The 64,889-nt window shown below is 33.0% G+C and overlaps 7 protein-coding genes across 7 annotated transcripts; 3 read left to right on the plus strand and 4 right to left on the minus strand.

Moving 5' to 3' along the window:
* Positions 1 to 3,537: 3,537 nt before the first annotated feature.
* On the plus strand, positions 3,538 to 5,392 carry LOC105787326 (transcription factor bHLH25). The gene is made up of 4 exons (XM_012613693.2): positions 3,538 to 3,685; positions 3,765 to 4,268; positions 4,351 to 4,698; positions 4,789 to 5,392. The coding sequence occupies exons 1-4, from the start codon at positions 3,650 to 3,652 to the stop codon at positions 4,861 to 4,863; spliced, it is 963 nt and encodes a 320-aa protein (XP_012469147.1). The 5' UTR covers positions 3,538 to 3,649; the 3' UTR covers positions 4,864 to 5,392.
* Positions 5,393 to 17,882: 12,490 nt separating this feature from the next.
* Positions 17,883 to 18,344, minus strand: LOC105786047 (uncharacterized protein At2g29880-like). The gene is made up of 2 exons (XM_052624511.1): positions 18,123 to 18,344; positions 17,883 to 18,047 (listed from the first exon to the last, which is right to left on the minus strand). The coding sequence occupies exons 1-2, from the start codon at positions 18,312 to 18,314 to the stop codon at positions 17,883 to 17,885; spliced, it is 357 nt and encodes a 118-aa protein (XP_052480471.1). The 5' UTR covers positions 18,315 to 18,344.
* A 6,091-nt stretch (positions 18,345 to 24,435) lies between these two features.
* On the plus strand, positions 24,436 to 26,394 carry LOC105786045 (uncharacterized). The gene is made up of 3 exons (XM_012612297.2): positions 24,436 to 24,655; positions 24,767 to 25,117; positions 25,453 to 26,394. The coding sequence occupies exons 1-3, from the start codon at positions 24,548 to 24,550 to the stop codon at positions 26,263 to 26,265; spliced, it is 1,272 nt and encodes a 423-aa protein (XP_012467751.1). The 5' UTR covers positions 24,436 to 24,547; the 3' UTR covers positions 26,266 to 26,394.
* Positions 26,395 to 26,654: 260 nt separating this feature from the next.
* On the minus strand, positions 26,655 to 28,987 carry LOC105786046 (malate dehydrogenase 2, peroxisomal). Its single transcript, XM_012612298.2, has 9 exons — positions 28,815 to 28,987; positions 28,524 to 28,739; positions 28,059 to 28,373; positions 27,843 to 27,932; positions 27,673 to 27,756; positions 27,354 to 27,389; positions 27,165 to 27,254; positions 26,983 to 27,077; positions 26,655 to 26,891 (listed from the first exon to the last, which is right to left on the minus strand). Exons 1-9 carry the CDS (start codon positions 28,875 to 28,877, stop codon positions 26,819 to 26,821), a joined length of 1,062 nt encoding a protein of 353 aa, XP_012467752.1. The 5' UTR covers positions 28,878 to 28,987; the 3' UTR covers positions 26,655 to 26,818.
* A 449-nt stretch (positions 28,988 to 29,436) lies between these two features.
* On the minus strand, positions 29,437 to 32,642 carry LOC105786048 (serine--tRNA ligase). The gene is made up of 9 exons (XM_012612299.2): positions 32,429 to 32,642; positions 32,267 to 32,337; positions 32,007 to 32,168; positions 31,809 to 31,914; positions 31,384 to 31,577; positions 30,990 to 31,093; positions 30,719 to 30,902; positions 30,168 to 30,347; positions 29,437 to 29,946 (listed from the first exon to the last, which is right to left on the minus strand). The coding sequence occupies exons 1-9, from the start codon at positions 32,559 to 32,561 to the stop codon at positions 29,737 to 29,739; spliced, it is 1,344 nt and encodes a 447-aa protein (XP_012467753.1). The 5' UTR covers positions 32,562 to 32,642; the 3' UTR covers positions 29,437 to 29,736.
* A 17,759-nt stretch (positions 32,643 to 50,401) lies between these two features.
* On the plus strand, positions 50,402 to 54,292 carry LOC105786050 (receptor-like protein kinase 7). Its single transcript, XM_012612300.2, has 2 exons — positions 50,402 to 53,254; positions 53,356 to 54,292. Exons 1-2 carry the CDS (start codon positions 50,620 to 50,622, stop codon positions 53,709 to 53,711), a joined length of 2,991 nt encoding a protein of 996 aa, XP_012467754.1. The 5' UTR covers positions 50,402 to 50,619; the 3' UTR covers positions 53,712 to 54,292.
* A 2,230-nt stretch (positions 54,293 to 56,522) lies between these two features.
* LOC105786051 (branched-chain-amino-acid aminotransferase 6) lies at positions 56,523 to 58,661 on the minus strand. The gene is made up of 9 exons (XM_012612302.2): positions 58,501 to 58,661; positions 58,240 to 58,420; positions 57,998 to 58,174; positions 57,771 to 57,902; positions 57,609 to 57,698; positions 57,404 to 57,520; positions 57,195 to 57,290; positions 57,007 to 57,119; positions 56,523 to 56,833 (listed from the first exon to the last, which is right to left on the minus strand). The coding sequence occupies exons 1-9, from the start codon at positions 58,632 to 58,634 to the stop codon at positions 56,719 to 56,721; spliced, it is 1,155 nt and encodes a 384-aa protein (XP_012467756.2). The 5' UTR covers positions 58,635 to 58,661; the 3' UTR covers positions 56,523 to 56,718.
* Between the last annotated feature and the right edge of the window lie 6,228 nt (positions 58,662 to 64,889).

Consider the following 64,889-nt stretch of genomic DNA (forward strand, 5'->3'; position numbering starts at 1 on the left):
CTTCAAACTACCCTTAGATTTACCACGAGGATTCCATTCCTGTGTCCTTCCACGATCATCATCAGCATTCTGATCTTGTCTCTCACGAACAATAAGATCCTCTCCCTGAGAGTCAGGTTTAACCACAAGATGCTTTATCTTATCATACGAGGTCAAAGAATCATAAACATCATCAACTGTGAGAGACTCGAAGCTATATAAAATCGTGTCTCTAAAAGTTGAATAAGATGGAGGCAACGAACAAAGTAGAATCAACCCTAGATTTTTTTTATCATACTGAACCTCTACGGCCTCCAAGTTTGAGAGAATTTCTTTAAACACTGTTAAGTGTTCATGTACAGAAGCACCTTCCTCCAAACGATGAGCATAAAGATGCTGCTTCAGATGCAGTTTGCTGGTTAGAGTTTTCGACATACATAGTTGTTCCAGCCTCTTCCATAATGCAGCGTCGGTCTTCTCTTTCATCACATCTTGTAAAATTTCGTTAGACAAATGCAGATGTAACTGTGTTAACTCCTTTCGATCTTTACGCTTCTTCTCTTCCTCCGTCAATGTCGAAGGCATCTTATCTATCTCTAGCAGGGCACCCTCTAAGTCCATTTGTGTAAAAACTGCCTACATCTTTATCTGCCACAACGCGAATCTGGTGTTGCGATCTAATAGCAGAATTTCATACTTCAAAGACGCTATTACCGTGATTGAGATGAATAACCCGAAAGCTCGGATACCAATTTGTGAAAAAATAGAACGTCGATAATGACAATATATCGCAAAGAAAGAAGAGAAAGAAAAATAAAGAACACGGATTTTTACATGGAAACCCTTTTAGGAAAAAACCATGGGCAGAGGAAAAGATAATTCACTATGTCGAATTCGAAATGATTACAAGAGGAGTAGACCATGTCTATTTATAGGCTTGTAAAACCATATTTTAATAGAAGGAGTGTAGTAAGATTGAAACATCTTATTTTAATCAATATCAAATAGATAGATTTAATAAGGTTTAAAAAACCTTATTCTAAAATAAAATAAAAGAAGTGTAGTTCTATATGGGTTTTACTTTTATTTTATTTTATCATTGTATTTTATTTAAATAAAGATTTGGGTCACTCAATTCTAACACAGGCTGATTCCCAATTCGCACTGCCATGGCTTCTCCTTCTTATGAGAAAAACATATATATGGAAGCTTTTAAATATTCAACCACATGAATTAATGGAAGTCACCTCTTAAAACATCAAATGAGTTAATGGTAAAATACATCAAATATGGTTTAAGTAGGTATCAATGATTTGCCTTTTTCTCCCTTAAAAAGACATTCATTCGCACATCAAGTACACCCAACAAATAAGAAGGGCATTTCATTTTTCAGATACTGCATAACTAGAGCAATCATTTGTACCAACTACATTAAGGAGCCCCATGGCAAGTGATCCCAAACCCTAACTTGTTCTTCAAGTAATGACAATGAACCCTAGGCTTAATTATTAATATTATAATATTAGTATAAATTGCTTGGGTTTCAATATAATATCTATTTGAAAAGTATAAAAAAGTATTAATTTGTCAAATTCATAATTTTTTTTGATATTTCAAATCTTCTACTAGAAAAACATGCATCCACCAAATTTATGGATTTGAGAATATGTTACATTAGTACGTGTGTTATCTTCTGTTTGTACTATTTTGAGATTTAAATTTAAAAATATTAAGTGTAATGGTAAGATACATTATACTTTTAAAAGAAAAATTGAGTTTAAATTTTAAAAACAATATTATCGAAAACTACAAACTTATAATTGTTTTTTTTGTTAAAATAATAGTATTTTTGTATTTTGGATTCCTGTTGGGAATTTTGAGACATTTGATTTAACAACCTATTCATTTGATACCTTACAAATGGAGGAGAGAATGTTATTATCAATTTTGAATCTTAAACTACTTCCTTAAATTATTGCAACACATCATATGACAAAAAAGGGTTTTCATTTTGATCTCGAAATTAAACCAAAAACTATTTGATTTAGTATACATGTATATATTAAAAGTGTCATGTGCGACAGGATAAGTCGAGTCGAGTTTATATAATATTAATAGCTCAAAACATAAGCTTTAGTTTTTATTCAAATTCGATAATATATTTTTTTAAAAATTTATAAAAATATAATCGTTTTAATTTAATATTTAATATATCTTTCACTAGAGGTGTGCATGGGCTGGGCCGGGCCATGTTCTGGCCGGGTTCAACTAAAAATTTAGGCCCGTTTGCTAGGCCCGGGCCTAAATTTTTGCCCAAGCCCGACCCAGATAAAAATGTTAAAACTTAGGCCCGACTCGGCCCGCCCATATTAATTTTTATTAATTTTAAAATATATATAATACATCAAAAATACTAAAAACATCAAAATAAATATTTCCCAACAAATTAAAAATAAATTTTAAAAAAATATGTATGCTTAAATAACACTAAAATAGATGCAACTTAACAAGCAAATTAATGCCTCTAAAATAATAACAAAATTAACAAATGTCTTTAAAATAATAACAAAATTAACAATAAAATAAGTTTTATACAATATCCAAACAGTAATAACAAAATAATAGCAACATAATAGTAAAATGGTAGCAAAATAGGGAGAAAAAATAAAAAAATAATATTAAAAAACAAAAAAAAAGTATCCTTTAGTGAATTCGAGCCGGGTTGGGCCTAAGCAAAAAATACCTTGAGGCTTGACCCGTTTTTAAATGGGCCTTATTTTTTTTATTCAACTCATTTTTCGGGCCTATATTTTTTTCAAACCCGACCCATGAACAGGTTTATCTTTCACCTAATTATATATATATATATTTTAATTTTCCAACTTAATATTCATATTTAAATCTTTTTACAGTTCAAAAGAAGTTGAAACTGGATCCAAAAGTGTAACCGGGGTGATTAGACTGCTAATTCGGGAGCTTCATTATCACATAATTGGGCGCTGATTAGCCGACCTCATTATAGGCCGGTGTGATGGACTGTATGTTAATCTAGTGCAGCATTCTTAGACAGATATCGCCACCACATTGGCTGAAATCACAACCTAGTCAACCGAAACTTCAGAATTAGAAACTCCGGCAATCATAGTTAGCCATCACATTAATTTCAACTGCCTTACTCAAATGTGACACCGTTTCCTCCTTAACTATTGTTTCTAAACAGCATGCACCCCTGGTTAGATGGATATGGGACCACAACTTTTTGGGGTCACTTAGATCTCCAACATTGAATCAATTTTCAACGACTAGTTGGAGATGCTCCTTAAAAGTCTGCAAAACAACAAAAATGGAAGAGGTGACCAAAACAAATGGCTTATTTGTCAGCAAAAACAACCCACTCTTTTATTTATATATGCATTAAGCTGTTATGCTGTCATGAATGTAGAGAAGTATAGTGATTTTGGTGTAGTCCTGTCCATTTTCAATGGTCTTTTCACATCAACAACCCGTGAGACAACTAGGTATTGGTGGATTTATATAAACAGGCAAGACCGCAAGACAGCTCTAAAAGTTGGTGCTCCCATGTTCCTGCTTTACTGGAGGTTTTTTTTTTTTTTTTTTTTTTACATTAGAAAGCTTTAATCATTAAAGGGAAAATTTACCTTTTCCTTCAATGGAGATTTCATCAATTAGAGAGCTACCTGAATTTGTAAGACTCTTTTCCAAGTTATTTCTTGTTCCTATATGTTATTGATTCATTTGTTCTAAGTACTGTGTGTCTGCAACAGATGTCAAATCCTCAGGGAATAATGGAGGATCCTAACTTGTTCCATCAGTGGCATATGAACTCTCTTGACGAGCTCAGTTTCCTCCCAGTAACAGCTGCTGTTGATAACTATCCGGATTACAGTGGCGCCATTGGTAGACCTCCAAAGCAGCTTAAAACCAACTGCTGGGGGGGTTCATGCAATGCATCAAACCTTGAAGCTTCTGTTTTTTCTCCTGACGCTCTCTCTTTTGCCGCTTCCAACCACGTTATAAATCCAATGGGGATTTTGAAGCCTAAAGAAGAAGAAGCTGCTTCTTCTAAGAGCATGGAACCTTTCCCTTCTGAGATCTTGTTCTCTCAAAACCCCTTTGGAACCCAGAATTATGTGCTTAAGGGTTGCCATGGATCTAAGAGGCTTGGAATTTCTCAGACACAAGACCATATCATGGCTGAAAGGAAACGCCGTGAAAAGCTCAGCCAGCGGTTTATAGCTCTCTCTGCTATTGTTCCTGGCTTAAAGAAGGTACAAATGTACACACACATATATACATATACATACTGGTACGGGTTTACGTATTTTGTTAAAGTTGCAAAGTGATTGACAGATGGACAAGGCGTCGGTGCTTGGAGATGCTATCAAGTACCTGAAACAACTGCAGGAGAAAGTGAAGACACTTGAGGAGCAGACTAGAAAGAAATCAATGGAATCAGTTGTTTTCGTGAAGAAATCCCATCTCTCCGCCGCGGACAATATTGATGACTTTCATCAGCCATTACCAGAGATTGAAGCAAGGTTTTGTGACAAAAGTGTTCTTGTAAGAATCCACAGTGAGAAAAGAAAAGGACTCCCCGAGAAAATCATGTCTGAACTCGAGAAATCTCACCTAACTGTCATCAATAGCAATACCGTCACATTTGGGAGTTCTGCTCTTGACATAACAATTGTCGCTCAGGTATTTTTTACAGTTTTTTGTGACTATTATTGAACAAATCATTATTTCATGTACTTTCTTCAATTATGTCTATGTTTTCTTTTTTGGCAGATGGATATAGAATTCTGTATGACAGTAAAGGATCTTGTGAAGAAGCTTCGTTCAGCTTTTGAATCGCTCATGTGAACAAATTTCCTTTTTAATTAAGATAATAATAAGCTTTTCTATCTTGGTATGCATATATATATAGTTTCAGAGTCTGAAAAACAAAGGTCTTATAATGCTCCACCATTGAACACCATGATCAAGCCACTGTTAGCTGATCAGATCAGGTTTATTTTTACAAGAGGATTGTTGTTTCCAGTCAACTTTTTTCTTTTTTTTGCATGGTCCTACTATTTGGGCATGTTGGGTTAATTCCCTCTTGTTGTATGACATGACAGCTCCTTTGGTTTTTCTTTGGGAGGTTGAAAATTCAACCAAGCCTATATATATATATATATTTGATGTCGTGTATCCCTTTATTTCCAAGGTTGAAAAGAGGGTGGACAAATAAACATGGTTTTTTTAGGTGAGTGGACAAACTGGCCTTTGTTGGAGTGTTTTAGAGGAACCTCGAGCCTCTTTCTTCTTTGTAATAATATCTTATATCACTATCTGGTTTTGTAATAGTTTGAAAAAAACATTAATGAAGTAAAGTAGTTATACTTTCTTATCCTGTTTGTGGTCTTGGGAAATTCCCAAATTTGTAAAAGCAGAAGAAAATAGAAAAACATGCATGGCATATATGTACTTTCATGATATTGTTTGTGACAATAGGGACAAAATCAGACACTTCAAAACCTTGGCATATATATTGATTTGGAGATTCATTGATTTGATTTTGTCCATATAATTACTGTATTAATCTTTTTAGGATAACTTTCAAACCCTTATATATTTTTAGAATTGATGGTGTTAAGCTAAAATATCATTATATATAGTGGGATGTTTAGAGATTTATTTTAAATCTATGTTTGAAAAAGAAAAAAAAGGATGAGTTTGATACAGTTGGATGAAGCTATGTCAAAAATTCAGAAATTGTGCTGGTGATTTGGAATTTGTTCAACCCGTTATTAAAAGAGAAGATGTGTCAATTCTTTTATGACCGCAATTGGTTTTTCTCTTTATTTACCGTTGAAACCTGTTTAATTGGTTAAAAGGTGAACTCATGTTTTTCAACGCTTTAGTGTTGCTTTTTTACCCTTTTAATTTCTTCCATAAATTTAGAATGGATATTATAAGATCCTGATATAAATGATGTGTTTGTAGATGTCATCCATAATATCAACAAAATATAATGAATAAATTTGAGGTTTTATAGTAATAGTGTTTTTTTATTATTTATCAAAATATTCATGTCTTTTAGTTATCAATTAAATTGATTTTAAATATGTTAAATTTAGTCCTTATGTGCTAATTTGATATATTTTTATTTAGTCCTTGGTGTGATTATAAAGTTATGCAAAGGAGTCTCTAGATTTGGTGTTTTAGGTATTGATTTTATTCAATTTAGTCCTCGCCTTTAATTTAGTTTATTATTGAATCTAATTTTTATGTGATTTTTAATTGATATCTGATACAAGTAAGAAAATAATTTTCTAACCTAGTAAATATATAAAATATATTTAATTATTTGTCAACAAAAATCTAAAACACAAATTAAATGTATATAAATTAAATATGTATGTAAAATTATTGATAAAAAAATATTACAAGCAACCAAGTTTTAGCTCTCAAAAGAGAAAAAAAATTCATCTGTTGGGGATAAACCCGTGTAAGCAACAAACAAGAAAAATAGTAAAGAAATTGAAAAGATCGAACAAACAAATTTTACGTGAAAAAACCCCTTTTCAGCAAAGATAATTTCACTAAATCGGCAAAAACGAAGAGTACAGGGATGGAGATAAAAACTAAACCTCAAAACCCGAAAATAAGAACCTAACTTAAACATAAAATTCCATGAAAGCTTTTAAAAGCTAATACTTAAATGTGTTATGGGTTAATCTTTCCAGGATAAAAATGGCTTATTTAGAGGATAAATTCGTAGATCAAATAATGTTAAAATAATCTATACTAATCAGAGTTTGACTGGGACAAATAATCAGAATTTGACTGGAAGAAGAAAATCAAGAAAATTGCATGACATGTCGTCACGTTGTTTCTGCTTCTCCCCTATTTCATTCGCTCTTTGTTTTTGTCCTAATTTAACCGAAATGTGAGCCATACTCCACATTGTCTTTTCATAAATGATAAATTTATAAATACAAAATATTTTGTTTTATCTTCTTAAAAATGATAAAATCATAAATCAATACATGATAAAATTATATTTTTACTTCTAAAAAATTTATAATTGAATTTGAACCTTCTTTTAGAAAAATTGAATTCCCCTCTTACAAGCTAACATGAGTACAATTTAATCATTGTCCCGTGATATAGGGGCGAAGCCAGAAATTCAATTTTTGGGTTAGAATTAAATTATATATTTTTTAAAAAGTAAAAATACAAGTTCACCATTATAATTTTTAAATGATTAAATCAAATTTTATCATTTTGAAGAGCCAAAATATAATTTTACCATTACTAATTTAAAATTTTATAAATTATAAAGGGGCTTGAATGAAAAAAAATTATTTTTTAGGAGAGACCGAAGCCCTTGCGAGCTCCTTGGCTTCGCCACGACAGAGATATTGGATCTTTATGACCCCTGATAGGACATTGGCCACTGCCATGACTTACATTTCTACATTTTGAACAAAACTAACTGGATATTTGGTACGAATCCTTATTTTACATTATTCTTTACTGGAGTAAGTTTAGTGATTAATTTTTTACCATATAAAAAATAAACGTGTTTCAACCTTTCTTGTCTCACAATAACTTTAAAATCTAATTATTAGTATTATTAACTGTTTGGAAGATGGAACACAAAAGAAGCTTAATCTTGTTAATTGATTAGACAATCCATAAAATGAAAACACAACAGCTCACAACTCTAATATTTTGTCTGAAATTAGCTGTATGTGTAATGATTTGAATTTAAAGATAAAATAGTTAATATATTATTCACGTACGAGTTTTAGACACTATCGTTGAATGATAATATGATATATCATTATTGAAAAACAATGAAATTTGAGTGAGTTAATTATTATTGATAGAATCTCAGTCCCTCAAAAGATCACAGTGATGCTGTTAGCTCTATGCCTAGAGTAGAAAAATTAGCAATTCCTACAGATTCTATCAATGTTTTTATATTTATCTAATCCAGAAAAATACTTTTTCCATTCAATTTTGATCGACCCCCTTTTTTTTACTGAAACATTTTTATTTTTTATGGCAACAAATAAATGGCTTTTGAGGGTTTTGAGATTATTTTCAAATATGTGTTTTTTTTTTTAAAGAAGATATTTCTACCCTAATGATTGTCGAGATCTTTTATGTTTTAAGAGCTGTCAAGTTTTTCGAGCCTATCAAAATTATGAAAGTGATCAAAGGAATGAATTTCAGTATTAAAAGAATCTTGACACTTAAAGATATCGAAGTTTGTATTAATACCCAAACTCTTTCCCTAATCCCTTACCAATGAACCGAAATCATGATATTTTTAAAAATTTAAATGAATCTCGACACCTATAATATTAAGCTCCATTTAAATTTTTATAAAACTAAAAAATCACGTAAGATTAAAATGGATCTAACATATGTGGATGTGGATGTGGATGTAGGCTTCATTTAAAAACTTAACAAAATCTTAATCTCATAAGAGTAAATATAATTTAAACAGTGCCATTAATCTATATACTATCCTTATTAAAAAAAAAGGAAAATTTTAGAAAATTTAAACAACCATTTCAAAACCCTAACAAAAGTCTAATTCTAAACTCTATAACCAACCAGCCTCATTTGTTTATTTTTCATCAAAATTTCTTCCTCTATATATTGTAAACTATTATATATATTTAAAAATTCTTAAATCCAAATTTTAATGTTATATAACGGTTGCCTCCTCATTAAGATTGAAAAAAAAAAGGACATGTTGTTGGCGTACCGCAACAATGGAGGAAACTCTCGTGTCTCGATATCTCAATAATATGGTAATGAAAGTGTTGCTTGATAACGACTTTTATAACAACCCGATTTCTAGTAATGCCAGAAAAGACAGTTTCAGGATCCGGTTCCCGTAAATATTTAATAAAGATATTTCTAGAGTTACTATATTAATGAATTGAAATTTGGTTAAGTGATTTAACCGAAATTGCGAGTAATTATGGCTCAGGGATTAAATTGTAAAAGTTTAATTGCTATAAATTTTAATTAGATTAAGGCTTGGGGACTTAAATAGAAATTAAACAAAGGACTAAAATAAAAAATAGACCTATTTTAAATATATGTTAGTGGACAACATGATGCATGTTAATTAATTCAAGTAATTCAAGTTTAATTAAGTAAAACATAATTAATTAAACTAATTAACTTTAAATTAAGTATATGTATGTGAAATTAGTGGAAGGAGAGGTGAATTTCATCTTCTCTAACTATCCAAAACTTTGAAACAAAAGGGGAGGATGCCATTGTAGGGTTTTCAAGCTTTTTGGCCTTAATTTCAAGTAAGTCCCTAACAAATTTTCTTTAATTTTTATGGAAATTGAATCATGGGAGCTTGATTTAGGTAAACCATGTACTAATTTGTGGAATTGTTAAAGTTTTAGAAAGATTCGGTGGTTGAGAATTGAATGGTTTAGGTGTTAAATTGTTAAAAATTAAGCTTAGCATATGAAAAGGGCTAACTTGTAATGCTTAATTGTTAGTTTTGTAAATTAGGGACCAAATTGAATAAAATTAAAATATGTCATTAATTGTTGATATGATAGAAAATATAGGGTCCTTAATGAGTTTTGGTGAAATCAGGTTTTAACTTGAAGGTCTGGATATAAAATTATGCTTGTATCGGGTTTAGGGATTAAATTGAATAAATTGAAAAATATGTGAAATTTAGTATTTGATTCTGTTTTGGCTGGAAATTGATAATATGATGTGTTTTTATGATTATTCATAGCTATCAACAGTACATAATAGACGAGAAGGAAAGGAAAATAAAAAATCATCAACGAGTGACGCGCGAAACCTCGATTTGTACTTTTATGATTCAAGATAGAAATATTTGATTTTTGTATGCATGTTTATTGATTGATGAGTTTCTAGGATAATTCTATGGTGACAATATGAAATGTTTTGATTGAATTGCTTTGGTTGAGTCTGAATACCGAAACAAGAACTAATTTGAATAAAATAGGAAGTAGTATGGTTAAATTGATAAAGTATGATTGGTATGAAATTGAGTTGAAAATATGTTATTTATATAATAGATTGATGATGAATTGTGCATAATGTAATGTGAATTGAATATTAATACCCTATTAACTAGTCGGGCTGAGTTGGATATAATTGACATGTCATAGGATTGAATTGTGTATAGGTTTATACACTTACGCGCCAGGATGCACTTTGTGTGCTAGTATGCGCTTTGTGCACCAGGATGCGCTTCGAGCACCAATATGCACATTACGTGCCAATTTCCCTTACTTGATTTTTATATTAATGCACTTCAATGCCAGTTTGGTGTTTTGGTTGGACGATCTGTATATTCATTCGAGTTGGGTTAATAGAGAAAAATAATGGTAAGTTTAATTGTTTATATCGAAATGAACTAAAATGATGCTCGAAATTTTGAATGTGTGCATATATGAATTTGAAATGGAAAGTAAGCATATTTTTATTCAAAGCAAAAAGGAATTGAGCCGTAGAGGCCAAAATGAATATGGATGAGTTGGTAGACTCTAGAAATGGATTAACTAGTAAGTATAAGGTGAGTAATGGAATGAATTGCAATTAACTGATTGAATTAATTCCTTGTTTATGTATGCAATTGAAAGTTGATTAGTAAATGTGTAACCTCCCCAACCTACCCTAGACAGTAGACCTAGGCTAGAGAGGTCAAATTCACCACCGAGGTGGCTCGGTCATTTTACAAAAAAAATTTCAATTTTAAACCTATTTCATACTAGCGATTATCTCAATTTTATGAATTTAAGGCTAGCATAAACTCTAGCAAGGGAAAATAAATCAATAATCCTTATATAATAATTAATCTGTTTAATTCACTTAACTAATAAATAGTTAACGACAGTAAATAATATTAATAAATAACATTCAACCTAAGAGATAAAATTAAAAATATTTATCCCATACCACAGTTTTTAGTAAAATAAAGCGGTTTCCACAAGCCAATACCACCACTCAATCCTAATAATTTTGTTTCCCACTATGGACCCAATCGGTTCCAATCTAACTAAATCAGAATTGAAATCCAACCATTCTCAATCAGCCACTTAAGTTCTTACATATCTCATTAGAGCTCGCAAATTTCTATTTATATACAATTAGCTCTCCGACTCTTCTTTAATTTCGAGTCCTTAGGAGAGCCAAGTGTGACAGAGTATGACAGGTAGCATAACAATGAGTGTAAGTTATGGAAAACACTTATAATGAACATTTCAATAGAAAAGTCACGAGGTGTTGGTGGTGTAGTTGGTTATCACAAATGTTGTTTTACAATTTACCGTATGCACCAAACGATGTGGTTCAATCAATCACCCATCCGCTTAACACAAAAATGGGCCCATACAAATCCTAACCTATCACATATGTACTGCATTCAGATTTAATTTAATGAGATTCTTTTTAAAGATAATATCATTGATTGTAACATCAGGACAAAGAAAGAGATACTATCGATCCTGGATACATTGGAAGTTTAAAAGAGATTACAACCAAGACACGATATGCACGCTTGACATAAAGTCAAGTCATACTAGACAAAGCAAACTGTAACAGGCCGGTTTAGATTCTAGTTGGACAGTAGTTTCGGGACCACAAATATGAGTCAGAATAATATTTTAATATCATTTTTCGTGCTTATAGTATGTGAATTGACAAGTGTGAAATTTTCGTGATTTAATTTATCCGTTTGTGTGCTTAATTTGTGAAAAGGGCTAAATCGCATAAAAAGTAAAAGTGGCATTCTCATTGTTAATATGTTAATTTGTTATGATTTGATTTATGGGAAATGTTAATATGCCATTATAAGGTTAGTGGACATTTACGTCCATGATTCAAGTAATTTATATTAAGCTTTCATTAAGGTTAAAATAGTAAAAAGTACATAACATGATATTAAATAAAATAAAACACAAAATGGCCATGCAGTTAGTTTTGTTTTTGCTGAAACTTGAAGAACAAAGAAGCCATTTTTGTGTTTTAGGCTCGGCACCTTGAAGCTTTAAATTAGGTATGTTCTTTGTTCGGTTTTTGATTATTTTTACGTTTTTGAGATCGTTGCTTTGAATACTAGCTAGCCCATGCTTAAATTTTTGAATTGGATGTGGATTTTCTGATTTGCCATTGAAGAGAGCTTGTTGTTTTTGTTGTTTGATGATGAAAAATAAATATATGTTGTTAGAATATTATGTTTAATTAAGTAATTTTTTTATAACAATGTGTATTAAGGATTAAATTGTGAAATTTGTAAACTTAAGGGTCAAAATGTGAAATAAATGAAATAAATGGGCTGCTAGGGACCTAAGGAGAATTCGACCTAACATGGGTTTAGTGAAATTTTGAGTATTTTGTGTTTTGTGAAATAAAGACTAAATTGTGAAAAATGTGAAATGTTAGGGGCTAAAATACAATTTTCCCATTTATGTGTTTTTGAATAAATTTGAATGAAATTGTGTTATTAAATAGCCAAATTTGAATTTATATAGATCAAGGACAAAAGAAAACATAATTAGATCGGGGAAAGTCGAAAGTGGTCGAGTAGTCGATTCCATCTGTTCGTTTCCGTACAAGGTAAGTTCATAAGTAAATAAATGTCGTTAATTTGAATGTATATGTATTATAAATGCCAAATTGAATTTTAATCAATATATGTGTAAATGCTGAATTATTTTATGCATTGGAGAATTCTTTACGAGCTTGATACGATTGAATTACGACATCCGAAAGCCCCGTACGAACCATAGGATTCTGATATGTGATTTTGCGTAAGACCATGTCTGGGACGTTGGCATCGATTTGAGATTTACGTGTAAGACCAGGTCTGGGACATTGGCATCGTATATGATCACGTGTAAGACCCTATTTGGGACAGTGGCATCATTATTTGATTATATGTAAGACCACGTCTGGGACGTTGGCATTGTACGAGCTTTTTGAGCTATATGTGTATCCTTTTTTATTTCGAATGGTTCTAAGGGAAAATGCATGGCAAGACCGAATGCGAGTTCGATTTAAACGATTAAGGTAAGTATTAAGTTTATACGAACTTTGAAAGAAAAGGTAGGTGTTGAGGATTATAGTGATCATGTGAACTTTATGAGAAATGGGATTATATATATGTACGGAGTTAGTTAGGTTTGGTTGTTTCAAAATGAATTATGAATGTTCTTGTGTTAATTTATTTTCTTATGACTTACTAAGCTTTCCAAGCTTACTTTGTATGTTTATTCATTGTTTTATAGATTTTGAAAGCTAGCTCGAGCTCGGGATCATTGAGGAACATCATCACACTATCGATATCTATTTTGGTACTTTGAAAGAAAACTTGTATTTATGACTTATGGCATGTATAGTCTAGCTTGATATGATTGGTTTTGAATTGTGTATATATATAGCCAAGCCATGCGAAAATGGCTTGCTCATGTTGCTAATGGTTGTGAATATTCAGTCATGATATATATGTGTAATGTATTTGTTTTATGATTCGGTTATGTGATGTTAATGTGGTGATGGTTGTGATTTAGACCATGATAAGTTTATATGAGCTAAGTTATATTTATATGATTGCTTGTATATTGGATTTTAGGTACGATTATAAATGGTACAATTAGCTTTGATTCGAGTTGTGAAATTGGTTGGATTATTAGAGGATAAATTTTATGACCCAATATATGGATAAAAGGTCAATTGTGCATATGTATTTTGGAAATGGTAAAGGTGTGTATTTATATTTGGCTAATAATAAGTAAAATATACTTATCCATGCTTATGATATGTTTTGTTCGTAATTTTGGTAATTAATGGTTAAGTTGTTAAGTTAAATGCTTGAGTTTAAAATGTACCATATATGTGATTTATGAATTTGATAAATGATAGATAGGTATTTTGGATATTTATTAGTCAATGGGTATTGTAATTATGGTATGATTTGATTCGCTATTTTATATATAAAATTGGTAGTTATTATTTTGCTAAAATGTGCATAATATGGTAAAACCAAATTTTATACTTGACCATTATGTGAAGTTGTTAATGTCGTATATATATATAAATGTTTAATAAATCATGTGGTTTGGCTTGACTTAATAAAATGTGAAGAAGTGCATAATTATAGATAGCGTTTTGGAAAGCGATTAATGAAATAGATTTATACGAATGAATGTCTTAATATATGATCGGTATATGAAATAAATTATACTTAGTTATAAGTTAAGTACTCGATTGTCATGATTCATTGGTTATAATGTTTGAATATTAATTTGGGTAGAGTACGAATTATAGAATCAAAGCATGTTAGTTTAGTTTAAAATTATACTAGACGAATAGAATTGAAATGATTATATTATTTGGTACTTGAATTGAAATGAATGTCTGTTCTGAGTTGTACTTTGATCAGTAATGCCTCGCAACCCTAATTCGGTGACGGACACGGGTTAGGGGTGTTACACAAACTACCCTTGTAACAAGCCTCCACCACCTGGGAGAGAGCAAAGCAGGACTCAAGCCACTCCTTTGATGAATCTAACACGTCGAGACAAAGGTTGCTAGCAAACAAAGCAAGCGCGTCACCTTGAATCATTGATCCCCTTTCCAAGTCATTACTTCGGTGGTGGTGGACACAACATAACGAACTTGAAACAATAGATGTTTAGTTGCTAGAAAAAAAACAGCCAAAACAAGCCATAGAAGACTCAAGAAACAGAACACATAAGAACTGAGAAACACGAGCCTTTAAGGCTCGAGAAAACCTCCACAAGAAAAAACCCAACAAAGGGAAATCTATCCCCTACAACCAGCAAGGGAAGAGCCAACAAAAGAGAGAAAAAAAAGGGGAAGAAAAAAAGAAAAAGAAAAGAAACGAGGGGAAGGGAGGGGCGGAGGAAGAGCGTACGGTGGGTGTCGGCACCCTAGATCACTTGCCAACGAGAGAGGGGAAAACCCACCATCAACAAGGGGAGGAAAAGACACAACGAGGGAAGAAACAAAAGGAAAACAAAACAAAGAAAATAGAATGAGGGAAGGAGGGAGAAGAGGAAGGAGAGAAGAAGGAGGAGGACTGATGGGCATCCAAAACAACTTACCTCGAGCTTACAAAATGAGAGAGAAAGGTAAAGGGACCAAGAGAGGGTATTTCTAGTAAGATAAAATTAGTTATTTAAAGAATTTTTATTTTAGGAAGAAATATTTAACATCCTATTATTTTTTTAATCAAAATATTATAAAATTATTTAAAATTTACATGTTAATAATTGATTTATCTCGATTTCATGACATTTTTCTATCCGTATTGTGTTTATGTATATAATTAGCATATGTTCATGTTTGTAATTTGTTTTTATCCAAAGTATCATGAATTATATATACATGCTAATAATTGGTTGGATATATATATTTTTACACGTTTGGGTATGAGTGTTGTGCTCATCTTATTCTTGCATCTATCTCGCTTCATTTAGTTTATCATAATGATTCAATTGAAATATAAATTTGTTCTTTGATGCCAAATTTATGTATATATTATCTTACTTCATCTTATATTTTATATAATTTATCATAATGTGTTAATTTCTTACATATTTTGTATTATTATCATTCAGTTTTAACTCTAAGTTCATTTATTTGAGAATTACAATATATAAATTATTTATATTTTAATATAAATATCACATCCAAAAAATAAGTAAAATCAATTAGCATAAGTGCTTTGCAATAAAAATTGGTATGTGCATTTTGGTAGTCGAAATAAATATATTAAATTATCAAAACTTTTCATTCCTTAAAAGTAACAATAGTTTAATCTTTGTATTTTGTGAAAGTTATTGATTTAGTTTTTGTATTTTAATCGATCAATTTTAATCTCAGACGTACCAAATTGGTAAATTTTAGTTCCTATACTTTTCAAAATGTGAATTTTTGTCTTGAAACAAACCATAGTAGTTAAATCATCTAATTAAATTCAATTATTAGTCTTGTACTATGTGTACAATTGTAGGTTTAGTTCATATTCTCCAATTGAAATCATTCTATGTTACTATACTTTTCGAATTGTGAAATTTCAATCTCGATGCAAATGCCGGTCATTAATCCTTAACAAAAGTTTTAGTGAGTAATATATGGAAATAATAAGTTGATATGACACATATATGATAATATGTTTCCCGCATCAAATTTTAGAAATAGCATAACTTAATGAATTAAATATTTATCATTTGATGAGGACTGAAAATTTTAAAAAAATTTCAAATATAGAGACTAAATCCACAAATTTTGCAAAAAAAAAGGACTAATAGCAGGATTTAACCTAGTTTAATTATGTTAATTATAAATAGCAATGGGCGTAATATTTCATGCAAAACGCCAAAAGGTGTCCTGGTGCAGTTGGTTTACACGTCAGTCTAACACACTGAAGGTCTCCAGTTCGAATCCGGGCGATGCCAAAATGGAAGATCTTGATTTACCGTTTTAAACAATCAGGGTGCGTTTGGTTCACTGTATTGGATTAGAGGTGTATTGGATTAGAGTTGTAATAGCTAATCCACTGTTTGGTTGAATGTAATGGAATAGAGGCGTAATAGTAATCTTGTGTTTGGTTGAATGGAATAGAGGTGTAATAACATAATGGAAAAAACTAAAATGACTAGAATACCCTTAGCATAAAATTGTTTTGGTAAATGATTATTGTTATTGTTATTTAAATTTTAATAAGATTATTATTATCAGTAATAAATATTTTAATCATATTTAAACATAATTATAATTAAATATATTTTAATTAAAATATATAATTTAATAAAATTCTTATAATTAGCGAAAATTGTTTTGGTAAATGATTATTGTTAATGTTATTTAAATTTTAATAAGATTATTATTATCGTAATAAATATTTTAATCATATTTAAACATAATTATTACTAAATATATTTTAATTAAAATATATAATTTAATAAAATTCTTATAATTAGCGAAATTTGTTATTGTTATTTAAATTTTAATAAGATTATTAATATCAATAATAAATAATTTAATCATATTTAAACATAATTTTATTAAATACATTATAATTTTGGTATATAATTTAATAAAATTCTTAATAATTCATATTCTTATATGAATTTACTCAAATCATAATATATGATAAATGAAAATTTGAAATAATTAATATTAAATATATTTTAATTAAAATATATGATTTAATACAATTTAAAATAATTATTATTAAATATAATTTCATAAAATGTTCTTATGAATTTATAAAATAAAAATATAACTTGAGAATTATTTTCGCATAAACATAATTAACTTATACTAAGAAAAGTTAGATGAAAATGAAATTGTACATCATAATCCATATGTTATATAGTTTTACAACATCAAAAGTTTGAACATTGATATTTAATGGTGAGAAAGAAATCTTGACCCATTCCAATCGGGCAATGAAGGTAAACTAAAGAAAACGATCATTTGATTTGGATGATCGGAATTTTACTCAAAGCATCATACACATGATCGTCGGTTAAACCTTCAATTGACCATAAGGTGAATATAAATTTGAAGCTTTCTTCCATCTTCTCTTCGACTTCATTGAACTACCACCCGGAGGCAATACTCCTCGATTTTATCGCCAACGGCTGGATTTTTTCCCCCAACAAGGTGGCAGCCTCCTCAAATGAAGAATACACATCATCACGAGCATCAGATTTCTTCTTTCTCTTGTTTGAAGATGAGGAACCCCCTTGGTCTCTATCTCCTCGCGGATCCGTACCAGAAACATCCATGTCGTCTAAAGAGACGTCAGCTTCGTAGTCATAGAATGTGTTTTCTCTTCATTCATATCTCAGTAAGCGTTCATCCTCAGCATGTATTTCTTCAAGAACATCAGCAGCTGTTTGAGCGTCTTTCCCAGTCGCCCGATCTCTTGCGTATATGGCAGTAAGCTGGTTGTAGTAAGGGAAAGAACGATGTCTGAACTGAGAGGCTTCTTTGTGACTCTAAAAAAAACGAGGAAATCATATTAGTCCATGTGTTTTGTAAAAAAACAAATAAATACTTGAAATACATTTTACCTTAACATAGGATTCCCAAACTGCATCTTCAGCAACAACGAGCTGCCTATGCTCGTCCCAACCAAAACCGCTGTTGTTCTGACCATTAAGCATGTCGTAGACGACTGACCATTCCCTTTTTAGGCACCTAATCCGAGATTCAATATTTGGTCTTGCCTTCAACATTGCTCTTGGTAAAGCCTTTTCTAGCATTTTCTCTAGCTCATTCAAATAACCGGCTTTGAACCCAGATCAAGATTAAATGTTCCTACATTGTGCAAATCCACCATGCAAGAAACCAAGACGCATCCTCTTTCGAACCCATTTTCTTTTGCTTCCTCGAGAAGCTTGAGAAGAAGCACCCGTTGGTGGAACACCTGACATATTGTTCTTAAGAAAAAAAAACAAATTAACATTATTTAATATTTTGAATATCATGAATCAAAAGGTGAACAGTTTACAATATTATATCGGTAGTTCAATACTAAATTATAATTCAAAACACATGTTGAACGAAAAGATAATTAAATTATAATTCAACAAAGTTTAGTACAATATGTAATTGTAATCAAAGACCACCAAAGTTTAATAAACTAGATACATAAAATAACATCAACAAATCAATTCAAACTCAAATTGTCCCTAAACCTAACTAATTTCTAGATGCTTGCCATTCATCGAACATTTGGTTGGCTAGTTCCATCCTCCAAGTAGCCCAAGCATCCGATAGATGAATATTTGTGATATTCGGTTCATCGTCATCCACCACATTAGTAGGTAATCCTTCTCCCACCTCCGCTTCAATGGGATCAATACTCATATGGGTTCAATAAAATTATGGAGCAAACAACATGCAATAATAATTCTATTGTGCACCTTACAGGATAAAACGATGGACTCCTAAGTATTCCCCATCTAAGTTTTAATAAGCCAAAGCATCTTTCAATGACATTACGTCTTTGAGGCATGTTTCATATTAAAAAACTCTTGCGGAGAACTTGGCTGATAACCCTGACGCCACTCGTTCAGATGATATCGCTGTCCTCTAAATGGTGCAAGAAATCCCTCACAATTTGTGTATCCAGCATCAACTAGATAATAACAACCTATAAAATAAATTGACTAAAAATGATTAATTCAACAAACAAAGTTTGATCTTTACGTATAATTCAAATTCCTCTAACTATACACTGTACCATGAGGAACTTTTAGTCCATGTCTTCTACTAATGGCATCTCGAAGCACCCGTCCATCGGCAACTGAACCTTCCCAACCAGGAAGAACATAAACAAATTGCATCTCAGGTGTACAAACACCTAGCATATTTGTTGCTATGTCACCTTTTCGGGTGCGATATCTAGGTTTATCAACTGTTGGCACCCTAATCTTGATGTGGGTTCCATCAAGAGCACTTAAGCAATTCTATATCACATGATATAAAACCTTGAGTTAGAATACTAATTTAATTCTAAGTCAACCAAATGTTGTACAAGTTATATATAAAACTCAGTCTAATACCTTAAACCATTTCCACCTTGTGTCAGAAGAATCGGCTGTAATTGGCTCCGGCTTTTTAAATAAGACATCTTGTAAGCGTATGATGGCATTTAAAACACTATGAAATGCTCTGCTTACAGTTTCCCTGGATCTTCTAAAGTGATGCTTGATAACTCGATTTTTCAGGTGATGGGAGATGATATGTAAAAACATTGCTACTTGCTCATCAACAAGCATGAACCTTGACGACTTCAATCCCCCTGTCGATTCTAACATCTCACATAGTTTAAAAAAGGTAGTTCTATTCATCCTAACTTGTTCAATACAAGTCTCGTCACTAGCATATACAAGCCTCTTCACATAATCCCGTTGTGCATAAAAATCTAAGGTATAGGACCTAATCCTTGGTCTATAACTATGTAGGCTAAGGCTGGCACCCATTCTAAATAAGAACCAAATCGCAATTCTACAGATTTCCAACCATATTGTCACAGCAATACCAATTCTTTTACGCCTCACACTTTGTGCAATTAAAGGCAGACGGGCTATTACTGCAATAAATTAATGTGTTCCATATTGTCAAATTGCAGTAAAAGGGTCACATTTCTCCAATCATAATTTCAATAACAGTAAAATAAAATTAAATAATTTAATTGCCGAAGAACTTACAGTGATTGTGTGAAAAGAATACGATCAACTGTGGGTGGAGGAAGCAATCAAACAAGCCGCTTCAATAGGAAGCAATATCACACTATCAAAGAAAAATGAACAATACAAATTTAGAATCTTAACGAAGTAAAAAATAGAACTATATCATTAACATTATCAATGAATATTTGTTTTCTAATCAACAATGTTACCAAATACTTGTTTTTTAAGCATTGGGATATATTTCTATTACTATTACCTCATTTTAGTTTTTGGATCTTTCTATTTAAGATGGATGATTTAAAGTAGTTAAAGATTTTTTATATTTTTCTTTGATTTTTCTTTTCCAGTTTGTTTGTTTGTCTCTTGAACTTCAATTATTGAGGCGCTTGTTGAATTTGCTATAGAAAATTACTGAAAATTAAATGAGTGCAAAAATTAGAAAGATTTGATATTTCTTAATTCATTTGCTATTTCTTAACACATATATGGCTATAGCACTATCTTATATTTAAGCGCAAGAGACTTATTGCGATCTTCTTCTTCCGGTTCACGGTACATTCCCTTGTACTAGGGAAGGAATCAGATTAAAAGCAAGTAAAAAAGGTCAAAACCGAGGTTCTTTTTTTTCGCATAATCAAGAAGCCTAATTAAGCAAAGTTAGTAGTTCAATCTTAGTCTCGAATTGAGCTTGAGATTTAAGTGAAACTCGATCAAGTTTGAGCTAGCCAAACTTCAACTCTTGAATATCTAGTAGAACTTGAGCTTCTTATTGTTTGAGCTTGGGTTAGCTCAATGACACCCCAGTGACTAAAAACTAGAATAAACTGTACTACTAAATATATACTTATTTGTAAGATCTTGTTCGTATTAATTCATTTTATTTTAAAAATTGAATAGGATGTGAATGCATAAATGATGAGAAATTAATATCGTATATAATAAAAGTATCATGAAGGTCCTTGTATTTAGAGTTGGATTGCATTTTCTTTCTCTATTAAAAATAGACAAATTAGTCTATATACATTATATCAAAAAGCAAACTAATCTTTTTGTTATAAATTTCATTCATTTTACTGTTAAAATTGATTCTTATACGTCAAGATGAGATATACGTGGCATGCCACGTGTCATTGTCAAGTTATTTCATCACCATACTAGTTTTTAATAGTACAAATAAATAAATTTTTTAATAAAATGATGAATTTATCTAATTTTAAGTAGAAAAACAAAATACAATCCAACTTTAACTACAAACAACTCCATGCTACTTTACCCACCATGTATGCATGTAAGGAAAATAATATGTCAACGAACTTTATCTAAGACATTATAATTGCTAAGCCTTTGAATTGATATGTTCAAAAGGGAGTTCAAGAATGAGCAATATTATTTTCATCAAAGATCCAATAATTGAGCCATATGCCCCATATGACTTGGTACTAAAATAAGAATCAACATTTCTATCTTATTGTTAAAGAATCATAATGTAGTTTGAACCTCGAATAATAATGATAGTTATTGTCCGAGTATATTGGTGGTCGTAAAATTATCACTCCATTTTTCCTTAAAAATGCAATTATTTTATTAATTGCATGATGGGGTGTTAATGCTTAGTCAAGGAATGTCCGAGTCACTCGTTAGAAGACTAATGAATAAAATAGTAATTAAACACGTAAAATAGAACACAAATTGCGTGGTCAACAATTCGAAGTAAGTCTTCTTCCAAATTTTCATCGCTCTGTTTATCTTTCCAAATATTTGTTTAAACAAATCCAAGCACAATAACACAAAAGCAAGCAGAAAAGATACACAATTCTTGGCTTCTTTGCCATTCTAGTTTCCACCTCAACTAGCAGAAAAAAGATACAAAAGGCAACAACAATTTGAACAAGATTTCGACAAAAGAAAGAACACAGAGTGTGAGGAGTGAAAGAGTGAAGAAGAACTGTGAGGTTATATTGAGTTACCGATAAGGAATTTATAAGGAGCTTATATCAGATAATGTATTATAGTCGGTGACTTTTTCTTTTAAATTTTCTCACATTATTTAATATGTCTAATAAAGACAGGGCTCTACTTTTTATTGAACTCTACATGCTACAAATATAGATTATACCTTAAATGACCACTCACTCTTCAAATCCTCTACTAGTCTTCCTCAATCACACTACTGTTTATATCTAACCATTTTTCACCCTTGACTTTGCCATAATTTCAAGAATATTAGCAGAGCATTAATTACTCTACATTAGAAAATGAATAATATATAGAAAAATGAGAGAGAGAGAGGAGATATTATGGGAGTTGTGGGAAAGGACAATAAAAGGTTGACAGTGATGGTTGCTACTTAAGGTGGTGAGTCGAGGACCACACTAGAATTGAAGAGCTTGAGGTGCAGTGGTTGCTTTAAAAGCACATATGGTCATGACTGACTAGATGAGGGAAATTGAGATAGCCTAAAAATAGCTATCTAATGTGTGAATAGCTTGGGTGATGAGAAAAGGAATGGCATTGGCATCATTAAACATAAGACCGAGGAAGTGATAAGCAACCTATGTGATAAGGCAAAGGATGTTACAAGCGTCACTAAATAGGGACTTGAGGAGCTTGAGGCTCAAGTGAATGTGCTTCAAATGGTCGTGAGACGAACGAGTTATTGCACAATAGACAAAGGTAAGCGCCAAGGTGCGAACTGTGAAACTATAAAGGAGCAGGGGATGACAAAGAACTCAAAATTTTCTTGTTCAAGATGGAGCGATATTTCAAGGTTGTGTACACTAACTAAGACGACGACAATGTGGTCATGGTCAGTAATGTATATTATGAGTCTTTGCAAAGTTGTGGTGGTGTTCAAAATTTGTAAATGATGTGAAAATGAAGAGTGAAGGAGTCATTAGAGCTAGAAGCAAAAAGGCATTGCTAAAGTATTCACATGGTTTAGGAGCTAAAGTATTCACATGGTTTATCGGTGAATCGGTTTCTAATTATAAAATCAGTTCCTCCTTTTCCTTTCCCAAAGACCCACCGCATCTATGCAAGTCGTAATTTAGAATCTTTAAATCGAAACATCTCACCAAGTGGATAATCTTCCTAGCTTCCATTATTTCTCCCCAAATCAAGCGGATTTACATTCAAGTCTCTAATTCTTCTTGGTAAGCTTAAATTTAAAGGATAGTTAAAGTTTCTCTTTTCTATTTATCCAAATCTCATGAAAATAAAGTAAAATAAAAATAATCATCTGCTAAATCCAATAGATATTCCAATGGATTCTATTGATTGTAATTAAAATTTATTAAAATTTCAATTTCAAGAACCTCCTAATTCCATTTTGTAAAGAAATGATAAATTTCCAATTAAGAAAAAAGGAGCTGAAATTATTAATAAGAGATGTAATTAGACTTACGAAGGTTTCCATCGAAGAAGCATTTCAAGGAAAGGAAAGGAAAAAATCAAAATAAGGTGGGTTATCCATTTTTGAATCAAGAAACAATAGAAATTATAAGAAATCGAAATAACAAAAGAAAGGAAGAGAGTGGAACTACGAACGTGAAGCCATCATCCTTGAGCTCCTTAAGAAACTGCGGAGACCCCTTTCACGGATCGTCAGAACGCACTCTTTACCACCGTTGTAAATTGTGTTGTAAAGAAAAGAAAAGAAAAAGGTTGTGAAGCGCCTAAACCTGAAATGTAAGAAAGAAATGTATGAACAGTTAAAAGTTGTGAAGCAGCTAAACTGAAACAGAAAGAAGAAATAGAAGGAACGGCTAAGTTGTGAAGTAGCTAAACTGAAACAGAAGGAAGAAACAAAAGAAAAGGGGAAGCCAATCGGGGGTAAAACAGGGAGGGTAATCTGAAATAGCAGCTAAACTGAGCAAAAGGGTGGGATTACAAATCCGTGAATTTTGAGGATTTGGTCAGTATTGGATTAGACCTGTAATAAGAATACCCTCAACCAAACAAAGTATTAAAGGGGTATTAAGTGGGACCCACTGATTAGAGGTGTACACCCAACCAAACAAGCTGTCAATCTCCCACCAGCTCAACACGGAAACGGGGCCCATGCAAATCCCAACCAATCACATTTTTTATTCGCATCATTTTCCGCTTCTAATTGGTTGTGTAACGCCACGTCACCTCCCCTTACATCCTCCACCACTCATCTATTAACCTCCCATACTACCCATACTTTTAACCCAAAAGATTATAGAAATATCCAACCACAATCTTCTAACCTCGACTCCGATCTCGGTTTCCTCTTTTCTTTTACGGTGGTTGTTTGCGGTGGGTGGACGACGATCATGATCGCCGATCCTAAATCTTGTGACGTGCTGTTCGTTTTCGTTTTATTTGCGATTATATCCTCTTCCAACGCCTTGGTTTCCACTCCCTATCCTAAGGCCATCTCTGTAAGCATTTCTTTCTTTCTTTCTTTCTTTCTTTCAATTGGATTCTCTTTTCTTTTTCTTTTTTTTTTCAAATGTTAATTTGATTGGTTTGGTTTTGATGTTTTTATATAGGATTTAAAAGAGGCAGTTGTGAAGGGATTGGGGTTCCAAGCCGATGATTTTAAGATTTCAGGGTTCGATCTCAGAGATGCCCTTGTGGGCCATTCTGTGGCATATGAATTCGACATTGAAATCGATAACAAAGTGATTCCTTTTAAGCTCTTGGAGGATGTAAATCGTTGGGAATATGTTGATTTGCCCATTTTTAGGGTGGAAGAGCCAGCTAGACCCGGAGTTGAAAATGGGTTGGTGGAGCATAAGAGGATATCGGACAATGGGTTACCCGTTTTGGCCCCGTTTCAGCTGGCTGGACCCATGGAACTCTGGATTCAAGATGCCAAAGATATGCGAATCTCCTTGCCGGTGAGTTCTATCTTTTTCCTTTTTTTCTATAACAAAAAACGTTGTTCTTTGAGGTTTTGATCTAGGGAATGTAGTGCTTCAGAATCCTAGCATTTAGCATTAAAAAAAATAAGGTACCCTAATTGGATTTTGGGAATTTGCTGGCTCTGCAATTTAAGATGTACTAAAGTAACTTCTTTTAAAAACGAAGTAGTTTTTCGCTTTTGCCTTTGAATTTAGATTCTCTTTTTGGGACCGTTTCCCATTTAGGTATGACTATAGGATGTGTGTGTGTGTGTGTGTGTGTAATCTTTTCAAGTCAATTGATTGATCTTGTTGATGGTTAAATCATGCAGCATGATGTGGATGCTGGTGTCTTGAAAAAGGTAATGTTAGCAGATGGCGCTGTGGTAACTGTGAAGGGTGCAAGATCAGTTAGCCTGCGCCATCCAATTGATCTTCCGTTACCTCTTAGCAGAACTCATAATGGATTCGCATCTGGTCTTATGGCTATTGCCGAGCATCTTCGTCGTGCTTCTTGCAGTCAAGACGCCCCACTCCTTTCTCTTCGCATTGTTGGCCCAACTTCCCTTACTGTCCCATCTTCTTCAAATAACAAGTTGAAGCTTAAGCGACTTGCACCTGGTCTTGTGGAATTATCTTCAATGTCTAAAACTAAGACCATGGATGCCCTCTCCACTATTGATTTACAAGGAGAAGCCGCTACAGTTCTAACCCCAAAGCATTTCTCTACCATGTGGCCTTTTGCGTCCATCAATGGTTCCAATGCTAATTTAATTGGTTTCGAGAGACTGCTATCATCTGTGCTGGATTCAAAGGCAAACAAGAAAGGATACTTTAAGTTACTGAAGGCTGATGTGTCAGCTCAAACATTTGTGAAGATTGGTTTTGGGATCGAGAAGATGTTGAAAGAAGGAGATGGGTTTAATTTGGAGGGCTTTCCAGAGTGGAGGACAAAGCCTGAGATAGTGAGTATGCATTTTGAGGTACTGGCTAAGGTTGATGGCGAGAATGTTATACCGGAGAGAATCATGCAGGTTAACCCTGTTGCTGTGGAGGATGCAATTGCACCACATGTGCTAGCAAGGAACATGACCATGTCTTCCACACCTGTTGTTTACACTCCTTCAAATCCCTTCACCTTGTAAATTGTTAGAGGGAAAAGGATCAAGAGTCTAAATAGTTATACAGAATGGTAAAGATGAGATGAATCGATTATTCTATTCCGTGGCCCTCATTAATAGATTTAATATAAAGGTAAAGATGAATTTATATAATTTTATTTCAAGTGGTTCTAATCTACGTAAATTATGATGTTTGGCATCAGAGCAAATTCTAAAAAACTTAACAATGTATTATTGAGAATAATAAATCTTTATTAGAGGAGAACGTTGTAGTCGTCATGATTTTTTAATGTACTGAAGTTAATCTTAAAATAGAAATGTTCATGCTATTTTTAATTTGTAGGTCACTTTTTGTGAACGAAATTATAAGCTTTAAAGAGCCAAGCAGACTATTTTGTAAAACCATGCTAATCTTTTACAAGCATAAAATTTGACTGCATTAACCAGAAGAGTATATCAACGGCATTTAGGTCTCAATAGAGGTTCTTAAGCGCCAAAACATATACAAAGCCCTTTTAACAGATATAAGAAGCTTATATTATATTTATATTAAAAGATTAGCTCAGCAGCAACAATTTCATTTCTTGATGAAGGCAATACCCTTTTGAATGCTTCCAGCTAACTCTCCCTTTGCTTTCTCCAAACCAACCCTATTAACAATCAAACAGGAATTCGCTGCATAATCTGCTATCTCTACCTAAAATAATAACAATCATTTATATTTCTGACAAAAAAATATACCTCTCATATTCGTTTAGAGGCCCTAGTTGATAGACTTCCTCGGCTCCGGTACGACCAAGTCGTACCTTGGTTGCAAAGAAAGGAAGTTCGGTAACCTGAGATCGAGATTGTTAAAGAACATGTGCAAATGCAAAACCAACAAAATGGTGTTGGCATGAAAAAAAAATTGTTTGAGAGGGTACCTCGGAAGCTACAAAGGCACATTCCACGACTCCGGCATCTCCTCTCAAGCCTCGGAGACATGCATCTGCAAACTTGACAGCTGCATATGCCTATACACATTTAAAGGCTTCCCTTTAGTTTAATTTATCCATTAATTTCTACTTTTTAGGAAAAAAACACTTGTACAAAGTGAAGGTAGAATGGCCAACCATTGACAGAGTAGCAGATCCAGCCCCAGCTTTTGCCTGCATAAGTGAAAAAGATGAATTCACCCATAACAACAACAATAATAAAGCAATTTTCCTCAGTAGTCAATCCTTTTTATCTAACAACTTGGTCTTAGTTACTAGCCATTATGTATTTAACAATTAGCTTCCAAACATACAGATAGGCTTATGCGATTTTATTAGTAGTTGACTGAAGTATTGGCAGCAGGAGACCAGACTAAGAAATGTCAAAACATGTTCTAACTTATATTTCATTTGTTGGTTCTGCAATCTATGTAAGAAAAAGAGAACATTATGATACCTCAACAACTTCTGTTCCACCGTTTTGAATGCGATTTGTTAGGTATTCAGTTTCTTCAGGAGTGAAGCTGCTTGGAGGTTTGACCTGCAAAGATTGAAATAAAGTAAATTCAACTGATGATAGATTACCAAAAGTGAAAACAAGTGAAATTTGCAGATAACATTGAAGACCTGTGACAAAAGAGGCAAAATTGTTACTCCTGAATGACCTCCAACAACCGGAACATTAACCTCTCTAGGATCAAGTCCCAGGACTTCTGCCTGCACCCAAAACAAAAAAAATGGTTATCTAAGGAGTGAAAACTAGAAATGGTCTGCTACATGCTATGTGATTTCTTGGTGCTTTATGTGGGAAAATGAGGAATACAATAAAATGGTTATGCATACCACAAAAGTGTTAGCTCTGACGACATCAAGAGTTGTCACTCCCAAAAGTCGCTTTGGATCGTAAGTACCGGCCTTCTTAAAAACCTCTGCTGCTATTGGAACTGTAGAATTCACTGGATTGCTGATCAGATTAACAATTGCATTTGGGCAGCACTTTGCAACTCCTTCACAAAGTGTCTTGACAATTCCAGCATTGATGTTGAAAAGGTCATCCCTTGTCATTCCAGGCTTCCTTGGAACACCAGCAGGTATGATCACAAGGTCCATGCCGGTCAACGCACTCTCAAGCTGCGGCTGCCCTAGGAAACCACGTACCTATAACCAATAAAGCATTCCACTTACTCTCGATTTTTACATGTAATTGACATAATAATTCGCTCTTCATTCAAAAGCATAGCCTATGGTATCTTAGAAAACTAGTTTTCACTGTTGAATAATTGAAGTCTTTGGAGAAGGAAATATTACCACAGCACCAGTATCCATGTGACTGAGGTCAGCTGTGACACCAGGAGAGTTCACAACATCGTAAAGATGAAGAACCGAGACGAGAGGATTCATCTTCATTAACATTGCAAGAGGCTGGCCAATGCCTCCAGCTGCTCCTAAGATAGCAACTTTGAACCCTGGTGACCCTCCTTTCGCTCTACAGTCAGCTCGCCTCAAAATAGAACTTTCCTCCATCTGTTACAACCAACACATATAATAAACAAGCAAGCCACCTTACTTAATAAAACTTGTAGTAACATAGAAGAGAACCTGAGGTTGGAGATGGGCTGCGAGCCTGGCAATGCGCTGGTTAGCCTCTGAACTAAACTCCATTTCCTTTCTCTTACTGAAAGATGGACAGATAGTGGGGGTTGGGGGTTAAAATATTACGTACTACTTGGAAAGAATGAATGGATTTAAACAGAAGACCAATAGAAGAGATAACGGTGAAGTTGACATAAATGCATATATATATTCAGTTTGTGTGGAAACTAGTTTTTGAAGTCCTTATCCTATCTTTAATCGCAAAGAGAAATGTGGCTCTAAAAGACTTGGTCTGGGTTTATTTTCAGGGTGATAAAATACTTGAGATGTCGATTTTTCTGCTCAAACTTTTGGGGCCTGAATGTTGTAACCTGTTACGGTTATATGATCAAATATTTACTTAACGGCTGCTACTCCTCTGAACCAAATGCCTCAAATCTAAGTTATAATTCATTATTATTTATTACCAAAATAATCAGCACTAATCTGTCTTCTAGTCCAAGAGATACAAATAAGCAAGCTACCTTCATCTTTTTTTTTATAGAAAAACTGTACCATAACCTATTGGCGATTGCAATATATGAAGATGGAGAGGTTTCAGAAGAACGTAGCAGTAATACTCCAAAAAGAAGAAAAATCGATTATATTGCACATCAGAAAGAAAATTAAAACAAATTTATGGTAGTTTGGTTACAGTTATATGACAAATTTTGTAAAGGATATCCAATAACTTAAAACACCAAGTCTATAATGTCTGTCACAGTATCATGGCTGGGGTTTTCTTTTTGCAAAGTACTACAAAACAATTAAATTTATATATTCAGTGTCGTGATGGCAGTAGGCCACAATTTTTGAAAAACAAAACTAGTTTTCAGGCAATCTGAGCGCTTGTTCCTTCAATGGTAACCAATGGTTTGGTGAGACATAACTAGGCCTTTGATTTCTTCCCTTTAGTTTCAGCAGTTGGTTTGGTCTTGAAAGGAAGGAAGGACTTCCCACCCATGAATGGCCGTAAAACTTCTGGTATTTCAACACCATCTTCCTTCTGGTAATTCTCAAGGATGCAGCATATTGTCCTTTCGGTTGCTGTGAGGGTAGAGTTCAACAGGTGAACATATTGTTTCACCTGTTCATTGTTCTGCAAGAAGGTTAACAACAGAAAGCAATCACAAAGCATGAACTGGAATTTAAATGGTAGAACTCAAGAATGATAGGTATTAAGTATGGAAGTAGTTCTAGATTATTGCTAAACCAATATGCACTCTTATGAAGGGGGAAAAAGAGTATGAATCGATATATATTTCCAAAACACTTGCACTCTGCTTTCAATATATAACAAGACAAGCCAACATAACCAACCTTTTTCTGCCCATATCTAATTTCTAGCCTCCTTGATTGGTAATCTGTACAATTTGAGCATGACACTAACTCTCTGTAAGTCTGAGATGCTGGAAACCATGCTTCCAAGTCATACTTCTTGGCAGCAGCATCATTAAGAGCACCAGAAACAATCACCACGACTTGATAGGGAAGCTTTAGCTGCAAATTAAAATTCACACTAATCCATGTAAAGACTCTTCAGCCTCAAGACTTCCAATGGAAAATTTTATGTGCATGGTGAACTTCTATTAAAAGATAGATTAGGGCCACTTTGAGCTGAAGGGAAAAGACTCCAGTTTATTTATCTAAAAGTGATACTGTTTCACAATGAAAACCAAAAGATTACTTCACAAATGACCCTTCCACAAGGCATGGGAAGTAAATATGAATCTAGACTGATAAGGTTCACTAGTACAGATAAAACCAACATTCAAAGAGCTCCAATTATAGATAAAATGAGATTAGGTAAAAAACTGGAAATCAGTGATGTGTAGTAATTAATCAATTCATAGAAAAAAAAAATATTATACCATCTGATAAAAATCCTCGGAGTTTTTAATCATTTCCTCATGCATGTCCCAGGACTCATTACCATTTGGACTGGTAATGCAGAATTGCTCCACTTTCTCAAATTGATGAACCCGAAAAATTCCAAGAGTATCGCGACCATGTGAACCAGCTTCTTTGCGGAAACAAGATGAATATCCAGCATATCTGGGAAAACAAATAGCATAAACAAATAGCAACCAAAAAAACATTTTGCAACACATACAGCCATCACTTTTTTTGCATGCTTAGAACCTTATAGGTAGCTCAGAGGGCTGGATCCAATCATCCACATGGTAAGAACAGAGTGGCTGTTCAGCAGTTGCAATAAGATACTTGTCATCACCTTCACCGGTCACCTAATGAACATCAACAACACCAGTCATGCTTTCTTATTGTAGAATATGAAATAATTGGTGAAAGGAATATGCCTGGATACTGATTTGCACATCCTAACCATAAAGAACAGCAACTTTTTTTTTTTCCTTTTCCTAATGTATAATAAGAACACTTGATCGCATGTAAAGTAATAACAAGAACTAAACAATCTCAATTCTATATAGTTCAAATCTCACAATTTGTAAAGATACCATTACCATCCTAGTACATAGAAAGAAAAGAGATCTCTAAAGCAATCTACAAATGTTACCTTGTAAAGTTCCTCATCAAATTGGGCCAATTGAGCACACTTGGCCATAACATCTTTCCTCATGAAGAATGGAGTTTGCAATGCTGTATACCCCCTTTTCTCCAAAAAATCTAGCCCAAAATTGATCAAAGCTTGATTGAGACGTACTCCATCTCCCTTTAGGTAGTAACCTCTACCTCCTGCAACATCAGCACCTATAGTACAGGACAATGGAACATCAATTAAAATGATGCCAAGTGAAACAATCCAATTCAATTTGCCAGCTGAATTCATGCATAAAACAACACAAAGTTCATCATGTGAAATACAGCCTAATGTTCTATTATCTCATAGCTTAAAGAGAGACCCTACACATCTTAAAACCAATAAACAACATATTCCATTACATACAGCAAAGCATGTTAAACCCTGAAAAATACAATTACCCTTTTTTGTATCTGCAATCCCAAGAAGCTCGACGAGCTCAACATGGTTCTTCAGCTTAGGCTCCAAACGCTTTTCACCCCAAGTTCTAATCACAGCATTATTTGCCTGCAATATATTGGTAGTCCAGTAAATTACCCTGATTAAAGCATTAGCAATCAAAAACCAAGGAAATGAATAAAATTTGCAGAGTCAGTCACCTCATCATCACTGACGGGAACCGAGTCATGCACAAGGTTACCAATTTTCTCCAATTTGGATTTTAAAACAGCCCAAGAATCTTTAACCTCAACATCTTTCTCAGCTATTTTCTGTTTAACCTCCTCTGTCTTGGCAATTGTCTCTGTTGCATCTTGCTTAGCCTTTTTTCACATCAATTCCAACATAAAAAAATAATAATAAAGAAAATCCCACGACTAATTAAAAAGAGAGAGTGTGTGTGAGAGTGAGAGAGACTCACAATTTTAAGTTGAGCGACTTGCTTGTTAATCTTATTGAACTCTTTTCGCAGATTTTCAAGTTCATATAACACTGTACCGGAAATTTAGCATTACACACAAAAAATTAAAAAAAAACAAAGCGTTTCGAAATGAGAGAATGAGAGGAGGGATTAGATAGTTACATTGGCGATAAACTTTGTCAAGGTCGATAATGGCATCGACATCTTGAACGTTGGCGTAACGACGCCGTAATGATTCGCGAATGATCTCAGGGTTATGACCCTTCTCCTCTCTGAACAAATTGATGTCCAACATTTTTTTTTCTTTTTAATCGACAAGGGATTGAAATCGACACTGAACCAACCCTAAAGACGAAAGGTAAAAGAATACGAAAACCCTAGTTTCTCATACTGTTTGTTTACAGGTTCGCGCTATTCCTCCCTGTGATAGTTTTTCTGCACCTCCGGCCCACAGGGCTTTTTGCCTGGTTGAAATTGTTGCGTCAATTTACACAAAGGAATTGGGTTTGGGCTTGTTGGGCTGCTTTTAATTTAAATTAAATCAAATTACGATTCACTTCTAAAAGTAGAACTTAACCAATTTAATCCCTTAGATTTATCACTTTTATCTTGTGATCACCATTTTATTTTGTCACTACTTGTATTAGTAATGATAAAATCATCTGTCCTAAACAAATGACCCGAGGTCCATATTATTTTCTTAATCCATACAATGTCAATGAGAGAATATTATTTACTCTTACATCAAGCTATGATTCCACTATTATAAGAAAAGTCATATATCCAACATACCAGCTTTCTACCCACTCTCTTGAGAGCATATGTTTCAATATTCAAAGTACAAGAGTTAAGTATATATGGCCGTTCACTTGCTCAAGATTTAGATAAGACACACTATGAATATTATAAAGTGAATTAATCCATAAAGGGATCTAAGACTAATTAAACATGGGTTTTACAAGATGTATTGTTAGTTTAGACAATCACATCCATGTCTCTATTTCTAAGAGTCAATCCAACTCCAATAGCCAAGACAATGGTCTCTCCAATTAGACATAACAACATCATAGTAATAACATGAGTCATTTTCTCAATCTGACCCATGGACTACAACCGTTTTAGATTACCTACTAATTCAAGTTATCTTCTTGCACTACAATCTTAATGCCTCAAAATTTTTGGATTTTCGAATTTTGCACCGAATCGAGATAAGTTCGATAATTTTTTATAATAAATTATTTCAAAAATTTCACATGAAAGGATAAATTTTGGATTTTTAATATTTTTATGGACCATAAACTTATTTGAATTGTTAGTTTAATTTCGAGATTAGTTTGAATTCTGATTTCTGTTTATGGATTAAATTGAACTTTTAACATTCAGTGGAGGTCTAATCTTGTAATTAAGCTTTTTTCCATTCTCAATATGTTAGTTGATGTTAAAGTACTTGGGAGGTCCTTGTATCATAGGAACTAGATCAAATTCATCCCTCTAATATTAAATGGATCAACTAGTCCATGTACTATTAAAAGAATCAAATAAGTCAAAACTATGACATAGCTAACAATTACTGGATAAAAATGTCTTGAATTTTTAAACAAAAGATTTCATCTATAAAACCATAAATACTTTAAAAATATTAACTCTACTATACAATAAATTTTTTTAAATTGTAAATATTAGCTTTATTTCAATTTGGCCTTATTTGATTCTTTTTAATAGTATATGGACTAAATTGATATATTTAATAATTGATAGACTAATTTAATGAAATTCCTATAATAAAGGGACCTCTCAAGTATATTCACCCTTTAGTTGAAATGGTAACACCAAGCAAATTACAAGAGTGTTGCTAGTTCCACAAGTGGAACTTGAACGCAGTTTGACGGACAAGATAGAATATCTTTTGACAAACTTAAATTATAAATCTCTAAGTCTAGAAACTATAGATAAAATATCTTCAACAATCGCAAAAATCTCCCAAGGGCACTGGTTCTTTTCGATAAGCATTGAATCAGTTGTTATCAGCCGCAAGTATAGCTTGGGCTTCAGCCGCTAATGCTGTAGACTCATGCATCAACGCGTTGGTTCCACCTACAATATCTCCATTGCTGTTCTTGGCAATTGCGGACACCCTTGCTTCTCGATTTTTCCCTTTTGGAGAAGTATCACAATTGATCTTTACAACTTGGGGTGGCGGTTTTGTCCATCCCGAATTTATGGCAATGTTAGGCTGGACTGTCATGAACTCGATTAGTTGATGGTGGCCTGCCGAGGCTTTTTTCCCAAACATTTAGAGGGTCTTCCTGTTTGCCATCAAAATGCCACATATTCCTCACCTTCCAAATCTCCCAGCAAATGGATGCCATGAGTTCCACTCCCTTTGATGCCTGGAGTTGGGGTAATTTTTCATTAACAGTCTGCCACCATTGCGCAAACTAGCCAAATCCAACCTCGTTTGGGACATAGCAAAAGCTAGAAACACGCCACACTGCCTGAGAAGCTGGAAAAAAAATAGCACATGCTCAATAGAGCAGAGAAGGTGGCAAGCTGACAATACTACCCACAAAATAACATTTATTATTTTATAAAAATAAAAGATTTATAATTTTACAATTGAGATTCAATTAGTTGATGACGCAAGCTGAACAAATCATTTAAATAGATAAATGAATGGATAAATTTCATTATTTTTTTCTGAAAGAAAATAATTATAAAATTATTCAAAATTGAAATCGAATAAAAACTTTAAGTACTAGTAATGATCCACTCGAAAAATAAGAGAGTTTGAATAAAACATAAGTTTAAAATATGAGCTTAGATAAAATTTATTTTCTAAATGGACCAAGTTTCAAGTAAAATTTTTGACTTAACCCGAATACATATCTTTTAAAATTATTGAGAAATATTTATTTTAATATTTTAGAGTATTTAATATATTTTATTTTATATAATAAAATAATTTTAAAAATAATACAAACCCAAGATTAATATTTATCAATATTTTAAATCTATTTTTTGAACAGGATGAAATCCAAAGCCATCAATCGAATTTAAAATTTATAAATTGCTTGTTAGTCAAAGTAGAGGCAGAAAGTCTAACAAGTTATTTCATAGTATTGACAAGTAGAAGTAGACTCACTTCATCTACTCTTTCTTTTCAATGTTGTAGCGCTGGCAACCTAAGGGGAATCTTATTTCGCCACACTGCAACATGTCACTCACTCACATAATTTTATTGTTTTAATAATTGCAAACTTTGAATGATTTACGCTTAAAGTTAAAAGCAAGTTCCAAATCAAAGAAATCCATAAAATATTTATGGAAAAAGGTGATATGATATGTCAAAGATTTCAATGTCCACCTTTCTGGGTCAGGGTTTGTTAGATTGAGACAATTTCTTAATCATTCGTCAAAATATTTCACAAATCAAATGTGTTGAGAACTTGACAAAAAACAAGTTAGCTATACGTTGCTTCAACGAATAATCGTGACAACTTAGGCTCTAAATGAGTTTTCGTAAATCATTCCAATTCCATTTGAAAAATATTTGAATTGAATTCGATAATTATAAAATTGAGTTCGAGCTATTGATCGAGCTTAGTAATATTTTATTTGAATAACTCGTAAGTCTTAACAAGTTTTTCATATTTTTATATTATTAAATTACGTTATTATTCTTAATATATATTATTAACTCAAAACTTAATTATTGAGTTGAACTTTAGTATAGAAATTGGTAAACAAACTTAATTGAGCTCGAGCTTAAAAATAGGTATTCAATCGAGCTCGAGTCGAGTATTGAGTTATGAATTTCGTGTCAAACTTGAGCTCAAGCTTGGCAGTATTCGGGCTTGACTCAGCTCAATTATACCCGTACTTAGAACTAGGGGTGATATTAATTCAGTTCAATCGAGTTTTTTAGATTTTCTTTAAACCGTCCATAATTTGGTTTGGCTCGGTTCTTTATTTTTCCATTTTCTAGGCTTATTTTGATAAAATGGGTTTTGTTTTATGGCTTTTGAATATTATTTGACAAAATTTTAAGGTCTTTTTCATAAATATTTTTTAAAAAATAATTTTCAAGAATGTAAGTTATTTCACTATTTTAAATATAAAATTTTCAATTCAATTTTGGATACTGCAATTTTAAACTTGCATTCCATAAATCGTCCAAGTACTTCGATTTGTATCAATTTTAGGTTTGTTGAGGGTTTTTTTTAATGTTAAACCCTACTTAGAACTTATTTTGAATATTTATTTGATATATTGATGGTAAAATTATCCATCATTTATTTTTTTATGTTTAAAAATAAGAAGTTAATATATGAAACATATAATGATATTTCAATTAAATTATAAAATAAAAAATTATTAATAAAAAAATATTGTATTAAATAATCATTTATAGTTTAAAATTCCATAAAGTTAAAACTTACGAGAGTGGTTGTAATAGCCCGTTTTAGGCCTAGTCGAAATAGTGGTTCCGGGACCACAAATCCTATGAGGAAAATTTTATTTTTTTATTATATTTTTATGGTATACAATTTCACAGAATTATTTCATGAAAATTTCGTTCAAAAATTTCGACGTTTGCACTCAATTTAGCTAAAAGGACTAAATTGTAAAAAGTGCAAAAGTTGAGTTCTACATGTTAGAAGTGTCCAATTGTTGTGAAATTTTAAATTGGAGGTCCTTAAATGGAAATTAGACCATTGGTTAACTTTTTGGACAAAAATGGACAAGAGATAAGTGAAATAGGAAATTTTTAAGTTGGGGGCATTTTGGTCATTTAGTAATTAAAAGAATTAAAAAGGCCAAAATAGCCAAAAATTTGTCCATCTTCTACATGGTGAACGAAAACAGCAAGGGGAAAACCATATTTAGGGTTTTCAAGCTTCCAAGCTCCATGATAAGTGATTCCAAGCCCCGTTTTTAATGTTCTTTACGTTTTTGGAGTCTTAGTAACTTGATTTAGCTTATTCTAGCAATAATTTAACCTAGGGTTCATATTTGGAAAAATATCCGTAGCTGAAATGTGTTTATTTTGATTTTTTATGGTAGAATATGAAGCTTTGAAATTATGTTAAATAACTTTTGCTAGCCAATTTTAAGTTAAAACGAGTAAATTGACATAATCGGTAAAAATACCTAATGTTCATAAGTAAGTGTTAGAGTGAGAATTTGATGTTGCCATAGAAGGAAAAAATGTTTAGAATGTCATAAAACATAAGAAAAAGGAAAAAAAAAGTTTAATTTTCGGGCCTAGGGGCAAAATCATAATTTTGTGAAACTTTAGGGGCAAAAATGTAATTTTTCCAAAATATGATTTTTGGACTGGATTGAATAATGTGAATGTTATATAAGCTAAATATGTTATTATAAATTGATAAAGACGAGAAATTGACATTGATTGGTAAAAAGAAAAGTGAGAAAAAGTGAGAATTCCCAGTTGAACCTTCAGAATGAAAGAGATACAAGTGAAGTTGATAGGTCACGTGTGTAGTACTATGTGCAGGCTACTACGTGTACTGGAACGATAGGTCGCATGTGTAGTACTATGTGCAGGCTACTATGCGTACCGGATAGCTTCGATCACGTGTGTAGTACTATATGCAAGCTACAACGTGTATCAGATGAAAATGGTCACATGTGTAGTACTATGTGCAGGCTACTATGTCAACCGGGTATCATTGATTATAAGGTGATTGCTATGTGTTGATTCTACTATGTATCTGTTATTATTCCGAAGTGTTTATCGAAAAATTGACTAAGTGTAATTGAATGATGAATATATATGTGGAATTAAGTTGAAGATTGACTTGAAATTGGAAATGAGAAATTGGAGTGCTTTGAATATAATGATGAATTTAAGGAATTGTATATGAATTGAAATGAATTATTGGAATGAGATGTGAAAAATTCAATGGAATTGAGGTAGTGAAAAGTGAAATTATGAAAAAATACATTTTGCAACAAAACAGTTTAGACAAAGAACAATTGTGTAACTTTGAAAAATCATCAAAAATAGTGGAAATTGAATTAGAGAGTGAATAAGATATGAAATGAAATCTTAATGAGTCTATTTTACATAAAAGAAATAGAGCACGAAAAAGAGTTATCTATTTTGAGATATTTAATTTTAGTGAGGCAAGGTCGGATTTATTTTGGAATCTCCTATTCGACTTTGGAAAATAATTAAAATTGTAAAAAAATAATTATGAGTTATAATTTATATGCTTAGAATCCTTAATGAGTCTATTTTCAAAGGAAATAAATGGAAATATTATCCTAATTTTGTATAATGAGATAATTCATTTTTAGTGAAGAGAGGTCAGAGATGTTGAGCAGTGAAATAGAGAATAAACTGTATTAATTGGACAAGCCAAAAATTCTGAAAATTTTATGATAGAAATATATGTGAGTCTAGTTTAGGGGAAAATTAACGGATCTTAATTTGGAGCTCTGTAGCTCCGGATAAAAATGATTTAGTGACTTTGACTCAAATAGACAAATTTGAATTTAAATATAAGTGAATAGTAAAATTTTGTATAATGCTATTTAAGCATGTTATATACATAAAGGATGTGGGATGGAGAGGAGAAGGAGGACAACAAAGTATATGAATGAATTGTGTATAATTGGTTATATGTCTGATTATAATCGATAAACGTTGAAATAGGAGTGATGCTTATATTGGTGCATTACTGGTCATGATAAGCTCATGAGAGAAAATAAAGTTTCATAGCATATGTGTGTGGTATATTTGGCATGAAATGATATCATGAGTGGCTCATGAATTAACTCATGGTGGTAAGTTGATGCATAATTATTGTATTCAAATATATACATATTTGTAATATTTTGCTATGTGATTCGGAAAAAGGGTAATAAATAGCATAATGAAAATTCGGTCATGGTGCTAGTTTATGTTAAAGGAGTGTTTTATGGCATATCTTAAGTAATGGAATGTTATGAATTTTGAGATTATTTTGCTAGTCAAATAAATGACAAATGAATTGATTGCATATTCGTAGTTTTGACATATGCTTGGTATATGAAACGTAATAATATATGCTTGAATAAACTTTAAGTATTCGAATGACATGGATTTGATGGTGATAAGATTCGAACATTGAATTTATGAAGCACATGTGATGTATTATTGTTGTGTGATAGCTTGGTTCGAGAAATTGGTTAGGTAAATGGTAAGTGAAAGCATTTATGGATTTAGAAGAAAATTTGGAGTGAACATGAAATTTAGCTCAATTAAATGATTTCATCAATTAAACATTGTGTATACCAAGATGTGTTAGTGAATTGTATATTTGTAAATTGACATTCGAAGTTCAGTTAGTGATATATGAAATTAACATGAAAGATTTATGATTGTGATTAATATTGATTCTGACTAAAAGTGGATTATTTAATATTGGATTGATTTAACGAATATATTGAGCATATGAATGGGTATGTATTGGGCCTCGTAAACCCTAATTAGCGACTCGAAGATAATAATTTGGAAGTTTTTAATTTGGATGAAATTTTATAACTCGGTTTAATATGTTTATAAGTGTATTTATTATGGTAATGCCTCATACCCTATTCCAGCGTTGAATACGGGTAAGGGGTGTTACAATGTGACATCACTAGATTCGGTCCTAATGTTTAGGCCGGGTTTGGGGTGTTACAGTGGTATTAGGGATGATAATGAATAGGACTCGAAGCTTGATCAATTTGTTCCTACCTGACTTTGACTCTCAAGGAAAGAAACCTCTTTTTGAGTTTAGATTTAAAAGTTAATATATATTATGAGGCATTTTTGTAAATATATCAGGGTGGGTGAGTATTAGACCCAACCCCAACTTGACTATTTTTTCTAATTCCACCAACACAACTTGCCTCAAATTTGAATTTTCAAAAAAGAATCCGACCCTAAAGGATCGGGTCAGGTCAAAACCCATGAGATTCGAGGTTTTTTTTTTTTGCCAAGACTAAGACAACTGACAATTTTTTGTAACCACAAGGTGTGGTGTGTTGGTTGCTCATCTCGTCCATTAATCATATGGTTGGAGGTTTGATCCTACTCATGAGAATGAAACACACTATATAGCTAGTCGTTTATATCTTTGAAGATAACTCATGACGAGAGAATTAGTTACTGTTACTGGCAATTGGATACCTTGTTTTTGACAAAAAAAAATTATCAGTATACCAAATACCACTCCATAATTATCTTTTTATTTTAGAATAATTACCCTATTTTATGCTATATTGGAGTTTCGCAATTGATATTTAGAAATTACCAAGTATCTTAAAATTATAAGATACAATATCACATGTAAATAAAAAGAAATAAAAGACAATACATCATTGAGATTCTCGGTTTTTGAAGAGACTTTTTTATTTATTTTATTTCGGACGAGCCGAGATAATAGGATGAACAACAAGGGTTCTGTACTGTGAACCTTGTATTGCGCACATCACTTAGGTGAACTCTAGAGAGTCACATAGAAGGGAATGAAGAATTGGAATATGAAAGAGAATACAAATAAATAAATGAAAGGGGATCGACTTCTATTTGTATTGTAGCTAAGATGAGTCTTGGTTATTTCTATCCTTGAACTCCTCTAGACCCGTCTTTTTGTTGGGCCTTTCAACCAACTACTTTAATCTTTTAATTAAATATGTATGAAGTATTAACATTCTTTTTGAATGTGAGAATCCGCAGTGTGAACAAATAAAAAAGAAGAGGAAATATATGCAAATTTTGTCTTTTACTACATTATAATAGACACATTAGAATAGGCTCTTTGGTCATCTTAAAAGAGAAAAAAATACAAAATAAAATAAATAAAGAGAGGGTTTACTCTCAATACCTAGTTAGATAAGTATGTATTATGGTGTAAAAATTACATATTTAGGATATAGAGATATTTAAAATAAAATAAGATAAATAATAGAATGTATGGTTTAAAACTAATTAATAATAACATGTACAATATGTATGATATTAAAATGAAAAAATTTTAAATTGTGAGTAAATGAAATTTTAACACACAAATACATCATATTAAGAATCTTAAATACACTATAATTGTTTATCACGGTGATATCATCAATATTAGGTTGATGTCGAGTTAACCGTGACACTAACTAAATCACTAACATTACCAATACTAGATTTGTCACACCCACTATGTGAGTGAAAGAAAATATTTTTAGTACAAAATTTATTTTATAAAGAATATAGGTGTAGCGATAATAAACTTGTATTTTAATACTATTGAACACGGTTCAATCATTGGATTTATAATTTATAATTGTTTTATTTAAAGATGATATAAAAATGAAAACATAAAATGTCACCATTATAATATTAATTATAATTTAAAAGAAGTAATGTTTCTATGATTTTATAATTGATTCGATTAAAGATGACATTAAATTAATAAAATACTTAATATAAGTATTAAATTAAGAAAATAAAAGTTAATATGTACGGAACACATTACAACTTATTAAACCTGGTTGTAAAATTTTTTTAAAGGATATATTTGGGTAATTTAAATAAGAATTTTATATAGTTTTTAAAGTTTTTTTTGTTATTTTTATTCAAATGGGCACCTTTTTTCCATCTAATCTAAAAGGGTAATTGTTTCATTAGGTCCATGAATGTTTTATATAATTATACTTCAGTCTGATGTCGTCAATGGCAACGACGATACTTAAAAAAATCAATTTTTAATAAAAATTAGAGGTGATAACGCTAATGGCAATGACGCCGCCGATGTCTACTGTTCAAAACAAGTCATTTACGTACATAAATTTTAAAATGGTTATTTTTATAAATAATCAAAAGTTTTGGATATTTTTATTAAAAAAAATTAAGTTGCTTTATTAAGGAGTCAATATCTGGAAGCTTTGGTTGTGAGTTTTGAAGCCGGTGACTGACAAGTCCAATCATCTGGACCTTCAATCCTAAGGACGAAATTGCGGGTTTTTTACAAAAATAATATAAAAAAATAAAAAATTACCAAAATGTTATAACTTTTTTTATTTACTAAAATATATATAATTTTTTTATTTACCAAAATATATCAAAAAAAACAAAAAAACAAAAAAAATAAAAAACAGAAAAAAAAACTTGAACTGATTTGACAACTCCTTGGGTGGAGGGAAGCAAGTTGGCGGCACCAAACAAGGGATCCCTGTTGGCGGCACCAGTGGAGGGATCCCTGTTGGCGGCACCACCCTTGAATTTAAGGGTGGTCGGTTGGTGGGGGGAAGAAGGAGAGGGGAAGAAGAAGAAAGAAAGGAAGAAAGAAAAAGAAGGAAAAGGAAAGGAGAGGAAAGAAAGAAAAAGAAGGAAAGAAAAGGAAAGAGGAGGAAAGAAAAGGAAAGGAGAAGAAAAAAAAGAAAGAAGAAGAAGAGGAAGGAAGGAAGGAAAAAAAGAAAATAAGGTAATTTTATTATTAATTTAAGATTTTGTAATATTTGTGTGTTAAAAATAATGTTAAGTACATTTTACGTATTTTATTAATTTATTTAGGATATATAATTTTGAGATATATTTAGCATGAAAAATTCATGGTATGTACATTATATGTTGATTAGGAATTTTTTATGAAATTGACTTAGGATGTTGAAATTAGTTTTGTTAGGAAAATAACATTAAAAGTAAAATGATAAAGAAATATGTTTAAGAAAACATAAAATACGAAAAGAAAAAAACGAAAATTATATCTTTAATAAATTTTAAACATAATGCACTGAAAAAGTATAAAATTATAAAATTTAAAATGACGATATTTTTAAAATAATAAAATGCGGAGAGAAAAATACGAACAAATGGCCAAAATAATAGTGTATTACTAACTTTTAAAAATTGAGAAATAGTTAATACAAATATTTTAAAAAATGTAATGAAATAATATAAAGTAATAAAATAAAAATATATATATTTTTATTGAAAGTAATAAAATCGGAAAAAATACGAGCAAATGGCGTGGATAAGGATTTTTTCTTACACCAAATAAAAACCCGTTTTAGTATTTTTTATTTTCGTAAATAAAAAAATATATAATATTTTGGTATTTTTTAATATTTTATTATTTTGTAATGTTTTATTATGGGTTTTATAAAAATAATATAAAATAAAAATTACCAAAATATTATAACTTTTTTATTTACCGAAAAATATATAATTTTTTATTTACCAAAATATATCAAAAACAAGTAAAAACAAAAAAAGAAAAAACACCCTAAATTTATAAATTAATTTTACACTAAATACACTAAATAATATGAGTAAATGGCAGGGATAATGGTTTTTTTACACTAAATTAATTTTAAAAACACACTAAATTAATAAATTTAAAACATTATGTAAAATTATAAAATTAGAAATGAAGATATTTTTTAAAGTAATAAAATGCGGAGAAAAAAATACGAACAAATGGCCGAACTAAGAGTTTTTTACTAACTTTTTTTTCAACTTGCAGGCATCGCAATGGCTTCATTAATTAGCAGCAAAAGCCACATATCTGATGCGGTTAATAACGCGGTATGAGTTATTATTTATTAATCACGGGTTCTATTTATTTAAAAAGGATAGACGTACAAAGAAATAATGTTATCGTAAAAAATTTTCTATAATTTAACACTATCAGGACTCGTACCGAGTTTTAAGGGGTAGTGTGAGTGTTTTGAAGAATACTCTGGATGCACGGTTGATGCCGTACTTAGAGCTAGCCGGATTTGGGTTCAGAGTACGATCCGATAACCGCTCTTGCGCTTTGATTTATTATCTGCGCTAGTGGAGCGGTGGCGCCCGAAGACCCACACTTTTCATTTTCCATACGGGGAGTGCACGGTGACCTTGAAGGATGTAGCGTTGCAGCTTGGGATCCCAATTGACGGGAGTCCCGTAACGGGATTATTTGCATTTACCGATCCGGATGCACTTTGCTATCAGCTTCTAGGAGACTCACCAGGGGACGGTGAGTCATATTTTTCGGGCGTACAATTTACATGGCTGAAAGCCAAGTATGGACAATTATCAGCGACAGCCACTTAAGGCGAGTTGATGTGCGCTGCTCGAGCGTACATCATGCATATCATAGGGGGAGAAATCATGCTTGATGCAAGTAACGACAAGGTGCATTTGATGTACTTGCCCCTGTTAGCTGACTTGTCCACTGTTAGCTCCTATAGCTGGGGCTCAGCCGTGCTAGCAGTCTTGTATCGAGAGTTTTGTCGGGCGACAGATCCGAAAGTTTGCGACATTGGCGGATGCCTCTCACTGCTGTAGTCTTGGTCGCTGTATCGGATGCTATTTTTGGCATCGGTTAGACACCAACCGTATGTTTATCCATTGCTGAACAGGTGATAAAATATAACTTCTCGTTATTTGTAGTCATAATATATTGACTAATGTTACCAACCAACTCTAAACGATATATTTGTTTTTTGTAGGTGGAGTGGTCGTCCGGGTATTGGGCAGTCGTACAATGTCCCGCTAGACCGCCTCATGATTGAACAGTATGCCCGGGATGGGGTAAGATGCTATTCTAATATTCATGCTATTCTAATATTCATGACATCTTACTTTCTATATCTTACACACACGTTATGGCTAATGATAACAATGTTATTAATCATGCAGTTTATATGGACGCCGTACCGAACGCCATAAATTACCGCCGTGGTACCCTCGTCTGCGTACGTGCATTCGTACATATGGTGCACTAACGCACCAATTATAAATTTCAATATAGTCGAGTGGTATCACGGGGATCGGGTGCTACGGCAGTTTGGCTTCATTCAACCTATCTCGGATCCGCCATGTGAGGTGGGAGAAGTTCACGGCAAGAATAAGAGAGGAAAATCGATGATAGCTTGGGGAATTGAGTACCGGAAATTTGTGACGCTGTGGAACGATCGATTTCGTCAAAGACCTCAGATGGTTATGACTACCGACTCACAACCATCAGAAGAGTATATGCAATGGTACTTTAGTTGCGGGAAGCCATATTTATACGGAGGCCAGTCAGTTGTAATCCCCCCGCACATGCAGCGACATGGGGATCGCCACAATGCCCAAAGATGATCTGGATCCCATGGCATATTATTCTCCGGAACCACCGGAGCGGCAGAGCCCAGCCGATCCGAACAACTGGATTTGTCAGTTCAGATAGCTATCATCCGGATTTGTCAGGCACTGACAATTTACCGAGCTTCTCAGGGCCAGAATATGCATACGACTTTGAACTATTCGGATCCTACTCGCCCGGCCCATATCCGCAGCATTATGGGACTCCCTCAGGTGCATCAAGTTCGTCGCTGCCGAACGAGGGACCTGCTCAAAATGATTTCCTCCTTATTTTTACTACACTACCACCTGCGCCAAATGATAATGTCGGTCGTCGCGGGTACCCAGAACGTGACCGTCGACCTCCGAATAGGTATACCCCTAAGACTACACCATCGAACCATCAATTTTAGGGGTGCATGGCACATGTTTGTACACTAACACGTTTGTACTTTTTTGTATCAATTTAATTATTCTAATTTAATTATTCTAGTTTTAGTTATTGTGGTTATTGTTCAATTTCTTTTTACCAATTTAATTATTTTAAAGTTGCGTTATATGAAAGCTTAATTTAATGTTATATGCCTCCATTTTCGATATAATATTAATAATTCCAAACGCCATATACTATTTTATAACTTAATTTGGATACAATGTAATCATAATCATTTGTATAATTTTTTATCATCACACATAAAAATTTTACAATATTAGGTCAATTACGACCCGATCCGGACGACTGTCCAACATGAAAGTTTCGGTTAGGGCATTTATTCTGACTATGGCCACTTAACCTGCATATTCCACAACGCTTTCCGTCAGACTTCTCCCTGATGTCCATTTCATTACGGATTTTGCTTGACTGTGGACGACCTCTCGGATTCCTCCGCAGCCCTCTGTCTGGGAGAAGCTCGAAAGTCGTCAGAGGCACCTCCCACGTTGATAGGTCAGGCAAGACGGGGAACTCATTTTCCCAGACACGCAATGTGCGCTCCAGCGTGTACACATCATCGACATATTGTTCAACATTGACGTTAACTTTAGCACACGCTGCCACAACATGCGCGCAGGGATAATGAAGTGTTTCGAACCTTCTGCACTCGCACCGTCGGTTCCGGAAATTAACTCCGTAGGACCTAGTTGGTATACTAGGTCGACGACTAATGCTCTCAGTAACTCGAAATGTTTCCAGTCGTCGTGAATATATTTCTATATTCATTGACCTCGCCAACCGACGGTTTGCGACCATTGTATCCCTGATATGTTCGACAAACACGTGTCCTGCCTCAATCTGGTCGACTTGCTGCTGACCCATTCTTGGCATCAAAGTAGCCAGCCTGTAAAAAGTAGCAGAAAATACAGATGCAATTGAAAGATGACGTGTTTTTAACAAAACAGCGTTGATCCCCTCGACTAAGTTTGTGGTCATTTGGCCATAACGAAAGCCCTCGTCAAAACTTTGAGCCCATTGCCACGGCTCCATTGTGCCCAACCATTGTCGGAAAGATGTGTTTGTCTGCCCCTCCATGTCACTCTCAAGTCGGATCATTTTTTGCCGGAACATATGTGGCTCTAACTCGTACGCTGCATACGTATTAAGAAAAATAAGTTATAGTAACTCGATAACATGAAATATTACAACTTATATTGAAAATATAATGTTATCATTTACCCATTGCCACGACTTGTCTCTTCCAGTCTACATTCTTGTAATCTTTGTGGAAGTTAGCCGTAATGTGACGGATGCAGTAAACGGATCTCCACGGCACACCGGAACGCTTGATTGCTGCAATTAAACCCTTCCCTCTATTGGAGATGATGCAAATGTTATCGTTGCTAATAACATACCTCCGCAGGTTTGTGAGGAAGAATTCCCAAGACTCCATGTTCTCTTTATCTACGATAGCAAATGCTATCGGGAGCACGTTTCTGTTGCCGTCTTGAGCAACCGCAATAAGTAGGATCTGTGTATATTTTCCATACAGCCAGGTCCCATCTACCTGCACAAGTGGCTTGCAGTGGGGAAATGTCCGCACACATGGATCGAACGTCCAGAACATCCGATGGAAAATCCTTTTATCGATCAGAATCGGCCGTCTGGGCCGTAATATGATCTTCCCTGCAACTCAATCACAGTCCCCGGTACATACTCCCGCATAGCAGCTATCCAACCTTGAAGCTCGTTATACGATGAATCGTAATCTCCATATAGTTACTCTATCGCCATCTGTTTAGCAATCCATGCCTTCCGATATGAGACTCGATACTGGAATCGTGCTTGCATTTCGCAATCGATCAAACTTTAATGGTCGGCATGTCCTTCACCATTGGCATGATACACGATGATTGTTTTTGAATCAAGTTTTCCATGATCTTCATCATACGTGTTGATGTGCATGTATGAGGACCAACAAATTTCGTATCTCCCATATCTCGAGACCTTTTAATGAATGCAACAGCTTTCGCCAATTGCGACCTTCCACGCCTTCCAACACTCCCCAACATATATTGTCGGAGTAGACACCGTGACTTTATAATCAATCGATATATTCATCTTTGCATCGCTTGATGGCATATACACACTTTTCTTTACAATTTGAATCTCCGCCTATGAATAACTCATCATCATCAGATGTTACGGCCAGCCCGTGACGATGAACTATTTCAGGGTACTCTGGGAACTCAGCTACATACGCTGCGTCGGGGTCTATGAGCGACATGTGTGGCCCAGGATTATTGTGTATCAAAATATGCCGCATCTGCTCCCCGATCGAAGAAGCGTTAATGTTTTCATCGTCGATATCATCAGGTACATCGTCCACATCGGGATCACCGTCAATCGACCTCTTCGTCCCAATGATCGCCACCACATTCTTCTTCGCAACCACATTCTTCTTCACCACCAACCATATCAACATCGGGTGTAATATTCAGGTCGATACCGATCTCACCCATAGTTGATTCACTATCAACGTATGATATTAGAGCCACCATTCGCGGTTCTTCAGCCCCGTCTTCTTCATCAGATGCATTTTGCTCCATACCGACTAATTCAACAAATAAGTGAATCGGTGCATTCTTGTCACTCTCATTCCCACAGTAGAGATCGACCATTCTCTCAATGTCTTCGTCGTCTGCAAGTTCCATTTCGACGAATTTGATTGGATTTGTCGAAACTGGAAACTTGTGGAAAATTTTTACTATCCTTCTCCCACAACGTCTTAAAATTTTTGCATTAATCCTTGCCTTCATTTCATCAAACGAGACATTTCTATTAAATCTCATTGCTATTTGTTGCTGACATTCAAATACACATCCAACACTTGTTGTCAAGATGACTCAATCGAAATAAACGCATACAAAAACTTAGCATCCATCTTCAATATTTAATCATCAAAAAATAAACAAAATCTCGTAAAACATCTCATACGGATAATGAATAAATTAAATAAAAATTAATGTTTCAATATTCAATTTTGTACATGAAAGCCATTTAACCACTAATCCTAATAACTAACACAATAATAATATTAATAATTTTATATACAAAATAATACTAACTAAAATTATTAATAACTAACTATAAAAATAATACTAGTTTTTACTAACAATAATACTAAGTAACATCTTAATAATAATAATAATAATAATAATAATAATAATAATAATAATAATAATAATAATACTATAAAATTTTATTTTTTGTAATATTTTGATAATAAAACCCTAACTAAAACTATCAATTTGAGTTTTATTGATTTTAATCTTAATAACTAAACTAAAACAAAAAAAATACAAATTATACAAAACAATAACAATAACATAATCAATTATTTTTAAAAAATACCTTATTTTCTCTTCTCTTTCTCTCTTTTCTCTTTTTCCGCAAAGACCTCTTCTTTCTTTTCTTTTTCTTCGATTTTTCTTATTTCATTTGGATGAGTTCGTGTTTATAACACGAGTAGTACCGCTAATCTGGTTGGTTGGCGGATCGGTGCCGCCAATGAGGATCCCTTATTTGGTGCCGCCAACCTGCTTCCCTCCACCCAGAGAGTTGTCAAATCAGTTCAGGTTTTTTTTTTCTGTTTTTTTGATATATTTTGGTAAATAAAAAAATATATTTTAACAAATAAAAAAAAATAATATTTTAGTAATTTTTTTATTTTTTTATATTATTTTTGTAAAAAACCCACTAAATTGCACTGGTTTTTCGTCCCTAATGTTTCTAAACTCCATATGGCAGGCAACCATTGACACCTCAGTCAAACGCGGCGGCCACTAGTTTTCCACTTTTTCCCTTCCTTTTTTTCCATGACTCACTTCGCTGAGTTTAATATTTTTTATTCCACAAATATTAAAGAAAAATCAATCAAATTACTTTATTTTCTTTGACTGGAAGAACCTATAATGAGACAAGCATGTATGTTAATTATGGACCTCAAGACAATCTAAAGATAACATGCTTTCCCTTTTCTATTTTAATTTAAAGTTGAGACATACCATCACATTAAATTATTTACCATTATATTGTTGTAAAACTTGTAAATTATGTTATTAGTTAGATAAGTTTTACTAAAAAATTATAATTTAATCATTGACCTATTCAAAAATTTTTATTTAATTCAATTGATTGTTAAATTTTTCTTTTTTTAAAAAAGTTCCACTAGTTAATTTTAAGTGATGATTCATAATCGTTACGATCAATCTGATTGAAGATAAAAAAGAGATTTGTGACATCTAATAACTTAAATAAAAATAAACACATTCCTATAATTTAATGACTAATCGCATACTCAGCTAACCAGATCAGGTTCACATTAGCCGACTATCGATGGATATTTGGTCGACAATACCTGAAAGAATACAAAAACATACAGATATATATAATATCACAAGTCTACTGTACATGCGATGGGAAATGGACTGGCAATTTCGTGAATGTCAGAGCTGGAGCATGGCCCATTTCGGATTCGGTCCCTTTAAAAGTGTGAATTGTTGACCAACAACTTCATTTCATTATTATTTTTTCTTCTGAGATTAAACCCAGTTTTTTTGCCCCTTTCCCTACCAAACGTGGTGAAAATCTTGATTATATAACAGTATAATGAGTACCTAACTGCTTTTGTATGTATTTTCCATTTTTCCCCCTCAGCTTACGTATCCTAATTTTCATGTAAATGGCTAACCAACTGTTATATCCGTATCTATACACGTGAATTGAGCTCAAATTTTCAAACAAATAAAGCCGCCCTGGTGTTATATGCCACTCTCTATAGCGTTTCCATTTTCAACACTTGTCTTCCTTGTCAATAATCACTACTCCGCCATGTCGGTCCGGCGAAACTCCCATCAATGGCCGCCTCCTGTGTTTATCTTTTTCTTATTCATCTTTGTTATTTCTTCTGTGAAGTCTGATGATGTGGAGATATTGCTCAAGTTTAAGTCCTCAGTAGAAAGGTCCGATTCTAATGTATTCAGTTCATGGACACAGGGGAAGTCTGCATGTAACTTCAGCGGAGTTGTTTGTAATTCCAACGGATTCGTCACCGAAATCAATCTTCCCCAACAACAAATTGTTGGGTATCTTCCTTTTGATTCGATCTGTGAGTTGCAGGCATTGGAGAAGATTGATGTTGGGAACAATTCTTTTCATGGCAAGATTTCCGAGGACCTGAAGAAATGTTCTGGCCTACACTACTTGGATTTGGGGTGCAATGCTTTTTCCGGAGAAGTGCCTGACTTGTCTTCTTTAAATGGATTGAAGTTCTTGAATTTGAACAACAGTGGATTTTCCGGGATTTTCCCCTGGAAATCACTGGAAAATCTCACGGAATTGACTTTCTTAAGCCTTGGTGATAATCCCTTTGCTGCAACTCCATTTCCTATGGAAGTACTGAAGCTTGAGAAATTGTATTGGCTTTATCTTACGAATTGCAGCATCACAGGACAGATTCCTCAGGGAATTCAGAATCTGAGTCTGTTACAAAATCTTGAACTCTCTGATAACAGCTTGTCGGGTCCGATCCCAGCCGGAATTGTGAAACTCAGCCAATTGTGGCAACTTGAGCTTTACAACAACTCATTGTCTGGAAAAATTCCTGTTGGCTTCGGAAACCTCACGAATCTTAAGTACTTCGATGCGTCGATGAATAGACTGGAAGGCGACCTATCGGAGTTGCGGTCCTTGAAGAACCTTGTTTCGTTGCAGCTCCTTGAAAACCAATTTTCAGGAGAGGTTCCAGCGGAGTTTGGTGAATTCAAGCACCTTGAAGGACTATCACTTTACAGGAATAAGCTTACGGGTCAGCTTCCACCAAAAATTGGGTCATGGTCGGATCTCAATTTCATAGATGTTTCCGAGAATTTCTTTACAGGTCCTATACCACCAGATATGTGCAAGAATGGCAAAATGGTTGATCTTCTTCTGCTGCAGAACAACTTCACCGGCACTATCCCGGAAGGCTACGCAAACTGTAAGTCGTTGGTTCGTTTACGAGTGAACAACAATTCGCTATCCGGTACCGTCCCTGCTGGAATATGGAGTTTGCCGAATCTCTTGATTATTGATCTTACAATGAATCGGTTCGAAGGTCCAGTGGCAGGTGATATTGGTAATGCTAAGTCTCTTGCACAACTGTTCTTGGCCAATAATCAGTTTTCAGGTGAATTGCCTGCTTCAATCTCTCAAGCTACATCATTAGTCTCAATTCAGCTTACGTCAAATAAATTTTCTGGCCAAATTCCAGCAACTATTGGAGAACTAAAACGCCTAGGCAGCCTTTATTTGAATGGAAACATGCTTTCTGGTGTAATACCAGATTCATTAGGCTCATGTGGTTCTCTCAATGACGTAAACCTTGCTGGTAATTCACTTTCCGGGAAAATTCCTGAGAGTATTGGATCTTTACGTAATCTAAACTCCTTGAATTTATCCGAAAACAAACTTTCCGGTCACATTCCAACTACTCTGTCACCTTCAATATTAAGCCTTCTTGACTTGTCCAACAACCGGTTGGTTGGTCCTATACCTAAATCTTTATCTATTCAGGCTTTTAAAGATTGCTTCAAGGGGAATCCAGGCCTATGCAGCTCGGATCTTGATGACTTTCAGCCATGTTCGTCAAGTCCTGGTACATCGAGTCATCTTCGAACATTTTTATCCTGTTTCATAGCTGGAGCATTAGTCCTGCTTGTATCATTAGGATGTTACATGTTTATTAAGGTAAGGAAGAGTAACCTTGATCATCCATTGAAGCAGGGTTCTTGGAACATGAAATCATATCGTATGCTAAGTTTCACTGAAAAGGATATCATTGATGCGATCAAATCGGAGAATTTGATAGGTAAAGGGGGATCAGGAAATGTCTATAAAGTTGAACTGGAAGATGGAAAAGAACTGGCTGTGAAGCATATTTGGACCTCAGATTCCGGCAATCATAAAAACTACCATAGCAGTACAGCTATGCTAACACAAAGGAACTCAAGGAACTCTGGGTCACTAGAATATGACGCAGAGGTGGCGGCATTGAGTGCCATTCGGCATGTGAATGTGGTGAAGCTGTACTGTAGTATCACAAGTGAGGATAGCAATCTACTGGTTTATGAGTATCTACCTAATGGGAGCTTGTGGGACAGGCTGCACTCATGTCACAAGATGGAGCTGAACTGGAAGATGAGATATGCCATTGCAATAGGAGCCGCTAAAGGGTTAGAGTATTTGCATCATGGATGTGATAGGCCGGTTATACACCGTGATGTGAAGTCGAGCAATATTTTGTTAGATGAAGAGTGGAAGCCAAGGATTGCTGATTTTGGTCTTGCAAAGATTGTGCAGAACGGCAGTGGAGGGGATTGGACTCATGTTATAGCTGGAACTCACGGTTACATGGCTCCTGGTAAGTTCCTTATTCATGTTTTGTTCTGTTCAATATTATTTGTTCAAACGGTTGATTCAAGTGCCTTACTTAACATCTACTGCTGCATAATTTTCTGGCAGAGTATGCATACACATGCAAGATCAATGAGAAGAGCGATGTTTACAGCTTTGGAGTTGTGTTGATGGAGTTGGTCACAGGAAAAAGGCCGGTTGAACCTGAATTTGGAGAGAACAAGGACATAGTTTATTGGATCTACACTAAACTGAAGACCAAAGAAACATTGGTTGAGGCGGTGGACCCTAAAATCTCGATGGCATCAAAGGAAGATGCCATCAAGGTGTTGAGAATCGCAGTCCACTGCACGGCAAAGATTCCGGCACTTAGACCTAGCATGAGAAAGGTAGTTCAAATGCTGGAGGAGGCTGAACCTTGTAAACTTACTGATATTATTGTTCATGAAAAAGGTGAAAAGTAGCCTCCACTGAGGAATGGAACAAGAGTGGCAAGAAATGATTCAAGATTGATCTTCCATGGAATTTGGAAACCTGAGTGAGCACCAAGCACTGGGAAGCTGTTTTTTTTTTTTCAGCTCATAAAATAGAGCAAAGTTAGTTTGGAGTTTCAAGTTCCGAAATTGCAGCAGATAGCTAGTTTAGCAACAGCAGGTGATAAATCAAAATATGTAGTGTAGAAGCGTTTTCTTTTCTTGTAATATATTTGCATCAGTTTGTCTCAAGAAAATAATGTAATCAAGGGTGTAGTTTTGTATAAAAGAAATGCTATGTTTCTGGGACCAAATGCTAGAATGGATGATGATGATGTCGGTTGGATTCCCCTGCCTAATGCCTAGAAAAAAGGATGTAATGAAGGGGGCCCAAAGTTCACATGTCGTGGATTCAAACTTCAAACTCAGCCATGAATAATGAAGACACCTCTTCGAATCAAAATGTGAGTTCCATAGATAGCAGTAGCACACAGTTTGAGTGAAGTCAAAATTTTCCTTTTTCCTTGCATTTATATAAAAAGAAAAGCATTAAAGTCCTTGTCTTTGGATCATTATTCATCTTGTATGGATCTCAACTTCTCTTTCTTCCTTCAGTTTTTAACAATACCACGTCAATAGAATGCTGGAACAACTAAATCATCTTATTATTACAACATAAGAAAGAGGACCACAAATAAAAGATATTTCTTTCTTTGTAGTAAATACACTCAAGCTTATTAAAACTGTTCGTAAGTTTATGTTTTGCTCACTTAATAGAATGATCACTGAACTATTTAAAAGTTTTTATTTAAGTCATTGGGTTATTAGTTTTTTTTTTAAAAAAAAACTTGACAAGCGAGTTTCAAGCAACGGTTTAATTATCAATATAGTAAATCAGTATCCATCGACAAGTAAAAGCACATACTTGAGTTCCAAGTCAATCTCATATTCAATGTTGGGGATCGAAGAAGAAACGTGTTTAGATTTTAGTTTGCAGATTCGTGACGTTCAAAATGTTTCATGAAAAAAACTAAACTATAAAAGAGAATGAGAAGGAGAGCTCTTGATTGTTGTACACAATGCGAACAGAGAAGGATATAGAACAACGATTTTAATAGTTCAATGAAAACCTTCGAATAGTTCAATGATCATTTTGTAACTTTTTGAAGTTAAATGACTAAAATATAAACTTACTAAAAGTTTTATAACCTTGAGATAGGAGTATAGTTTACTCAAGAATTAATACATTTGTAAATGTTAGCGCTTATAAATAATTAAGGTTTATATGTATTGTGTTATTTTCCTTTATTTAATAAGTTTTTATTTTACAAGTATTAGTTTTGCTTTTGCAATGGATGTATCATCGTACTTTTCAGTTTGATAGATGTTTAGTTTTTTTGTTAATTCTTCTCATTAGTTTGGTGTCCGACTTATGATAAAATCGATTGTCAACATATGTTAATAGAGTTTGCCCTTCACCTTCATCTGTAAGTGTTTGTTATATCTTTTTTTTTTCCAAATTACAGGATCTCATTTATGAAATGAATTAATTAATTAAAAAATATTTTAACTTAAAAATTCAAAACATACTTTTCAATATTTAAAATTTATATATATCAAGTCTAATTATATTTTTAAATAATATAGAGATTAGATTTTATAATTTAAACTTAATATTTAATATTTAATTTATTAAATAAAACTTAAATTATTAAGAAATAGTTTAAATTTTGTTTTGTTTATAATTGTAGTATGTTTGGATCATTTCACTATATTTCCATCTGTTTTGAGCATTGCTGGCTTGTACTAATCAAAGTAGCTAATACCGCGTGGTGGGTAGTGAAAGACTCCGGGTTTGTTTAACATTATTTTTAAGAAATGTTGTAAAAAAGTGATGTGAAAAAATAATTTTAAAAAGTTTATTTAATATTGTTTTCAGAAAATGTTTTTGAGAAATAAAATGTTTATTTTAGACATGATATTATAAAATAATAAATATGTATTTAAATAATATTTAAATTCGTTAATATTATGATTTTTTAATAAGAATATAAAAAATAATTTATTATAATTTATTGTTAATATATTTTATTTATCTTTTTTAGAAAGGGAGTGTGTGCGAGTTGTTTGTTTCCCTGCTGCATCTGAACTTCAAACGGGTTTGGCCTTAACCATGTTAATGGTCCCAAATTATTGGTTAATAGAGTATTAAAGTCAATGTACCAATAAATCATGAAATGCTATAGTTCTATAATATGATTTTAAAATTTTATTTAGAAGTAATTCGCGGGATCATGCGCTCTTTTATTTTCACCAGACGTCTATTATTAAATTCACCTGATTCGATAGTACCCATTTTTGGAATGTCCAATGCCAAAGTCACAGAATGGGTAAGTTGCCATTCTCGCCAATTGAAAGGACCTTCTGATCAATCCAGAGATCGTTTCGATTCCATTTGTAATGAGGATTCAGAATATGACACATCGATTAATCAAAGAGAGATTCAACAACTAAAAGAAAGATCGATTCTTTGGGATCCTTCCTTTCTTCAAACCGAACGAATAGAACATTTCTCTTCTACATGTTCATGGAGTTTTGAAAAATCCAAACATCTCAGAGATAGATAGAGAGGTAGGAATTTATCGAGCGAATTGCACTCCTTTATATACGTCAGGAGTCCATTGATGAGAAAGAGCTAAGAAAAACTTGAATCTAATCAGAAAGAAAAATCTGACTTGTCATTCTCCTCTAGAAAAAGGATATGGATGACATGAATCACATTTTCCTCAAATTGGGTCTATATAAAGAAAGGCGTCTGTTAAATTAAAACTTTAAGATTCGATTGTCTCAATGGAAATATTTAAGCTATTATTATTCTTCGGCTTTCACAGAGCGCCTGATAGTAAACAACATTTCCTTTGATTGAAACTAAAGAAAACCGAAACAAAAATGGCAATTTCCAATGCGAAATGTTGATATTGCATCATAAAAAAGGAGGTTAATCGATGACCATGGTCCATCCCAGCTTGTCCTCGATCACACCAGTTTGAATCCCTGTTAGTGTTGCATGCAATTTCTGAGCCAGTGTTTCTGCTCCCAGTTTGTATTCGATCCTGCATTAATATGATCGATAAGAAAAACTGATATGGAAGTAGCAACTAAAACGATACTGTAATCTCCACCACTGCAGTCAGCATGAAATTGTATTTAACTGAAACATTTGCAGCCAATCATCCTTTTGACAGATTTGAGCAAATAAATGATTCTAAGATATTATTATCCTTACCTTTTGCCCTGGTAGGTTATACTTGCAACAGACTTCACAATCATAGCTGTTCCTGTGCAAAAGACTTCTTCAGCATCAAACACCTCCTTGATCGGAATAGCTCGTTCCTCAACCTGATAATCAGAGATCCGGACTCCAGGGTTACTAGGCACGCGAATACATACACATAGTTATTTCTGATGAGTTACCTGGTATCCAAAACCAGATGCAATTTCCATGATGCTTTTTCTTGTGATTCCCGGGAGAATTGTCCCATGAGTTGTTGGAGTTGAGATAACATTTCCCTGTATTTGAATACACATGTGACTGTTAGTATGCTGCTTCTTTTTTTAGCAATTTTTCTCATGTCCTTTACTATCCACCCTACAAACTACTCCAACACTCGCATCAGTTTTACCTTGAGAATGAAGATATTGCAACCAGAACATTCCTCAATGTTGCTTCCAGTCAATGCATCCAGATATAAGAGATCTGAGAACCCTTTAGCTTTTGCTTCAGTTAATGGCTTGTAAATCTGCTTGCACAATCAAAACATAGTCAACAAAACCAACATAACACAATCATTCACCAAAAAGAAATGAAACAGCTAAACCAGTTCTTACTGGCGAGTAATTGGTGACAGCTTTAATGCCTCCGGTACCACCAGGAGTAGCTCTATGGACATTGTCTTCAACCATCAAGTTCAGAACACCCTTCAAGAATCAAAGTATTACTTAACTCCCACACATGCTTGACTTTTAATGAAGCATCAGACAGCAGCATACCTTGAGACCATTGCCCACTGGGGAAGCATACACTAAGAACGTGTACTCTGATGATGGTTTCACTTCCAGATTTCGACCAGTTCCCATAAGCAAAGGCCTAATATATAATGATCCTCTCCCATGAGGAGGTACCTGTATCACATAAATATTATTAACTTACTACACAAATTCTTTGGCAAGAAGAAGTAATTATTTTCTGGTAGAGTGTAGAGTCTTAAGTTGAATACCCATCTCTTGTTGGCCAGCACACTCTTTTTGACAGCATCTATGAATTGGTCAACGGTTGGTGATGGCATGCACATTCGATCCGCACCCACCTTCATCCTCAGAGCGTTCTCTTCGGTTCGGAAGAGCAGAATACCCTCATCTTCCTTCCTATACGCCTTTAGCCCCTCGAATAACCCCTGTTGCCACCATTTGTTTCATATCTGATACGGATAACATAAGAGTAGTGATAATGAGTTGTCACCTGGCCATAGTTTAATATTCCAGATGAAGGGCACATCTGAATGTTGCCAAAGCGAGTTAAGGTTCCGTTGCAAAACATTTGCTCCTCTTCAGTGAATTTCATAACGTACATATAATCGGTCTTAGTTAGAGCAAATCCGAGTTCATCCCAATTCACATTCGCATAATCTGCCTTCTCCCTGCTGTAACACCAAAGGGTATATATTCACAAAATCATTCAAAAGAAAAACAAATTGATGTATATAGGCAAATTTAATCTTACCATTCCACCTGCTCTTGTTTAGATAAAGAAGTCATTAGAAATGTTAATTTTGTTGAGGAAAGGAAAATGGGAAGGAGAAACCAAATTGGGTTTTGTTTACTTACTGTGCAAGTCAAACTTTTAAGTAAAATCATTGGATACACACTAATATTAAAACAAAAGCAATACGGTTTTCAGTAGTGCACGTTCAAGTTGTGATTAATTAATTAATAGCTTGATAAATCCCACCAGAATATCCCTAAGGTTTAGGTCGGGGGGCGGGGGGAGGGGTGAAAACGACTACCTACAGGCCTACCTACTCTAAACTACTAATCAAATCCCAATTTTTTTTTGTATTTTATATTGGAAATTAAGGAACAATGGACTACTCGAAGTCGGATTTCAAATTTTATGATTTATAAATCTATTATTTCCAAATTTGAGATTTAAAATATTTTAAAGTCAAGTAATTCAAAATTAAATTTGGATTTTAACTATTTCATAAACAGGAGGATAATGCACTTCACCGTACTCGAACCCACTTCTCTTGTATTGGTAACAATGTTCATGCCAATCGACTAATAATTTTAAGTTTTAAAAATATTTTTAAAATTTAAATATTTAGGAGGATTTTGACCATGGTCGGATACTTGTTTAGAGAAAGGCATTAGACCAACTGATTAGAAAAATAAATGGGTTGATTGGACGGTTGAATCAATTGATCAGCAAGCTAGTGGCTTGATTGGGTTTTGAAACCTTGATTTTGAATGAAAAAAATGTCTTTTCCAGTTTCTTATGAACAATTTAGGATAAAATAGATTGCGTTTATTCTTCCAAAGAGTTTTTTTTTAATCATGTCGAAAATATAAAATGTAACTTTTCATTTTTATATATTTATAATTTTTAAGTTAAAATATTAAAAAATCTCAACTTTATCATATTATTTACTGTATAAATATTAAAATCATATCATTTGATATGTATTTAAATAAGTAGACTTAACTAGGTATAAATTTAAAGTAAGTGATTTATAAATTAAAATTGTGAAAATTATGGTATAAATGAAAATCTTGAATATTTATATTGTATTAAATTAAATGCATGAAGTTTAGTCACTATTTTTAGAATCGGATTAGTTGGTCAGATCGACTAGATCGAGAACTAGCCGTGGTACTAATTCAGAATAAGAGGTTAGACTAGTTGAATCGTGAATCGTTCGAATCAAATTGTTTTTAATAATTTCTGTAATCGAACTGGTTAGACCAATCAAACCGATTGAATTGGGAACCAATGTCCTGATCGATTCGATTTTGAATACCTTGAACTTCGTTTATGATATATTACAAGCAAACTTAATTATTTATTGTTTTGGTTTTGAATGTAGTGTGAAAGAAGGGGGAACAAAGGTTCCCATATTATTTTCCATTCTCTTATGTTTCTCCCTCTGTTTTCTTACCTTCTCCGTATCTTTTAATGTAGTTTTTCTATGTTTTCCATTTGCTAAAATTTTTTTTATGTTTATGAAAAAAGAAAAGACAAAAGTTGAAACCAAAATAAAACTTGTTTCACATATTCTCACCCATAATTACAAACCCTCATCGTCCATCATTGCTTTAATGAACCAATTTAGATCTCTCAATGACCTAATCCACAAGCTCACCTCATTTGAAGACCTCGCCAGTTGTGACTTATGACAGTCCACCATCAACAAAGTTTCCTAAGCCTGTTCCCTTAACCTCCTAACCAACCCTCACGACCACCTTATCTATCTTACCTACAACATTCTCGCCCTCTCAAAATTACGTTGTTTCACAGATTCTTCAAACGAGCTCTACACTCTTAATGACTAAAATGACCACCATACAAAACTTACCCTCAACTTTACCCAAACCAGGTTGGTTCCATGCTCCCTTTCTCCCTTTGGTTCATCCATGCTTGGCTTCAAATCAAGCGTGCTTGGGAATATCCAAGAAGGTTTAGATCAATTTTATCGTTCACTTAATTTTATAAGTCAGAAAATAAATGAAAAGAAAAGGAATAATCTACACGATTCTATAAAAGTTAGAATATAAAGAATTCAAATTATGTTTAGATTTTATTAAGGATATGATTTTTTATATTGATTAATTAGACCCAATTTTAGTTTCAAAATTAGGTTATATTCAAATTGAGATTTGATTAAGAATTATTGATATTTGATTTTAGTGAAATTCAATTTAGGAATCATGTGAAAGAAATAAGGACTTGGTTTATTTGGTAGGCAAATATTATGTTTCAGTAGTGAAGAATATGAGAAGAGAGAAAATAAATGGGAAGAAGAAAAAGAAAATAAAAAAAAGAAAAAATTAAATTGTTCAAAAAACAAAAGTATAGAGACTAATTTTTACAAATGGAAAACATAGAAAACTATGTTAAAAGAAATAGATAAGGGAAGAAAATAGAAGGAGAAAAAAAATGGAAGATAAAAAAAAGAAGGAAAGTTCAAAGAACATAAAAGAAAAAATTGGATTGTTCAAAACGAAAAAAATATAGTGACCAATTGTATAATTTAACCTAAAATTTTCGTTTGAAATGATGATTTAACGTGTCATGACAGCTTACTATTACACTGTTAACGACAATTAACGCTCAGTGACTAAAATGTAACCTAAGACAAACAAAAGTGACTATTTTGACAGTTTACCCAAAAAGAAGAAAAAGGCTAGCTGTTTTATAAATGTTATTACAGATTAGAGATGTCCATGGGTCGGGCCCAGCCCAACAAAAATTTAGGCCCGTTTGCTAGGCCCGGCTTGAAAAATGGGCCTAAAATTTTGCTCAAGCTCGGCTAGGATAAAAATGCTAAAACCCAGGCCTGGCCCAACCTACCCGTATTAATTTATATATATATATATATTTAAAAATATAATACATCAAAAATACTAAAAGCATTAAAATAAATGTTTCCCAACAAATTGAAAATAAATTTTTAAAAAAAATATGTATACTTAAATAACACTAAGATAAATGCAACTTAACAAGCAAATATGAAATGCCTCTAAAATAGTAACAAAATTAACAATGAAACAAGATTTATACAATGTCCAAATATTAACAACAAAATAGTAGCAACATAATTGTGAAATGGTAGCAAAATAGTGGAAAAAACAAGAAGAAAATAGCAAAAATAAAAATAAAAACAGAAAAAAAAGTTTTTTTTTCATATTCGGGTTAGGCCGGGTTCGGGCCAAAAGCCTTACACGAGTCCCGACCTATTTCCTAAACGAGCTTTATTTTTTTGCCCAAAACCCATTTTTCGGACTTATATTTTTATCCAAACCTTCTCGCTTTTTGTGCGGCCTTCCGACTGCCCGGCACATGGAGAGGTAAACTTTTCATGGTTTCTTTTAAAAATAAGAAATCGAATCTTTCTTCTCTAAGAATAAGAAAATGTTAGGGGAAACCAAGCAAACAACTCAAGCTCTTTTGATTTGTTTGTTTCTTTTCTTTTACTAGAACTATGATCACATCCAATAACTCTACATATTATGATATAAATTGTAATACCGAAAATTTTTACAAGAAGATATTCTTTTGATATAGTAAGAAAATAAAGTGACAAAAGGAGAATTTTGAGTTATGACAACATTGGGAAGTATATTATGAAATATTAATTCAAGAAAGGATTAAATTGTAAAAGTGAGAAAAGTTTTGTTACCCAATAGTAAATACTCAAAATTTGAGGGGTTAAAATGTAAATATGAAAAAGTTGAAGGATCAATAGTGTAAATATTTTAAGGGTGGGATAATCTAGAACCAAAGGAAAATGGATGAATTAGGACCAAACTGAATAGATGAAGAATTATGAGGGACCAATTTGTAATTTTACCAAATTAAGTGATGACTCAATGATGGAATTTTAGAAGATCTAAAGGGCAAAATGGTCAATTAGAAGAGAGAGAAATCTAGAAAATAATGATGATGTTGGAGATATTTTAGATTAAATAAATAAATAAATATTAGTTTATTATATTTTGATTTGATTTTTTTTCTTAATGGTATTTTATTATTTTATTTAGTGTGTATATATATGTGGAAAGAAAGATGGAAGCCATCATCCCACCATTTTTCCATGCATCAACGTGAGAAGAAGAGAGAAAGAAAGAAAGTTTTGCTTTCTTTACAAATTGGTCCTCACACCAAAAATTCACCATTTTCAATTAGAATTCAAAGAAATTTCTATAGCTACCAAGAGAGAAAATTGATAAGGAGACTATGGGGAGCTAGAATATCAAGTTACATTCAAGAAATAGAGGTTGGAGGAGAGAGAAAATCAAGTTAAATATTAAAATCAATAGAGCAAGGTAAGAACATCAAGATTTCATATATTTTGAGTTTGATATTATTGAAAAGTATGAAATTGCTGTTAATGTAGGGTTTTATTATATAAGGTTCTATGTTCTTGATATGTTAGTGAAGAAAAATAAAAGAAAGGGAATAAGGGTGTTATAAATTTAGTAATTAACATTTTGCACTAAAATAGTTTTGGATGAAATAGTAGGTTAACTTTGAAAATCACCATAAATCATGGAAATTGAATTAGAGGATGAAAAAATATTAAATTAAATATTATTGAGTCTAGTTTCTCATAGAAGAAACTTTGTAATCAATGGAATTATAAATTATGAGATATAATAAATTTTGTGAGACAATGTCGAATGAATTCGGGTTCCCTGTTCGACTTTGGAAAATCATTAAAATTGTAAAAAATTATTATGAGTTATAATTTATATTATTAGAATCCTTGATAAGTATATTTTAAAAGGAACAAACGAGAACATCATCTGAATCTGTACAAGGAGATAATTAATTTTAGGAAGAAGGGTCAAAAGCGTAGAACAATGAGCAGGGATGACTTTAAAGAATAAAGCGTACTTAACCAAAAATTATGAAAATTTTATGGTAAGAATATATGTGAGGCTAGTTTCATATAAAATTTACGGATCTCAATTCAGAGTTCTTTAGGTTAAGATATAATTAATTTAGTGACTATAACTCAAGTGAACGACTTGTTATGAGTAAACAAGTAAATAGTGGTAATATATATATCAAGGATGTGGAATGGAGTGGAAGAGGAGGAAAAATAATGTATATGAATATTCAGCTAATCTGATTTTATTTTAAAATAGCTAATCTACATGTTTTAGGTTCAGAGACTAAATTGAATAAAAGTAAAATTTCAAGGGTAATTTTGTAAAATGTCAAAATGACCAAATTGCATGAAATGAATTGTTTTATCATTTAAATTAATAAATTGAATGAAATATTAATTTAGATCAAGATTTGGGTGGAAATTCGAGAAAAATGGAAAATTACCAAAATGTCCCCGAATTTTAATATTTCTGCAATTTAGCCCGATAAGTTCGTGCAACTTGAATTATATTCTTAGATACTTGAAATGTATGTTATTGATGAAAAATTGACATATTTGATAAAAAGAAAAAAATCTCGGTTGAATGGAAGGAAAATTCGATGGATCTCTGAAAAGGAATTGACGGTAAAAAGGATCTAGCCTGGACGGGTGATCCTATTCTGATATAGCCCTCTCGAAGAATATGTGTGAAAAAGATCTAGCCTGGATGGGTGATCTTGATATAGCCCTCCCGAAGAATATGTGAAAAATGGATTTAGCCCGGACGGGTAATCCGAATTAGGGTCTGAATTTAGCCTGGACTGGTAATTCAGATCCAAGCTCATTAGAGTAATTGTCGTTGTAGGGGATTTAGCCTGGACTGGTAATCCCGACAATACTTTATGAGTTTATATTACATGGGATTTAGCCTGGACTAGTAATCCCGCTGTAAGAAATGAGGTTTGCGGGAGTGTGCTCTCTGAATTAAAAAATGTGTGCACATGAATATGAATTGACGGACCCGAATTTGTACACTAAAGTGTATCCTTGAAAATCCATCGAAATTTCGAGAAATTCAACGGGATAAAAATAGAAAATGATAAGTACATAAAATCATGAAATTAAACTTGAAATATATAGAAATGATAATTATTTGATATACTAAAATATGACATGGAAAATACATGTATGTGAAACTTGCCTGATAATTATGCATATTCAAGATTATGAACTGCTCTTGGAATAAATATACATTGAGCTTATAAAAAATTATGGTACATGAAATATTGTCATAATGAATTGAATAATTTATATTTAAGAAGAAACAACAAGAAAATGATATGTATTATGACATGTAAATATGAGACTATGTTTGATACGTTGATACAAGGAAAATTATGTGTATTAAGACTAGTAATAAATTTAAGTGAGACATGGCGAGAAATAAGTTTGTCAATATTAAAGTACGCTAACTAATGTTGTTGCTTGAAGTTTAGGCAAGTGCCAAATTACTGTTGAA

This window comes from Gossypium raimondii, chromosome 1, assembly GCF_025698545.1.
Source record: "Gossypium raimondii isolate GPD5lz chromosome 1, ASM2569854v1, whole genome shotgun sequence".
NCBI classification, from domain to species: domain Eukaryota; kingdom Viridiplantae; phylum Streptophyta; class Magnoliopsida; order Malvales; family Malvaceae; genus Gossypium; species Gossypium raimondii.

Bases quoted from the DNA above. Each gene is read 5' to 3' on its own strand.
- LOC105787326 (XM_012613693.2), top strand. From the start codon at position 3,650: ATGGAGATTTCATCAATTAGAGAGCTACCTGAATTT. The intron at 3,686-3,764 runs GTAAGACTCTTT...TGTCTGCAACAG, and splicing joins TTAGAGAGCTACCTGAATTT to ATGTCAAATCCTCAGGGAAT. The intron at 4,269-4,350 runs GTACAAATGTAC...AGTGATTGACAG, and splicing joins TTGTTCCTGGCTTAAAGAAG to ATGGACAAGGCGTCGGTGCT.
- LOC105786047 (XM_052624511.1), bottom strand. From the start codon at position 18,314: ATGCTAGAAAAGGCTTTACCAAGAGCAATGTTGAAGGCAAGACCAAAT. The intron at 18,048-18,122 runs GTAAAATGTATT...CGTTTTTTTTAG, and splicing joins TTTGGGAATCCTATGTTAAG to AGTCACAAAGAAGCCTCTCA.
- LOC105786045 (XM_012612297.2), top strand. From the start codon at position 24,548: ATGATCGCCGATCCTAAATCTTGTGACGTGCTGTTCGTTTTCGTTTTA. The intron at 24,656-24,766 runs GTAAGCATTTCT...GTTTTTATATAG, and splicing joins CCTATCCTAAGGCCATCTCT to GATTTAAAAGAGGCAGTTGT. The intron at 25,118-25,452 runs GTGAGTTCTATC...TAAATCATGCAG, and splicing joins ATATGCGAATCTCCTTGCCG to CATGATGTGGATGCTGGTGT.
- LOC105786046 (XM_012612298.2), bottom strand. From the start codon at position 28,877: ATGGAGTTTAGTTCAGAGGCTAACCAGCGCATTGCCAGGCTCGCAGCC. The intron at 28,740-28,814 runs GTTCTCTTCTAT...TGGTTGTAACAG, and splicing joins CAGCCCATCTCCAACCTCAG to ATGGAGGAAAGTTCTATTTT. The intron at 28,374-28,523 runs GTAATATTTCCT...TATTGGTTATAG, and splicing joins ACATGGATACTGGTGCTGTG to GTACGTGGTTTCCTAGGGCA.
- LOC105786048 (XM_012612299.2), bottom strand. From the start codon at position 32,561: ATGTTGGACATCAATTTGTTCAGAGAGGAGAAGGGTCATAACCCTGAG. The intron at 32,338-32,428 runs GTAACTATCTAA...TTTCCGGTACAG, and splicing joins TGACAAAGTTTATCGCCAAT to TGTTATATGAACTTGAAAAT. The intron at 31,915-32,006 runs GTGACTGACTCT...AATATATTGCAG, and splicing joins TTCCCGTCAGTGATGATGAG to GCAAATAATGCTGTGATTAG.
- LOC105786050 (XM_012612300.2), top strand. From the start codon at position 50,620: ATGCCACTCTCTATAGCGTTTCCATTTTCAACACTTGTCTTCCTTGTC. The intron at 53,255-53,355 runs GTAAGTTCCTTA...ATTTTCTGGCAG, and splicing joins TCACGGTTACATGGCTCCTG to AGTATGCATACACATGCAAG.
- LOC105786051 (XM_012612302.2), bottom strand. From the start codon at position 58,634: ATGATTTTACTTAAAAGTTTGACTTGCACAGTAAGTAAACAAAACCCA. The intron at 57,903-57,997 runs GTATTCAACTTA...TATGTGATACAG, and splicing joins TGCTGGCCAACAAGAGATGG to GTACCTCCTCATGGGAGAGG. The intron at 57,699-57,770 runs GTATGCTGCTGT...TGATTCTTGAAG, and splicing joins CAGTGGGCAATGGTCTCAAG to GGTGTTCTGAACTTGATGGT.